Source organism: Pistacia vera, unplaced genomic scaffold (genome assembly GCF_008641045.1).
Source record: "Pistacia vera cultivar Batoury unplaced genomic scaffold, PisVer_v2 Contig632, whole genome shotgun sequence".
Lineage (NCBI taxonomy): Eukaryota > Viridiplantae > Streptophyta > Magnoliopsida > Sapindales > Anacardiaceae > Pistacia > Pistacia vera.
In genome coordinates, this window is record NW_022196482.1 from 1 (window position 1) to 72,089 (window position 72,089).

The 72,089-nt window shown below is 35.5% G+C and overlaps 1 protein-coding gene across 1 annotated transcript; it reads right to left on the reverse strand.

Moving 5' to 3' along the window:
* Nucleotides 1-11,515: 11,515 nt before the first annotated feature.
* Nucleotides 11,516-14,177, reverse strand: LOC116111381 ((3S,6E)-nerolidol synthase 1-like). The gene is made up of 7 exons (XM_031397575.1): nucleotides 13,930-14,177; nucleotides 13,577-13,847; nucleotides 13,097-13,472; nucleotides 12,787-13,005; nucleotides 12,539-12,677; nucleotides 12,209-12,457; nucleotides 11,516-11,958 (listed from the first exon to the last, which is right to left on the reverse strand). Exons 1-7 carry the CDS (start codon nucleotides 14,119-14,121, stop codon nucleotides 11,653-11,655), a joined length of 1,752 nt encoding a protein of 583 aa, XP_031253435.1. The 5' UTR covers nucleotides 14,122-14,177; the 3' UTR covers nucleotides 11,516-11,652.
* Nucleotides 14,178-72,089: the final 57,912 nt, after the last annotated feature.

Below are 72,089 nucleotides of genomic sequence, written 5' to 3' on the forward strand. Positions count from 1 at the left end.
GTAAATTTCATACCTTAGGGCATCGGAATAATAACGCGGGGTTTACAGTAATATCATGTTAATAATCAACAAAGCCATATTTTGCTACATCATGTTATTCATATACTTTATGTATTGATATATGTCCTTAGGATGATAGAATTGTGACGAGGGAATCAAGCAGTTATAAGTCTTGATTATAAGATCCCTATGAGCACATATGGTGACCATTCTAGAAATGTCCATAGCCCTTGTATTATTCTGACCGAGGGTACAAATAATATGGTAAGGCTATCATAGCGTTAAACGATCCTACCCGTAGTGACAAATCTCGCATGTCAAAATCGTTTGGTGATAACTTGGTGCAACGCATGGGTGTTTGTTATTCACAAATTCACTAAACTGGCCCACATAGAGGATTCCATTTAGATGATAACCCCAGTCTCTATGGAATACATCCTCTAACAGATGGTGGTGCATATGATCCTTAGACTTGAGATCACTAGATTGTCATGTGTTAATATTGGTGTAATTTGACGCTAGCCAAACGTAATCCTATTTAGGGTTATCAATATGGTAGTGATTGGCTACATTGAGAAGCACACTATGACTATTGTGGGTCGACAAATGATTCATCACTCTTGGCTACAAGAGAAATTATCTCGGTGAGATATTCAGTAAAAGGAAACGACCTTAAATCTGTGGCCATGGTGGAATTGAGTTGTTTCTCGAATCCAATTTTGTTTGGTCGTTGGTCCGATAACCGAATACGAGTATGTCAAGGAATTTCATACTTGAAGTTGACACTATTTTTGTGCTACAAACCTTGATGAGATAATAGATGATGAAGGGATTAAATTGTACGGTAACCATATCGTTGATAGATAACTGTTATGCTGAATCTATATCTATCAGGTGGTCATGATGCTTTGCTAGAGGCCAATCTTGGTCTATGTGTAGTGAGACAATTATTTGGATGCTAATTGCGATACTAGTCACTATCGCCATGATAAGGAGCCTACGGGTCACACATTTAAAAGAAAATTTTAGGAAGATAATGGATAAGGCAATTTCGTCTTTTAAAGACAAAAGAGTATTTTAGTAAATCTTACGGAACAATTAAATTTGCTGGAAGGTCGTTGCCTATGTCAAATTTTATATTGGGATTTATTTTATAAGATTACATATTTATTTAAGTATATATATATTTTAAATAATGAATTATTATTGAAATATATATGTGTGTGTGTCTGTGTGTGTTTATATATGTATTAAATAATTAATAATAACAATAATAATAATAATAATAATAATGGAATACCAACTCTTGGGGAACAAGTAATATTTAAATATTAAATAATTAATATTAAATATTACTAGGAACGTTTTAAGAATATTCCAAAGCATATTAGGGTTTTGGTTGCCCTGTAAAAGGGCAACTAAAATAATTTTACCCTAATCTTTTAGTCTTGCCGCCTAAGCTAGAGTGAGAGAGCAAATTTCTCTTTGAAATTTTCATCCCCTTTTCTTCCTTGAACCACCATCTTCAATCTAGCAAATTGATCTTGTGTGGATTCTTGTCTTTGTGTGGATTACCATTCGTTCACTTCTATTTTTGAAGTGGTAGCGTTTTTCTACAATCAATCGAAGGAGCCGCCAAAGATTGTGGTAGCTTTTTTCTACAATCAATCGAAGAAGCTGCCAATGTTTGGTATGAAATCAAAACCTTGAATGGTTTATTATATTTTCATGGCATGTAAATAACATTTAATTCATTATAAGGATCGTGAGCTTTAGATTTTAATCAAAAATTTTAATTTCCGCTGTGTTTTGCCTTGGTTAAATCCTATCAAAGGTATCAAAGCCCCTTATATCTGATTGCATTATTTAATTTTGTTTTAATTGTGTGATTTGTTGATTACATGATTAAGGTTTTTAATTTGATTAGTTTATTGTGATTGATTGAATTAACATTGATTTTGTTATGTTGATTTGGAAAATGCATCTGTTGTGATTTATTTTAAATTTTGTGGAAATTGGAAATTGAGGGAACCCATGGAAGTGCCGCCGTGTGTGGTAGGGCCCACTATCGTGTGTGGTTACGCATGACAGTGGCAAAGTACCGACAGCAACGCACTTGCATGTTGCTACTGCTGCTAGCACTGTATGTGCAACATGTTGTTGCTGCATGTTGGTGCACGCAGCAGCCGCATGCAACTGTGCATGAGGGAAGTAATGGCCACATGCTCTTGGATGGGGCCTTGGCCAACACCGTCCACGGCGTTTGGTGGCCGTGTGCCATGGAACATGACCACCACTCCAGTAGCTACTTGTTGTCACACATATCTATTATTACTTCCTCGTTAACGCTACTGCGTTTGGAGCCTGGCTTAGACTGAGCGTTGTCGTACATGGCCAAATATCATTGGTTAAGTGCTTTTACACATAGCCTTGACCTGCATGTTGTGTCTTCACACAAGTGCTTGATCCGTTGTGCGTTTTGACACACAACAGATCCGTTTTGGCCAGCATGCTATACTCCTCAAAAAATCGCTCCCATTTGCACTACGGTAATTTTTTTTTTTTTTTTTAGAGCAATTTAAAATCCCATGTGTTCCTGCACGTGTGAGGATCGCGTTTGTTGGTCTATGCAAGTTTTTGGACTTGTGTAGCATGGGGTTTTGTTTCATTTACGAACAGTCGACACTGGTGCACGCTAATTCGCTGCATGTCTCTAAATTGGTCATAACGAATACTATGGTGAGTCAATTGATTCAAGAATTGTACGATTAGCTTGCTGACGTGTTGATGCACATTCAGCAAGTCTTTAACACTATTTCCCACATGCGTCAACGCACATAAAACCGCTTCAACGGGTAGCCTGTGTAATGGTACAAATGAGCTTATTTTGGGCTGGTTTTGCGTTGTTGTGCATTGATAATAGACTAGAAAAATTCTATAATGTGTTGTTGCATATTATAAATATTCTGGCGGCCCAATTAGATGGGCCTAACAACAAGCAACTAAACTAAAAAGTTTATAACTTGTTGGGTTTAAACACAACAAGATTTAACTTCAAGGGTAATTCTTAATTTACCAAAATCATAAGAATTAATGTTTGAATGGGTAGACGAGACTATCGTTCCATCTTGAGCACTTGGACAAAAGATAGGAAATTTTCATGCATTTTGACCTTTTTTGCACATTGACTAAAACATCATCAGATAAGCATATCCTAGACATTTTAATCACTTGGAGGAATTTTCATGTGTGAAAATATATCAGATTAATAAAACCACAAGATTGCATCAACTTGATTTTCTTCAATGAAAATGAAACAATGTCATCACACACAAACATATTCACTAATACAATTTCAGTCTTTTTACAAACTAAGTTGCAAAAACCTTACATATGAACTCAATGAGTTTTCCAACTCCGTGAGAAGACTTCCCGCTTACTGATTTTTAAGTCCATCTAATGTCCTATGTCGGGCCCCTTTGGGGGTGTAGGTATAGACTTCTCTATACAAGTTGTTAGAAAAGCAGATTTAGAGTACCCAGCTCTTCATCCCAACCTTTTTACCCTTGTGTTCTAATGGATCAAATCACTAATGGGGTTATGTAAGAGATATTGCACTTTGGTTCATGCAAAGACTATCATGCAATCAATTCTAAGCATATCATCACAACCAATTCAAACATGTCATTTCACTCATATTGATATGCAGAACTCATTCCAAAGTAATGAATCATATTTGACTAGCATCAATCATTCCTAGCTCTCTCCTAATAGTGTAAAATATGTCCTTATCAAGAGGCTTGGTGAAAATATGAACCAATTGGTGATTAGTATCAACAAATTCAAGCACAATATCACCCTTACTAACATGATCACATAGGAAATGATGCCTAATGTCTATATGCTTTGTCCTATAATGATGTACAGGATTTTTGGACAAATTGATGGCACTTGTATTATCACAATGAATAGGTATGCTATACATGCTAAAACCAAAATCTTCAAGTTGTTGCTTCATCCATAGAAGTTGCGCACAACAACTCGTTGCTGATACATAATCATCTTTTGTGATAGAAGTAGTAACTGAATTTTTTTTCTTTGAAAACCATGGCACTAGCATGCTTCCTAAGAATTGATATGTTCCACTAGTACTTTTTCTATCTATCCTACAACCTCCAAAATCAGAATCTGAATATCCTATAAGACTAAAAGAAGATCCTTTAGGACATCATAAACCAATATTTGGAGTTCCTTTCAAGTACCTAAAAATTCTTTTGACAGCTTTCAAGTGAAATTCTTTAGGACATGATTGGAAACGTGCACACATGCATACACTAAATAGAATGTCATGCCTAGATGCAATCAAATACAATAATGCATCTATCATACTTCTATAATGGTTTGTATCGAAACTTTTACCTCCCTCATCAGCTTCAAATTTGAGTGAAGTGCTCATGAAAGGAGGTTGATCTTTTCTCTCATTCATCTTGAAGCGCTTGAGGAGATAATTGATGTACTTTGATTGATTTAGCGAAATTTCATCCTTTTGTTGCTTGATTTGTAATCCGAGAAAGTAATTTAATTCTCCCATCATACTCGTCTTGAATTCTCCCTGCATCATCCTAGAAAATTCCTTGCAAAGGTTTTCATAAGTAGCACCAAAGATGACATCATCAACATATATTTGGACTACCAAAATGTCTTGCTCATGCCTTTTTGTAAACAAGGTAGTATCCACCTTTCCTTTTGTAAAGCCATTTTGAATAAGAAAACTACTCAATCTATCATACCAAGCTCTAGCATCTTGTTTTAAACCATGAAGAGCTTTTAAGAGTTTGAAAACATGTTCAGGCAACTTAGGGTTTTCAAATCTAGGTCGATGTTTGACTTACACCTTTTCTTGAATGAAACCATTTAAAAATGAACTTCTAACATCCATTTGAAAAAGTTTGATATCTAAATGGCATGCATAAGCAAGTAACATTCTAATAGCTTCTAATCTAGCAAAAGGGGCAATAGGTTTCATCAAAATCAATACCTTCCTCTTGGAACCCCTAAAACTGTAAAAACCCCCTAAAACTGTAAAAACCCCCTAAAACTGGGGATGATATAAAAAAATTGGAATACTATCTACCCTAAATTCTAAAAGAGTTATCAGTAGGTTCATATTATGGTGTAAGGTTTATAAATTATTCATTCAATTTATATCTAATCTACTCTTTTTATATTTGCAAGCATGATTCTATAATAAGTGCTCAAGTAAATCAAATTGTGACCAAGAAACCAACAAATCGTGATACACATTTACTTGTTTTTATGAATTTTACATATTTTAATTGGTATTTAGTTGCTGGCTGTAAATGAAATTGAAGAATCTTCTTGTAACATTGGTTCAATGCATCTTATCATTGTGTTTCACTTAGAGCAAACTAATTTATGATTTATCATTAGATTTAGAAAATTTTGCGATCTGTAAAAAGTTTTTATATTGTCAGAACTTGAGTTGGCAAGAGAAGCCAAAAGAGAAATAAAGAGACTGCCAAAGAATGCCAAGAAATAAGAGAATGACAGAAAGATTTATGTTTTTTGTATATTGTATATTCTTTGTACATTGCTTCAATTTATAGATAAAATGTAACCATAACAGTGGAAATGTAATGAAGTCTAATTACACAAATTATGGATGATTGATTTGAGATGATTATGCCAAGAATCAAGGTTGGAGTCAAGGCATAACCATAGGATGTAATGAAGGTTGTGATCAAGCTATAACCACAACATTCTTTTCCATCACTCCCCCTCAAGCCTATGGTTTGTATATGTCCAAGCTTGTGAAGAAGATATGAATGTTGTCTACTATATAAAGATTTCGTAAAGATATTTGCTAATTGTTCTTAAGTGCGGATATGAAGAGTCTTGATTATCCCTTTTTTATTTTTTTTCTCTGATGAAGTGACAGTCAGTTTCTATGTGCTTTGTTCTTTCATGGAACATCGGGTTTGCTACCATGTCATTTGCAGCTTTGTTATCATAGTATAAATGAACAGGCATACTTATTTCTATCTCCAAATCTCCTAGTAACCCAAGTATCCAAGTGATCTTACATGTAGCTTTGGCCATGGCTCTGTATTTAGCTTCTACTAATAAAAAAGATATTATCAATTGCTTCTTTGTTTTCCAGGAAATCAGAGCTCTTCCAAGCTTTACACAAAAATCGATGAGGGATTTTCTCATCATTGGGCATGTAGCCCAATCAGAGTCACAGTATGCAGTGATATTTAAATTTCCATCCCGAGGTAAAAAAAAAAGTCTTAGGATAGGACAACCTTTCAAGTACATAATTGCTTTCATTGATGTCTCCATGTGGGATTGCTTTGGCTCATACATAAACTGGTTGAGAATGTGCACAGCAAAGCTGATGTCTGGTTGTGCCATGGTGAGATAAATAAGTTGCCCTACAAGTCTTTAATAATGTGAGGGATCCGCTAGTGGTGGATCAATTTTTGAGGATGAAATCCCTTTATCATAATCCGGAGTGGTGAGCTTGGAGTTTTGTTAGGCCGAAACAGCACTTGGTATGCATGCTAACAATCTAGAATCTGATATAAGTTCTAGAACATACTTGCCTGTTGACTAAGGGAAATGCATGCAATTTCAATCCCTAAGAAATATTTTGGTTCCCCCAGGTCTTTTATCCGAAAATGCCTGTTGAGATGCTCTTTTAATGTTTTGATGGCTGCTTCATCATTACCTATGATCAGAATATCATCAACATAGATGATGAAGGTAATGAAGGTTTTACCTTTACGCCAAGAGAAGAGTGCATAATCATGCTTAGATTAGACAAATCCTAAGACTATGAGAGCTTCTGTGAATTTTTCATTCCACTGTCGAGACACTTGTTTTAAACCATAGAGGGACTTTTGTAGATGACATACTGTGTTCTCCCCCTGTTTGAGAAGTCATGGTGGAAGATCCATATAAATTTCTTCATGTAGATCACCATGAAGAAAGGCATTATGAACCTCCATTCGATGGAGAGACCAATCTCGAACAGAAGTAATAGAAAGGAAAGCCCGGACAGTAATATGTTTAGCAACAAGGAGAATGTCTTTTGGTAATCAAATCCCTCTCATTGAGTAAAGCCTTTGGCAACTAACCGAACTTTATAACGTTCAATCGATCCATTAGCACAATGTTTGATTTTATAAACCCATTTGCAACCAATAGGTTTTCGGTGAGGTGGGCGAGGCACCAAGTCCTAAGTATTATTTTGGGCAAAAGTCGTCAATTCATCTGCCATGGCTTGCTACTAGTGGGGATGGTGAATAGCTTTGGAATAAGTGGACGGTTCACAATCGGCAAAAATCTAATGAACACATATCCTGTGGATAGGACATAGATAATCATAGTTGACATATTTAGAGGTCGAGTAAGGGGTACCTAATGGAGCCAGTATAGTGGAACAAATGTATTATGTCATCCAGATAAAGGGCCAGGTGATACGAGTAGACCGTCATTGAGGAGGCCTAAAATTTGGTGTGGGAGATACTGGAGGCCCTAATGGTGGTATGGGAGATATTGGAGGCCTTGTAGGTGATACTGGAGGATATGTAGGTGAACTATCGATAGGTTGTGTTTTTTCTATCGGTGGAGAATCAGGGATAGGACTAGTTGGTGGGTTTACATCCAATGATAGACTAATGTCATTAGCAGGTAGCATTGTAAAAAGAGAACCTGTCAACCCATCATCCTCAAAAAAATTGGTTGACTGTTGAAGAGGAGAGTTTGAATTTGCTTCATTATTGAGAAAAGGGAAACTATCTTCATGGAATACAACATCCCGAGAAACCATAAATTTGTTTACAGCTAGATCATAAAAACAATAACCCTTCTAAAGCATTGGATATCCCATGAAAATGCACTGAGTGGCCCAAGGTCTAAACTTGTCATGGGACCCAATAATGGTATAGTAACAGAGACAGCCAAATACTCATAGATGATTGTTGTCAGGTGTTTTGCCAAACAACATTTCATATGGAGTCTTACCACTGAGTATCCAGGTTGGCATGCGATTGATTAGGTAAGTGGCTATGATCACACATTCACCCCAAAATTTAACAGGAATGTTGGCTTGTGGTTAAGGGCACGAGCTACTTCTAACAGGCGTCGGTGTTTTCGCTCAACTACCCCATTTTGTTGAGGTGTATAGGTGCAAGAACTCTCGTGAAGAACTCCAAAAGAGGAAAAAAGAGTTGAGCATTGATGGTTAAAGAAGTCACGAGCATTATTTATTCGAACACACTAGACAGATGAATGGAACTGATTAGTGACCATAGTTAAGATATTTTTAATATGGGTGAAAGTTTGGGCTTTTGACTGCATAAGAAATACCCATGTGCCATGGGAGAAATCATCCACAATTGTGAGAAAAAATCTGGATCCATCATGGTTAGGAGTGTGGTAAGGAACGCAAATGTCTAGATGGATTAGGGAAAAAGGCTGTGTAGTGGATGTGCTATGTAGGAATGTTATATGGGATTGTTTTGCTAAAGGGCATATTGGACATTTGGGTTGAGGAATTGATGCACTATGACCCAGTCTTTGAAGGAGAATGAAAGTATTTTTTTTTTATTGATATTTGTATTACAATGAACAGTTTTATTTGTAATACAAGATGACAAACTTTGAAATTTATTGAAAAAAGTATCAGAAGTCTATTAGTATAAACCATTATTGACTCAACCCAAGCCCATCAGTGTCCCAATCGAAGGGTCCTGAAATTCACATGTGTTAGGAAGGAATTTTAGAAGGCAACTATTGTCAATGCAAATTTTGGAGATAGAGATAAGATTAAAATGGAAGGCAGGAACAAAAAGAACATTTTTTAGAATTAATTATTCAGTGAGAGGAACTGTTCCTATATAGGTGGCTGGGGTGATATTCCCATTTGGCATACGAACGGATATAGATGCATGATGCAATAGTTTTATGAGAGAAAATTTTTGGGTTGCAAATAATATGATCACTAGCCCCTGAATCAATAATCCAAACATCATCTTTAATAAAATTCAAGCAAAAAGATGTACTTGCATAGGATGCGGTAGATGTGGATGAGATTCATCATCTGAAGGAGTTGATTGTATTGTTCTGTACTGATTAGTGGTGATTGGACTTGATTTCTGGAAGGAATGGTGGTAACTTAATGAACGGTTGAATTTCCATTTTTGTCCAAATTAGGGTGCCCATGTAATTTCCAACAATGATCTCGAGTGTGGTTTCGTCTTTTACAATATTTACAAAACAATTTTGGTTTACCTGTTTTGGAAGATCCAGACCCATTGGACCAATTTGAACCATTGGAACAATTGGGCCCATTAGCCCGAGTTGACTTGTTTGACCCTGTGTGTGATGTGGTGGCATGAGGGCCTTGCAATTGATAAGTCATTTTCTGGCTGTTGGATGAGAGAATTAAATCTTGGCCTTTCAAACTCTTCATTCTCATTTTTTGCAAAAACCTAGTCGCTCCACATCTTTTTTCTCTCCAGCAGACGGCACAAACTTCTTCTTCTCACCCAAAAAAGTGACCGCCTATCCTGATTTTGCTCTATCTATGACCAGCCATAGTTGGCTCTCCTCTTGGACAGCCAACTGAAAAGTATAGTGAAAGGTTGGTGGCGGCGATGTGGCTAGGATTTGAGTGCAAAATGAAAGGAACGACTCGTTGAGCCCAGGAGAAATCAACTAAGCCTCTCCTTATCTCAGATTCTTTGGTATTGCACATGGGTTGCCGACGGCCCATCAAGAGTTTCTTCAACCACATCCAAATCATTCCATACAGCATAAAGGTTGTTGAAATAGGTTTTTACAGTAGAGTTGCCTTGGTGGATGTTAGTGAGTTGTTGGCAAAGGGTGAAAACTTTTGCTAAATCAAGCTTCCCATACATCTCTTTGATGTGTGTCCACATCTCAACAGCTATTTCCATCGGAGGAGAATTGGCCACCATTTCGAATGTTAAACAATTTTCGATCCAAGATCTTACCAACATATTACATCTCTTCTAGTAATGGTAGAGATAGGATTCAATCTGTGGTAGAAGAATTGAGCCATCAATGAATCCCTCTTTATCTTTTGTTATGAGAACTCATCAGAAATCGGAAGCCCAACCAGCATAATTGTCAGATCCAGTCAAGGGCTGTTTGAGGTGAGTGATTTCCAGTCCATCGTAGGCTGATGCATACAAGGCGTCGCCTGGTTTAGGGTGGTGACTGTTGGTTGGTAGAATCTAGAAATCGAGTGGATGGTTCAAGTAGGGATTTTGACCCGAATCATAACCCAAAAACCCAAATGGGTTGGATTGATTTGTTGGGTTTGGGTCGATTTGTATCGTTGGTATTAGGCCAATCTAAGTTGTTGGGTTTGGTTCGGTTTGTATTGCTGGTGTTGGGCCAGTTTGAGTTGTTAGGTTTGGGCCAGTCTGAGTTGTTGGCTTTGGGCCGGTTTGTATTACTGGTGTCAGGTCAATTTGAGTTGTTAGGTTTGGGCTGGTTTAATTTGTTGGGTTTGGGCCGGTTGGAACGGTTTGATCTGCTGGGTTTGGGTTAGTGGTAGTTTCGTTAGGGCTGGCTATGGGTATTGTGATTGGGATGTTTGCCATCTGTTTGATGAAATAAGGATAGAAGAAAATAAAATTATGAGGAAAACTAACAGAGTATCTGTTTGCAATGCAGGTACAGAAAAAAAAAAATGTTAGCTGAGCGAAAGCTGTGTTTATGAAGATCGCTTTGATACCATGTCAAAACTTGAGTTGGCAAGAGAAGCACAATGAGAAATAAAGAGATTGCCAGAGAATGCCAAGAAAGAAGAGACTGACAGAAAGATTTATGTCCTTTGTAAATGTAAGCATAAAAATAGAAATGTAATAAAGTCTAATTGCAAAAATTATGAATGATTGATTTGAGATGATTATGCCAAGAATCAAGGTTGGAGTCAAGGCATAATCATAGGATGTAATGAAGGCTGTGATCAGCATAACCACTGCATTCTATTCCATCATATACTTCAAGCGGGAATTGGACTTGTCTTATCGACTAGTTAAATTCACCAAATTGGATTGTCGCCAGAAAATGCTAAAGTATGAACACCTTCAGCCTGTGAGACGAAATTTCTCTTTTAAATTTGAAGGATTAATCTTATCGAAACCTGTTATTAATTGTGAGAAATCTAGCTAGCCAGCTGAGTTTTACAGCTCCAGAGGTGAATTGGTTTCATTAATATACAAGTCTCATAGAGATTAACAGTAATAGTCTTCCAAACCAAGATAAAATTCAGATGACTAAAAATTCTTAAAACAGAAATAAATATTTATTAAGGATATTGTAACTTAAAATTTTGTTTGAAAGGAAGACCAATACCATTCAATTTAGCAAACTGAATACTATGACATCTTGATTAGAGTACCCACTATAATTTGTTACATACTATATTTTCAGAATCTCAGAAAACAACCTCGTAATTATTTATAAAGTAAACATTAATTTTTATTTGAATAGTAGCTTATAGTAGTATTTTTTTCCATCAACTAGAAAGCGTAAAACACTTTCCCATATTAAAATTGACCTATTAGGCAATATTTTAGATAAATAAATACATTAATTGTAAATTCCCCGAGTAGGTACATTTTCAAAAAGAAGGGACTTAATATATTCCTCGAGGCTAGGAAGCCGTTGGTTGTCGTCGTAACTGTACATCAAGGGAACCATTCTTGCAAGATTAAGAGAAGCCCTTGTGAAAGAAGATGAAAATGGGTTGGGAGAGAGGCATTCCTTGTTGAGGATCTTCCATGCATCTGAAATCTTGTTGATAACATTTTTTTCAGCAGTTTCTGCATCACAGTCTGGATGATCCTTCATGTAGTAATATATGTATGATCCATCTTTACCATCCTGATTCTCATCCTGAAATTAATTGAATGGTATAACTCTTCTATCAACCTCAGATTAAACGTTTATTACTAATTATGAACTGAGTGGACATAGATGATTCACTCTTCATCATCATGAATTGTTGAATATGACTAATACTACTAGTTGCAACACAGGTTCCACCATCTTTGTCAACAATAATTCAAGAAACGTCCACATGCTACTATTCAATTTTGTACATATACAGTAATTACTACTATGAATTTTTGCGGTCACTACATACCTTTGCACTTCCCAAGTCATCCCAAAGCCGAAGAATTGTGGCGGTAGATGAGATTATGACTGGGTTTTTGTCAATAAGTTCCAAAGTCTCTGTTGTCATATTCTGACCCAGTAGAAAGAAAATATGCACTAGTCCTACGTTTACACCTGAACTAATAATCCCATTTTTCAAGTACTCTTCAGCCTTGGGCAAATTTCCTGAAGAAAACCATTTTGCTTCGACTAGAAATGCGCTGCACAAGCTTGCCCACTGTAGCCATTAATTAGCTTTTAAAATTCGATATTGAATTCTATTTGGTAAATAAAATAAATAGAGATATTATAAATATACCGCTTTTTGCAGGGAATGCACAGGATTATAGCCGTGAGCTTTGAATATCTTGTGGCTGATTTCGCTTGTGACATCATCAAGAACCTTAAAACATATCCTCATGTATTCAGGCAGTTGATCTATTGCAGCAAGATCCCATCTACAATAATTGATTTCCAAATCAAATTAATTTTGATAATTGAGAAAGAAAAACTTCTCAATCGGTTTATAATAAATTTAATATATCATTAATGCATAGATATATATACCTATTAATTATCTCCGTAAAGAGAGTGAGTTCATCGAGTGTCCCATGAACATCAAAAATGTCATCTATAAGGTAGATGAGGAATATGGGTTTTGCGAGCTCAACTCTTTGCCATGACAAGCTTGCATCCGTGAGACTGGTCATGGACCAAATGTACCATTTTAGAGGTTGGTCTCTGGCAAACTCCAACTTCTTAGCCAAACCGAGGTCTTTCCACCATCTAATATATTATCACAAACATATATGTAAATTAGAGAAATAAAATATCTGACAATGACAACATAACTAGTGTTGTGAATGATCACACTTACTGTGAAGTTTTTACCATTTCCTTTTGGTGCAAGGATTGCACCAAATTGAAATCTATTTTGGCTAGATCTTCAAAAACAAGTGTCCATTTATTTTTACTCGGGAATTTACTAACAAATAAGTTCTTGGCCATCAACCTTGCCAGGCTTTTGTGAAAGGGATGCGCCAACGTTTTCTCAACAATCCTAGCTTGATAATGGTCAAGATTTTTTACCCTTTCAGTGAGGAGCTTGACACTAAAGTCCCCAGCTTCATCAAGCACATCTTCTCCATCTATACTAAGATGTGAAGCTTCATATAACCCCATCAATCCATTAATATCTTCACTTGCTTTCTGGTTAAACTTTCCGTCCTTGTTTCTGAAGTTGTTAAAGATGTCTTTTTACGCCGGTGAAAAGAGAAAAAAGAAATTACCACCAGGTTTCATTAATAAATTATTAATCAAAAAAATTTGGTAACAAAAAAATAAATGATATAAACACCTGCAGGTACATAATAACCATGTTGTCTCAAGAGGCAAAAGCGAAGGGCAACATCACAAAGATCATTATGATTGGGACCAATGTGTGGACTAAATATCATAAACTGCCTTTGTAGAATTTGCTGAATCTCGTCTTGGAAATGATAGTCAATGCCTAAACGTTGAACAGCATCAACCATGGCCAACCCTTCAGCAGGATCTTCTCCTACTTTGCTGAGTATAAGCTTGAATGCCTTCACTTTATGCGCATATTGCTCACCATCAATATCATTCTGTAAAATACGAGACTCGATTAGCTTTCAACTGCAGTCCCTCACAGGGTGACTGGCTTAAAAAGAAATATAGAAAACTTACACTGAAACCTGTATGTTCACTAGGAGCTGTGAGGAACTTCTTTAGCGGGATAGAAGGAACGTTACTATCAGGAGTACTGCTTTCTTTCTGATCAGTAGGAACATAAGAAAATTGTATGGGACTAATTGGCTTGGCAATTTGAGAAAGTCTTTGTGGAACAATAAGAATAGCGGAGGGAGAGGAGTAAGGCATGATTAATGTATATCAGCTGGTATGTGTTGAGAGATTGATGAAAATTATAAGCAGGTCGACCCAATTTATAGGTTTTATTCCTTCATGAAATGATCTTGCCCTGTATTTCCACGTTAAAAATGAAAATAAAAACGTTTTAAATATGAATAATATGATATGTATTGAGGTCTCAACTTATGTAGGCACTAATTTGACATCATTTCCTAATTTTTGGAGAAGGTAAGCTAGAGAGAGAACAAAAAAGAGAATTCTAGAACTCTTGTGAAATTGTCTTATTAACAATAATTGAGATTACAGGGGTTAGTTTTGTACAAGAACAGTAGCTAATCAGTTACACACAGAAGGTAACAGTCAACTTCAGTCAACTGACGGTAAGTGTTAAAAGTCTTGACATCTTTACTAACATCTTCCCTGAAGATGGACTCCCATAGCTCTTGATTACTGCATCATCAACTTACTTACATCTTTACTAACATCTTCCCTTAAGATGGACTCCATGGCTCTTGATTACTGCATAATCAGCTTACTTACACCTTTACTAACATCTTCCCTTAAGATGGACTTCCATAACTTCTTTTCCTTTTTGCGGCTTTATTGTAGAAAGCAGCAGTCACCAAATTTCTTCTGCACATTGTCGTAGACTTTCTACACTAATCAGCAAACTGCTAAAAAAATGTAATATGAGTTCAAAAGACCATCTTTGCAGCTTCAGTGTAGAACCAAAAAAAAAAAAAAAAAAGAAAAAAACTGACTTCACACAACTCTGTAATATGAGTTCAAAAGACCATTTTGCAGCTTCAATGTAGAACAAAAACTGACTTCACAACTCTGCTTCAGTACACCAACAGCTTCACATCAATCATTACTTAGTTACAGAGATGATTTACACCAAACAACTTCAGCAAAACACTTCCAATTTTAGCAATTAAGAACTGATTTCAGGCACATCAACTAATACACACCTAAGCTCATTTCAGTAACTTCATATCAACTAGCAATCTTGAACTGCAATTAAGAATTGGTAATCAAAATATGCAACAACTTCACAACAATCAGCAACTTCACAACAACTGGCAACTTTTCATAAACCAGCAACTTGAACTGCAACTAAGAACTGGTACTCGAAATTGCAGCAACTTCTCAACAATCAACAACTGCACACGAACTAGTAACCTCTCATAAACCAGCAACTTCCCATCAACCATTGTCAATTAAGATGGATAGTCGGCTCTATTAAAAATATAATTTCAATTTCAGCATCATTTAAACATCAACAGCTTTTGTGCAAATATCAGGAGCTTTCACCCTGAGTTTTTGCCTCAAGGTTTCAAATTTAGAGGCTGACAAAGCTTTAGTGAAGATGTCAGCTTTCTGATGTTCAATAGGAACATATTGCACTTTCAACTTGTTAGTAGAAACCTGTTCTCTTACATAATGAGCATCCAACTCAATATGTTTGGTTATGGAATGAAAAATAGGATTTGAGGCTAGAGAACCAACACTTTGATTATCACACCAAATGACAGGTGTTTCAAAAAGGCGCAGTCCAATTTCAGAAAATAAGCTTAGAAACCAAGCTATTTCAATTGATCCTTCAGCAAGTGCTCTGTATTCTGCTTCAGTAGATAAGAGAACTACAACTTTTGTTTCCTAAAGCTCTATTGAAGAAGATTAGGACCAAGGAATAGACAGTAGCCACTAGTAGATTCTCTATCCTGAATATTGCTGACCCAATTAGCATCTGTATAACATTCTAAATTGAGTCAGTGTGTTTTCCTGAACTAAATACCTTAATCAGAAGTGCCTTTGACATATATAAGTAGTCTCTTACAAGCTTGCCAATGCAACTGAGTTGGTGCTTTCAGAAATTGGCTCAATTTATTGACAGAGTAAGCTATGTTAGGTCTATAAAGAGTCAAATACTACACAGCTCCCACTGTACTTCTATACAAGTCTAGATTATCATAGGTTTCACAATCTTCAAAAGTTAGTTTGTTTCCTACAACCATTGGTGTGGAGCAAGGTTTAGAATCTATCATGCCAGTTTTGACCAACAAATCTTTAGCATATTTTGCTTGAGTCATATGCAATCCTGACTCATTTCTGGTGACTTCAAATCCCAAGAAGTACTTTAAAGATCCCAATGTTTTCAAAGCAAACTGTGTATTAAGTTTGTGGACTGTATCTTAAACTAACTTAACATCACTTCCTGTCAACAAAATGTCATCTACATACACTAGGACATAAAGAACTTGTTCCCTTTGTTGATAAACAAATAAACTAGAATCTTCCACAAAATTTACAAATCCCCAACTTAAGAAGGTTTTCTTTAGTTTGTCAAACTAGGCCCTAAGTGCCTGTTTGAGACCATCGAGAGCTTTATGTAATTTGCATACGTGATGAGGTTTTTCAGAATCAAAGAACCCATTAGGCTGGACCATGTGTACTATTTCAATTAACTCTCAAATTTAGGAAAGCATTGTTGACATCCACTTGTTAGATGTCTCACCCATAGGTAACTACCAAGCTCAAAATCACTCGAATTGTAGGGGATTTAACCATTTGACTGAATGTCTCCAGATAATCCATATTGGGAGTCTGTTGAAAGCCTTTGACCACTAGCCTGGCCTCAAACCTCTGAATGGAACCATTAGAGTTATGTTCTACTTTAAAAACCCACTTATTGCCCACTATATGTAAAACGGGGGTTGCTGGAACAAGTTCCCAAGTCTTATTGGATATCAAAGCATCAAATTCTGATTGCATAGCCGCTTTCCAAGATGGATGAGAGAGTGCTTCAAGTACATTAGCTAGTTATGCGGTGTCAAGTGAAGAATGAGAGACTAACATGGAATTATGTGCTTTAGCCTTAGATCTAGTGACCATTTTATGAGTGTTTAAGGATTGCGTGTGAGTGTGCCAATAGGTAGATCAACAATAAGAGAAACAGTGTTATGGGACTAATAAGGGGACAAAGAAGTAATTGTAGAGATGACAGGTTGATGAGATGATATTACTGATGAGATGATATTACTGATGAGTTCAACTGATCATGTGTAGCTGGGTTGGAGGAATTAATGCTTTGTGAAGGATGAGAGTAATGTTGGGAAATAGAAGGAGGACTAGATGACAAAGAGGAAATATTTTGTGGAGATTGTGAAGGAAAACAAGACTTAGAATTGAACCTAGAAATAGAACGAGAGACTCCAGATGGTGGTACAAACTGTGAATATGTACTAGAATGTGGAATTTGCCAAGTTTGATGAGAACTTGAAAGACAAAAAAAAATTCAGGACTAAAAGTAGAACTAGTATAGAAATATAGATTGTGAGACAAACTGTGAGAAGGGTTAATCAAATTGATCAAACTTAACACTTTGACAAATATACACTTGACCAGTAGAATCTAAACACTTGTATCCCTTGTGATGCCAACTGTAACCAACAAATGTACATTTAATAGTATGAAAATTAAATTTGTGAGAACTATAAGGTATGAGAAAAGGATACACAACACAACCAAAGACCTTGATGATAGAGTGTAGGAATTTTGTGCAAAAGAGCCTGAAATGGAGATGAATTGGATAAAATTGAAGTTGGTAACCTATGTAAGATAAGCAGTAGTTTGAAATGCAAGCCACCAATATTTGAGAGGCATATGAGCTTGAGCCAGCAATGTCAAACCTGCTCAACTATTTGTCTATGTTTTCTCTCAACTCTCCCATTTTTTTGGTGAGTATGGGGACAAGGATGTCTAAAGAGAATACCATCTTCTTTCAATATGGAACTAGACTCCTATAGCACCTCCCTAATCTATTTGAACACATTCATGTAGTATTGAATTGTCTTTCAACTAAAATATGAAACGTTTAAACACTTTGAGTTTCAGACTTGGTTTTAAAGGAAAGATCTAAGTGACTTGACTTGATTATTAGAAATTGGACATAATATTTGAAACCTTCATGTGAGGGAACAGGGGATGTCTCTAAAGATAAGAATGAACAGCTCCAGAGGACTGGAAGCTCTAAATTGGGACCTAGGAAAAACAAACTAATGCAACGCCAAAAGATAAGCTGAACAAAAAGAAAATTCATGTTTTACAGAATGAGATAAATTCAAGTCTTTCAATACTTTTGAAGACAGCATATTGGGATGACCTTATTGTACTACAACATTGCATTAGTTTCCTGGACTGGAAAGGACTAGAAAATGCTCATTTTATTACTTCAGTAGCTCATTACAAGAGGATTGTAGTAGGTGAATGGATTAGTACTATCAACACAAGGAGATGTAACAATAAAGAACAGTGTCTATACGAGGCAACATAGAAAAGAAAGAATGATTAGCAGGAATATAGAATTAGTAGTAGAGTAGAAGAAGACATCGATAAATTGAGTTGGACAAGGACTCAACCTATGAGATGTCTTCAAGATCACGAGAACCAACCACAAACAACACTTGTGACTCAGCAGATGATTATCTCTGTTAGTTGGGCAGGATTAGTAGTAGAGTAGAAGAAGACATTGGATGAGAATTCACAGGACTGATGGAATCACTCAAACCTTTGGAGCTTGAACCTTGCTCTATATTATATGAAAAGTGAGAAATTTCAAAAAATTTGGCCATTTTTTACGTTTGTCAATGGCTCTGATACCATGAGAGAATTAAAGGTAAGCTAGAGAGAAAGAAACAAAAAAAGAATTCTAGAACTCTTGTGAAAATGTCTTATTAGCACTAATGAGATTACTGGTGTTAGTTTTTACAACAAGAACAGTAGCTAACAATTTCATAGCAGAAGGTAACAATCAACTTTGGTCAACTAACGGTAGTGTTAAAATCAAAACCTTTACTGTAACGCCCCGCTTGAGGTATGTTGTTATTGTTTCCTCTTTTGCCCTTATTCGAGTTGGCTTTTGTTGTTATTGTTTGTTGAATGTTGCCCTGAAATTGGATGAAACAGAAGAAGTTCAGTGCCGTGCTTCGCCGGGGCGAAGAAGAAGCTTGCCGCGGCGAAGATGTGTTGAAGCCAAGGGTGAAACTCTCTGGACAGTTTCGCCGCGGCGACAAAGGTTTCTTCGCCGCGGCGACGGGCCGAATAAAAGGTTGATGAGGTTTAGATATTTTCTTCCTTAGGGACAATTTGACCTTTCTACCCCTAATTAGCAGGAAAAGGGGAGTTAATTGTAAGGATATTTCATGGAGAATAGGTTGAATTGGGGTGAGTTTGTAATGAATCAAAGGATATGGATGGAATTCCAAATTAGAACAAGGGCAAAATGGGATGAGTGTGTTAATATTTCATTAAAGGAATTAGAATCAAAGAACCCTTCTTCTTTCTCAAAAACGTGACTCTTCATTCTTCTCCTCTCAACTTCTCCTCTTTTGATCAAGGTTTTCCAAGGGATTTTTGAAGTGATTTGGGGTGGAATTTCAACCTAAGGCTTCCTAAGGTAAGGATTTCTCCTTAAGTTGTGTGATTTGTGAGATTTAGTTCATTTTGGTGTTTGAGGGTTTTCTTTCTTTTGGTTAAGATTAGGGAAAAGTCAAGCTATCAAGTGAAAGGAAGAGTTTGTGAAGTCTCTCCTAACAAGTAAGTAAAACCCAACCAAGTTGAGATTTATGAATTTTCTTGTTAGGGTTTTGATAGAAATGATGTATGGATGTGATGTGCATGTATATAGCAGTATGAAGGATTAAATAGAGATTTCTAGCTTTGTGATTGTTTATACCTTGCAAATTTGAGAAATGGGTTTGGTTTGGCAAGGTAGTGAGATGGAATTTAAGGGGTATTATGGATCCCCTTTTTGGAAGGGTTTCTATGGCAGGTTTGTGGGCCTTGTGAAGGGGTTTTTCCCCATTTTGGATGGTTAAAAAAGTTTTAGAATCATGACTTTGATAGAGTTTAGGGCACATGAGTTGTTTGATGAAATGCCTAAAAGAGGTTTTAGAGTGAGTAATGAACCTTAATTCTTGCAACATTGATGTTGGCATTTACAAGTGCATTAGTAGAGATGAATCATCCATGTGCATTATTATATGCATTGGCAAGTGACTTAAGAAAGGGTAGGAAACTTTGTGTATAGAAATACCCTATGAGTAGAGAGCTTAGTGGGTAAAATTACTCTAAGGGTAGAGAACTCGAAAAATGCTACATAGAATGAGTTAGAAGAGTAGTATAGTTGGGATGATGCGTTGTGATCATCACCCGACCGTTATGGGAATCGGATGATGCTTTGTGATCATCATCCGAATAGCCTTAGAGAGATGGGTCGACGCTTTGTGATCGTCACCCAATGAGTATAGAAATGAGTGATGCTTTGTGATCACTATCCGATTAGTTAGTGATATGTAGGTTGATGCTTTGGATCATCATCCAACGGCTAGTAGAAGCGGGTTGATGCTTTGTGACCATCACCCGATAGTGACAGAGACGGGTAAATGCTTGGTGACGTTACCCAAAATCCATGAGGAACGGGTAGGTGCTAGGTGCTCCACCCGATAGTTAGAAAGAAAACCGAGTGGTGCTTTGTGATACTCACTCGGTAGTCACTAAGACGGGTTGGTATGTGTGAATTCCACCCGATAGCCATAGAGAGTGAGATGGTGCTGTGTGAACGCCATCCGGCCATACCTCCGGTAAGATGAGGCCATGATGTTATTAGAACAGAGATAGAAGCAGAGATAGCATAAGGAAAGAATTAAGGTTATTCATACGGGGAAGAAAGATAGAGAGTTTTACTTACTGAGCATTATTTTGTGCTCACCCCGTTATTTTCCTTGTGGATGCAGGTTTTAGATGATGTTGCGGTCGGAGGGGCGTCGGCAAGCAATGAGGAATAGCTACACTGTTTCCCCTGTTTTGTCTTTTAAGATACATTTTTGTAAATAGTACTCTTTTTGTATAAAAGACATATATTTGTATGAAAAGAAAATTTGGGCCAACTTTTCTGTTGTTATTATGCATGCATTGTACAGTTTACAGTAGGTGTTACATTTACTAACATCTTCCCTTAAGATGGACTTCCATAGCTCTTCATTATTGCATCATCAGTTACTTACATCTTTACTAACATGGGTTAAATATAATAATTTGTTAAATCAACTATCACATGGATTAAAATACACAGTTTAGATCCCAATTCTATATCATAGTTACATTTTTAAAATAAGAAAATGTGTATTTAATTAATAAGAGGTTCATTTTGAATATATTATTAGAATACACCTAAAATTGGGTTGGTGCAACAAGGTTTTGTCATCTTAAGTAATGTTTAAAAACCAGACCAAACTGACCTAGTCAAGGGTCTAATTCTTAGGTTGAGCTACCGATCAGACCGATGACATCATGTTGACAACAAAAATAAAAAATTTAATTTATTAAAATATAAAAATTCCATTTTTGACAACTCTTTTCCTCTTCCTTCTCTCTTCCTTTCTCCACCACTCCTTCTTCTTCTTTCTTATTATTAATCTTTTCATTACATTTACATATCCGTAACACTTTCAATTAATCTGTCATTATCATAAATAAATAAATAAAAAGTCTTTTCTTCTTCTCTCTCCTTTTCTCTACACTCTTTCTCCTCTCTTATTAATTAATTTCTTTTCTTTACATATCCGACCCTTTTCTGTTTCAATTCTCCAAATTTCTTTTTAGCAATAAATAAATAAATTAAAAATAAACTATAATATGACAAACAATAAACCTCCCTTTAGCTTATTTAAGTTTCTTTTAATCCATCTCAACGGGGTGATTCATTCCCCTCTTCTCTCTCTCTCTCTCCCTCTCTCTCTTTTGATGAGTCTTTGTTTCCTAATGCTTGATGATGTGAGATAAGAAAGGATGAAGAAGAAGATGATGTGAGATAAGAAAGGATGAAGAATGAAGATGATGTGAGATAGAGAGGATGAAGATAAAAGGTAAGAGAAGATGAAGATGAAGAATGCAAGAGAGCAGTGAAGAATGCACGGAAGCAGCAAAGAATGCACGAGAGCAGCAAAGAATGAAGAATGAAGGTAAGAGAAGATGAAGATGAAGAATGCAAGAGAGCAGTGAAGAATGCACGGAAGTAGCAAAGAATGCACGAGAGCAGCAAAGAATGAAGAATGAAGATAAAGAATGAATTTAAGGATTTTGATTCTTGTGACCTGGTTTTGTAGATGGGTCAATTAGATCGACGGTTCACTATTGTTCACCCGACCCACACTAGGTTATAGGTTGATAGAGGGTTTTATTATACTTCAAACCAAATAGGTGGCCAATTGACAGTCCAACCGATCAATCCGATCGAGGTTTCTAATCATTGATCTAAGGAGTGTGAAGTGTTTGACGCCAATGATGGGTTAATCTTATGACTTAATCGAAGTGACCTATCCTTATTAAGATATTTCTCTTTGATATATGGGGATGTTTGGAACTAAAAGGACGAAAAGGAAATTGAACAAGAAAAGGATACTAAGATCTATCCAACGCTTTCCATGCTTCATTCCAATGTTGCACATGTTACACAAGCCATCACAGTTGAAAGGTTTATTTGATGCTATAGATTTTGGTTTGAATTAGTTCAACCCTTATGTTCACTTTAGTCCTTCAAGTGTGAAATTGTCAATATGTGAAAGCATTGTGAACCGCTCCAAGAAAGCATTATCCTCACCTCCCAACTTTCAATGGATATACTTCTAAAAGATTTTATGCATGGATTGAGTATGTAGCAGATACTTCATATGTTTTGTTGGATAGTTTTGAAGAATAAGTTAAAAATGTTAGTTTTTTATTAATTGACCAAACTTTGCATTGGTGGTATTATTAGACAAAGAGAGAATGTCTATTTAGAATATTGCATAACACCGCATGGTATGAAATAAAATGTGTCTTAAAAGATTGGTGTTACGTAACTATTTTGATAATGAGTAAATGTTAACTAAATTGTAGTTTAAATATTTTTTAGGAGTTTTCTTAGTGATTGAAACAAGAATTGAAGAATTTGTGAATTCTCACTTAATTTTATTCAATAGAGTAGGGATGAATTTATACATGATTTACAAAAACACAAATGAAAGAAAATAAACATAAATCAATCTAAACTAGGAAAGAATCACATTAGTAATATACATTAACTAAAAAAAAAAAAAATGCATCCCTAAACTTTAGGGATTTATTTCTTGTTTCCAACACTCCCCCTCAAGCTAGAGAATAGAGGTTTATCATTCCCAACTTGCTTACCAAGAACTCAAACCTAGGTTTGGGCAAAGCTTTGGTAAGTAGATCAGCTTCTTGAAACTTTGTTGAGACATATGATAAGCTGATAATCTCTTCTTCCATTTTCTCCTTAATAAAGTGCCTATTAATCTCTATATGCTTTGTTTGATCATGATGCACTGGATTGTGTGCTATGCTGATTGTTGATTTACTATCACTATAGAGCTTCATAGAACTTATCCAGGGAATCCTTAAATTTGCCATTAGTCGTTTCAACCAAAGTAGCTCGCAAATTCCTTGTGCTATGGCTCTAAACTCAGCTTCTGCACTACTACAGGATACAACTGACTGTTTATTACTCCTCCAAGTGACCAGATTTCCCCAAACCTTAGAGCAATAACCAGTAATAGATCTCCTATCTTCAACAGACCTTGCCCAATCAGCATCTATATAGTTGTCAATCCCTCTCTAATCAGTCTTTTGAAACAGTAATCCTTTTTTTCTAGAGTACCTTTAAGATACCTTAGGATATGATTTATAACATCAAAGTGTTTTTGTGTGGGTGCGTGCATGAATTGACTCATCACACTTACTACAAAGGCAATATCCGGTCTAGTGAGTGACAAGTAGATGAGTTTGCGTACTAATTGTTGGTATCTTCACTTATCTACCAAAGGATCTTGATCTTGTGTACTCTTGCACTTCCAATTCAATTCTAATGGTGTCCCAGCTAATTTGCACCCTAGCTTACCAGTCTCTGTTAATAAGTCAAGAATATAATTTCTCTGAGAGATATAAATTCCCTGTTTCCTTCGCGCCACCTCCATACCAAGAAAGTATTGAAGGTTTCCTAAGTCTTTAACTTCAAACTCTGCCTTCAAGTATTTCTTCAAATTCTCAATCTCTTGTGTATCATCTCTTGTTATGATAATATCATCAACATAAACAATCAAGATAGATATTTTATCATTATTAGAATGCTTGGTAAATAATGTATGGTCGGGTTGCCCTTGATGATACTCGAAATCCTTCATAATCAAACTGAACCTTTTAAACAAAGCCCTAGGAGATTGTTTTAATACATACAATGACTTCTTTAACTTGCACACCTTACCCCTTTGTTCTTCTTTCTCAAACCCAGGTGGAATCTTCATATTGATCTCTTCATCAAGTTCTCTATCCAAAAAAGCATTTTTAATATCCATCTGATGTAGCTCCCAATCAAGATTAGCAGCCAATGATAGTAACACTCTGATTAAATTGAGTTTTGCAACAAGAGCAAATGTCTCGTCATAATCAATCCCAAATGTTTGAGTAAATCTCTTAGCAACTAATTTAGCCTTATACCTCTCAATAGTTCCATCAGATTTGTACTTGACGGTAAAAACCCATTTGCAGCCAATAATCTTCTATTCTTTAGGTAAATCCACAATCTCTCAAGTATTATTATCTGTTAATGCCTTCATTTCTTCCATAACTGTATGGCACTCTCAATGTCTTTAGGAATCTCAATACCATCCATCTTTGAAATAGATTCCCTATATTGGTCAAACAGTTGAGAGTATGTAACATGATTTGCAATAAGATGTTGAGTGCAAGATCTTACTCCCTTTTGAATAGCAATACGAATATCAAGGTCATTCTGCTCTTCATTACCTATCTCCGAATCTTCCACCATAAGACTAGTCTTCGGGTTTGATGGTTGGCAGGGAGTAAGAGCTTTTGGCCTTCTAGAGTAGATAATATTCTTCTATTTTGAAGTCTAAGTGTCTATTTTGTCATGAGTTTCTCCTTCTGAACTAGGTGTTGTAAATGAAGGATCATTGTCGTTCAAAGGAAGAGAAATGGAAGGATCCTAATGTGGAGCTTTAGTTGATTTCTCCCTCTGAAGAGGAGCATTGAGATAAAATGGTTGGCTTTCAAGAAAGATGACATCAGCTGAAACAAAGAATCGTCTAGAAGTAGGACAATAACATTTGTACCCTTTTTGAGTTGGAGAATATCCAACAAAGACACAACAGATCGCTCTAGAGTCAAACTTGGAACGGGTTGGAGAATGGTTGTAGACATAAGCAATACATCCAAAAACTTTCGAAGGTAAGGAAGTAAGAAGACAAACATGGGGAAAACATTCTTTTAGTAGGCTAATGGGTGTTAGAAATTGTAGACTCTTAGAAGGAAGACGGTTGATGAGGTAGGATACAGTTAAAGTGGCCTCACCCCAGAACAAGTTAGGAATATTAGAGGCAAACATGAGTGACCTTGCGACCTCTAAAAGATGCCTATTCTTTCTTTCAGCTAAGCCATTTTGTTAAGGAGTTTATGCATAAGATGTTTGATGAAATATGCCATGATCAGAAAGGTATGATTGAAAATCATGAGACATATATTCCCTACCATTATCAGTGTGGAGAATTTGAATAGATTTCTGAAAAACATTGTGTATAAATTTGTGGAATTGCTAAAAGATGGAACAAGCTTAAGATTTTTCTTTCATGAGGTATACCTAATAGACCCTTGTATGATCATCTATAAATGTAGTAAAATAGGTAGTATGAGTTAAATTTACAGAACGAGAAGGTCCCCAAATGTCACTATGAACAAGATGAAATGGTTGTGATGATTGATATAAGTGCAAAGGATCAGAATGTCTAGACTGTTTAGCACGAATGCAATCTTCACATTGAAAAGTTTTGATGTCTTTATTAATAAAAAGGTGTGGATACAAATGTTTTAAATAATTGAAACTTGGATATCCAAGGTGTTGATGCCAAAGAAACACCTCTTTATTAGAAACATTAGAGACAGAAAGGGATAAAAAATTTGAACCTAAAAGAGATGGAGCACCCATGAGAAAATATAGACCATTGCACTCCTTAGCACTGCCAATCATCATCCCCGAAGACCAATCCTGAAATTCATAATGAGATTGAAAGAATGTTACTATACAATTATAGTCCTTAGATAATTTACTGACAGTGTAAATTACATGAAAATTTGGGAACAAAAAGAACTGAGTTTAACATCAATTTAGACACTTTAACAGTCCCACAGCTAACGACATGGCAAACTAGGGGTAGGCGGGTCTGGGTACCCGCCCAAAATGAAAGGAACCGGAACTAGAACCCAAACCAGTCAATTCCTTTGATTTGGAACCGGAACTGGAACCGCCAGTTCTGGTTCCTAGAAACCTAGAACCAAAACATGTGTTACAGGTTCCAGTTCTAATTCTGGTTCTAAGTACCCAGGAAAATATCAATCCCCTCTATTTTTTTAAAAAATGACAAATAAACCCTTATAACATTACAATTACACCCCTAATAGTTTTCTGAAATGTTGTCAAATTCACCAGTCAATTGAGAAATGGGTGTTCCAAATAATGAGTGTACCAAATAATGATGAATTGGAATATTAACAATTGATGGCTATTTGAGAATTTTACTTTGATGTTCTGATCTTCAGTGTTACAAACAATTATACTGAATGTCCATCTCATTGTCTGTTGAATTATTTATATACCCAATAACTAAAAGTTAAAGGACTAGTGGTTAAATAACTATCAATATAATATTTAAATTAATAAAAATATCCTATTGAGTTGTAAGTGTGATCCCAATTTGTTGTCTATCCCATTTTCAGAAAATTGAAAGTTGAAGTAAATACAATAGAAATATCATCAATGACAACACAAACACTTTAATTAGCAGAGTATAAAGAAACTTTAGTATCTATGGATATTATGTATATCAAAATTTACAAAATATCAATAATTTGAGTTATTCCACAAATTCTTTTTGATTACTTTACAAGCACAATAGTTCAAATTTTCAAAGAATTAAATGAGGTGAAGAAGCAGGTAATTGCAGCAAGCCCTTAAGCATCAAATTCTGACAGGAAGCTGTATTCTAGTCCCTCTAAATATAAATTAAATGAATAAATAAGAATAGAAAGCAAAGAGGAATGAATGAAAATTCTGCAAATAAATTAAATGAATAAATAAATAAGAACACTTCAAAGAAACCAAAAAACATTCCAGTACTGTAGTTTTTTTGTATGCATGGTTTCAGTTTATGCTGCAAATTCAACTGAAGAAGATCTGGTTTCTGTAAATTAAGTAGAATTGTCAAGTATTGTTGAGGGAAAAGGACATGGACTCAGAAAGAGAACAATAAATGAGAAGACCATGAACTTCAACCATAATATCTAGGCAACTTACTGAGTCAAGCAAAGATAACCTGCAAATTAAAAATATAGAACTAATATCATAGAAGATGATGACATACATTTGACTATGCACATAGACATAGGACATACTTGTTAGTTGCTGATGGGAACATAGACCAAGATTGGCCTCTAGCAAGGCATCATGACCACTTGATAGATTCGGATTCAGCGAAACAGCTTGCCTATCATCGATGTGGTTACCGTGCACTGATCCTTTAATCATCTGTTATCTCATCGAGGTTGAGGTATAGAAATAGTGTCAACCTTAGTTATCTTTGATATCTTTGTATTCGGTTATTGGACCAATGACCGGAATAATAAATTGGATTGAGCAAAAACTCAACCCCACTATGGCCACAGCTTTAGTGTCATTGCCATTCACTGAATTACGTTGTGAGATAACTTCTTTCGTACCCGGGAGTGATGAATCCTTTGTTGATCCACCATAGTCTTGATACACTTCTCAATGCAGCCAATCACTATCGTATTGATAGCTCTGAATAGAACTACGTTACGCTGGTGTCAAACTACATCAATTGGTGCACAAGGCGCTCTAGTGATCTCAAGTCTAGGGATCACATGCACCACCATTCGTTGGAGGATTTATTCCATCGACATTGGGGTTACCATCTATATGGAATCCTCTGGTGGGTCTGTCCAATGAACTTGCCTACAGTAAGCACCCATGTGTCACACCAGGTTGTCGGCAAACAACCTTGACTAGTGAGATCAGTCACTGTCTTTCGACAGGGTCGTTCAACACTATGATAGCATTACCATATTATATATGTCCTTGGTCAGAATAATACTCGGGCTACAGACATTTCTAGAATGGTCACCATATGTGATCATAGGGTTCTCACTATCAAAATTTGAAACACTTAATATCCTCGTCACGATTCTACTATCCTGAGGACATATATCAATGCACGCAATTATGATTTACATGATATAGATGAAAATTGCCTTTTATTGATTAATAAACAATATTACGAAGAGTCAATTTTGCAATAATTGATTGGCTCTAGGGCACCAACTCTAACAATACTAAAGGCAAAACCCTGAAAATAAAACTAAAAAAATTGACACAAAGAGCAACCATCTTTTGAACCTTAATATATCCTTAAACGAGGTAGCTGAATGCATATAATATAAACAAGCAAAAAGTAATGAAATGAATATATCTGGTGCAATTAATGAGTTGGAGATGAAAAATAGAAAATTAAACTTAAACGGTAGATTCATAAGATCAAAGTTTATATTAAACATAAATTATATAAAAAATCTAGAAATATCCTTACAAATCCATAGACAAACATTACACCCATAACATAATAGTAACTGTTATTCTTAAATAACAGAGGAACAAATTATGGAGAACTTAATTGTTTCATGATATCTACAAATCTCCTTTCAAAAGTGTTGTCTTTGAATTAAGAAACAACAAATCAATACAATCCCATCCAATTCTAGTATTTTCAAAAGAACTATTATCCAATACAATTGTACATAACAAAACCCAAACCAGTTTATTAAACAAAAATAGTTTTTTTTTGTTTTTTGCTTTGAGATCAAGTCTCATGTTTCTTTGTCTCTTGAGCAACAGCAAGCAAAACCCAAACCTCAAATTTATTAGACGAAAACCTAAACCTCAAATTTATTAAATGAAACTATAATATCAGATGTTCTGAAAAAGTATCTTTGCTGGATGTAATTGATCAAAGAACTATGCGAACAGAAAAGAATAGAGAGATAGCAAATTTGAAGTCAAATTCAGCCGAAGAATTGAGAGGCACAATTTTTTTTCTTCTTTATCCCTAATCCCTAAATCAAGATATCAAATGCTCTTGCTCCCAATCGCGTTTTTTTTCTTCTTTTATTTGAAGCATAAAATATCAAAAAAGTCCTCATATTATCCCAAAATTTTTTAAGTCACACTTCCAGTTCCGGTTCTCAGTTCCACCGCTACAAGAACTGAAACCGAAACCTCACAGTGTTGGTTCTAGTTTTCAAGAACCAAAGTCGACCCTATGAGTTCTAGTTTCAGGTAGGAACCGGAACCAACACCCGGGTACCCGCCGGTTCTGGTTCTACCGTATTTCTTCCCACCCCTATGGCAAACAATACTGTATGCCATGGAAACGTTAAAATTAGTAGGACAAGGTTCAAAGGTAGTGAACAAACAGATAGAACCAGTCATATGATTTGATGCACCAGTATCAACAACCCATACATCCTATGAATGTGGAAGACACAAGGGCATAATTAAGAATACCTCTATAAGCAACTGAAGTAGTAGTTGTAAGAGAATCCAATTTTGCAGGGAGCTTAGTTTGACTTAGAATGGCTTGCAACATTTCAACTTATGAGGTTGAAAATTGAAGACTCTAAGTAGGAGTAGGCTCAACTGTAGGAGTTGTTGTATATGTAGAACATGTGCTATTATTTCCATCTCTTTGTTGTTCATTTCTTTGACTGTGTGGCTTCCAATCAACAGGCTACCATAAAGTTTCCCACATGTATGACATGTTTGATATGGTCAATTACAGTGATCACACCACTGTTTGGAAGTTGTTTTCTGATTTCAAGCACTTTGAGTAACAAGAGCAGAGGCTTGAGAACCTGAGTTCATTCCAAAGTTGCTCAGCATAACCCGTTTGTGACTTTCTTCTCTGTGGACTTCTACAAATGTATCACAAGTGGAAGGAAGAGGTTTAGTAGCAAGAATGCATCCCTGAACTTCATCAAGGTCAAGGTTTAAGCCTTTAAGGAAATCACAGACACGTTCTTTCTCAAGTCTTTGATTGTATTTAGTATTATCGTCTGTGCAATTCCAATCTGTCTCATAATATAAATCCATCTCTTGCCAAAGGTTTGTAAGACTATTAAAATAATTTGTAACTATCATCGATCCCTGCTTTGTGGAATGTATAGCAGATCTCATTTCAAAGCTTTGAGTTGTGTTCTCGACATCAGAATACATTTTTTGAACTCCTCCCCAAATGTCTTTTGCAGTCTTATAATAGAGATATGTCTTGCCAATTCTTGGCTCCATTGAGTCATAAAGCCAAGACATAATAATTGATTTTTTTTTGCTATCCATTGATGCAGTAGAACCATCCATATAACCAGTCTTGCCCTTTCCATGAATAATCAGAAGAACAGATTGGAACCACTCACGAAAGTTGGCTTCTCCATTAAGATGGTGCTGGGTAATTTGAAGGATATGAGAATCAACAACCGAGGTAATGGCAAGTGGTGGAACTGAGGAACCAAGGGTGTTGGAGGTGGAACCAGTGGAGGTTGACGAGTTCTAAGAATCAATAGTCATGGAGAAAAGAACTGATCAAAAAACTGATGGATGATCTAGCGAGATCTTATAGCAAATCGGCAACTTCTGAAGTTTTCTGGTGGCTGGGTTGAAAGTCTAGCAGTTTCTGGTTTTTTTTTTAAGAGAAAAAAGATTTCCAAAACCTAAGGCTCTGATACCATGAAACAAGAATTAAAGAATTTTTGAATTCTTGCTTAATTTTATTCAACAGAGTAGGGATGAATTTATATATGATTTACAACAACACAAAGGAAAGAAAATAAACATAAATCAATCTAAACTAGGAAAGAATCACATTAGTAATATACAGTAACTAAAAAGGAATGTATCCCTAAACTTTAGGGATTTATTTCTTGTTTCCAATAGTGATTTATTTGTTAATTATTAGTTATTATGTTAGATTATGATGGGGATAGGTTTTATCTTAGTTTATTTGTATTATAATAGTCACAATTGGAGTAATAGAAAGGTCAATCAATTATCAAAGAAAGTATCGGTGTTTTTTTTAACGGAAGTCTTGGGTTCCCTCAAAGTAACCTTTTTTATCTTTATTTTTGCGACTGATCGTAACAAGTGGTATCAAAGCTCATGCATGGATCACCGAATCCAAAATGAACCTGTCTCAAAAATCATCAATCATTCAACATGAGACAATTATATAAACAAACACAAATACAATATTTCATCAAAGGAATAATCATTAAAACAGTGAGATATGCATGACACAAAAAATCAATCATTTAAACTCAATTTACTCCCCTGAATAATTAAACCAAGTCAATTTTAAAATGATGATCAATAAATAGCAAAAAGAGGGTTAGTAAAGTTCAAAAAACACACAAATTTGTTCTCTACACGTGAAAGAACAACATTAGTAAAGACAATCAAGAAACATGTAATTTCTCAATATAATATTAAAAATATTGCAAGTCATAAACTAAATACCAACAAGCAAAAATTTTAAAAGTTCAACAAACAATCAAAAAAATTTAGTTCACGTCATCACTTCAACCCAAAGTGATCACATCAAGAGGGTTAACAAAGCAGCAGTAGATTTTGAAAGATTTCAAGCTTTTACTCCCCTTCTTTATTCATGGGTTTTAACCCTTGTGTCTTTTTGATCTCCTAATGGGAAGGGTCCTTTCAATAGTTGATTTTGTATGTCTCTTTGATAAGGCAGACACTTGAGGCTGATTTGAAGGAGTTGCAGTAATGTCAACAACCATAAGAGGTGCAACAAGGGTGGCAACATCAACTGGAACTTCTTCTACAGTGTGATGATCAACTACATGATCAATTGATTGAGTATGAGTCTCAGAACCAATAGCAGCTTTAACAGTGGTTGCAGCCTCATCAGCAACACCAGCTTCATCAATAGCAAAATCTTCAGGAACTTCCAAAGCTTCAGTAGGATCAAGCACACCCATAAAGGAAATTTGAGGCTCATTTTGAACTTTATTAGTTTCATCATCTTGATCATGAACATCAGTACCAGGAGGAACATATGTAGCAACTTCATTTTGACTTGAGAGGCAGGAGGCACATTAGTGGTATCATCTTGAATTTGAAAGGCAAGAGGTACATTAGAAGCAGCTTTATCCAAATCTTTTCCCAAGATGGCAGCTCTTGTATCTTTCACCAGGTCTTCCAAGGTGTCCATACAAGCAGTCAAGGTGGTATGATAATCATCCATCTTCTTCTCCATTTCTTGTAAAAACTCAAAAATCCTAGACTGCCAGGTGTTAATTTTAGCAGGGGCAGTTTGTGAGGATGACGAAACATCCATGGTAAGAGCAATTGAGGAACTAGATCCCTTGATTATCTTGGAAAAGATCTTCCTAACTTTGAGATGAACCTTATTTGTAGCTTGTTTGGACCAGAAAAGCCCATAATCCTATAGAGATGGAAAAACTAAAGCTAGGTCTTGCCTTTAGTCTCGGTAGCAGACTTGATTGATTGGTAGATCAGGAAAGACAAATCGATCTCACAATCCCATAAAGAAACTGAGCTTTGTCTAGCCTAATAGATGAATTGTGCCTAGAGGGTGACCAGTTTGTAAGGGTTATTTTAAACAAAATCTTATGCCTAGAAGGTGAGCACGTTGGCAGCAATGTAACCACACTTGGACCAGGTGGTCACAACTCCACCAGTGAGTTCACTTGCTAAATTCCCTAAATCCTCAGTAAGGACAATCAAATCATCATCCATTTCAACAACAAGCAATCTCAAATGAGTCCTAATTACACTAGGAGTTAATTCCATCCAAGTTCCCCTGACACAGACTTTATTTTTCATAAAATTCAGTTGGTCCATGTCTTTCGAAAAATTAGAATAAAATTCTTGGATGAAACCTTGGAATGAAGTGACGATGGACTATAGTTCCTTCCCATTTTCTCTCAGACACAAAATAGGCAATTTCAGGAAAATCAAATAACTCAACATGAGATTCACAAACAATTGGTGTAAATACAATACTTTCTCTAAACCTAGATTCAACAATAGGAGAGCTAAAAGTTTTGTGTTTACCCATGCCCTCAAATTGAAGAGATGTTTTTTCTTTCCTCTTGCCTTTGGATGCCTCTGATTGAGGTTGTTTGCCCTTTGATTTTGCAAGAGACACTTTGTTCGCTTTAATCGCTTGATTGGTTGTTCATCAGAGGATGACGAGTTTATGGTTGATGAGCTGGACACCGGTTGCGTCACTGTTGGAGCGTTATCACCTGACGATGTGAAATGATCACTGTCAGTGGCTGATGAGGTATGGCCTATTCTTGCTCACTTCTTTGATTCAATAGCTCTTTGAATATCAACAAGGAATAACTGTTAGTGATCCATTGATTGAGAAATCAAACAAATCTGATTTTTCAATGAAAGAAAATAAAATGGAAGTTTTTTTAGAGAAAGAGATGGACAACATAAGGTTTTCAATGAATGAGAAAAACCTAAAGTGGTAACTCTTTATAAGGTAAAACCCTAGAGAAAATCGAGGTTTTAAACAATCTGTCACTTAAAGACACGGTGAGCACCTTGAAGGCAAAGTGAATACTCTAGCAACACCAATGTCAAGGTGATGACCTCACTCGAGGAATGGTCTCACAGTAAGGAAAAACAAGCAATTTCAACCATCATGTCGACACAAATGTCAGATTGAACATTCAAGAATCAAATTTTACAATTTAGAACAACGTAATAAAGGGTGGTGACTAGAAAGACAAATGTGATCACTGTGAAGCAAGCAAGTGAACACATGAATACTCAAGGTGGTGACATAGACACAAAGGCAGGAGACAAAAAACAAAAAAAAACAAGTACAACATGGTCATAAGCTCAGACAAAAATTTCATAAGATTTAAAGAGACAAGTCATATTGATCTGATTAGAAGACACAAAAATCATTTCTCAACCTATGAAAGAAATCCATAAGGAGTATCTCATCCAAAGAACATTTCATAACTTAAAGTGATCACTCCTTTAAGTCACAAATGAGCAACAAAAGCAAACATTCTTAGTCATGTGTGTGAAGTGTCGTCAAGGGGTGAGTATGACTCATTGGTCAAATTTGAAATAAAAGCAACTCCCCTTCCCTCATGGCCTTTTTCTTTCGATTAATCCTTTTTCTTTTTTAACATAATCTCAACATTTTTGGGTTCTTTTGCATATCAATAGAGATTAATGGGCATAACACTCAAGCGGTAACCAAGTGTAGCTTTCACACTTGCTAGTAGGTAGTCCTCTAAATGATAGATTTTCCAAGAACATAGGGTCTCTACATCTTAGAAAATTACTCAAGTATGACTTTCATACTACAAACAAGGTAGATCTTTCACAAGGTGACAATAAACACTTCAAAGATGACAGAAAGTCGTTATACTTCTTGAGGTGAAAGGCAAGGTGGACACATCACTCATTTTAAAAGAAAGAAACAATTCTTTATGAAACAAAACATGTCATATATACCTGTAACTTTAAAAACAAAAAGAAGTTTTCTCATGACATTATTAAACAAAAAAACTACTCAAGTTGAGTTAGTCCAATGGACTTCCTCAATTTCACGAAAGTTTGAAAGTCTAATGCCTTTGTAAATAAGTTAGCAAATTGAGACTCAGTGTTCACATGAGCAAGGGCGATCACTCTATCTTCAACTAAGTCCCTAATGAAATAATGTCGAATATCAATGTGCTTAGTTCTACAGTGTTGAACTGGATTCTTGGATATGTTAATTGCACTTGTATTATCACAGAAAATAGTAACACATTAATTCTTGATCAAAACCATTGTCACTCAACATTTGTTTAATCCATAAAAACTGTGTACAGCAGCTCCTAGCAGCAATGTACTTTGCTCCTACTGTTGAGAGAGAGATAGAGTTCTGTTTCTTGCTATACCAAGTTACCACGTTGTTTCCAAGGAAAAAGCATCCTTCAAAAGTACTCTTCCTGTCATCCAAGCTTCCAGCCCAATCTACATCACTAAAGCCAACCAAGGTAGGGTTAATGTCATATGCAAACCACAATCCAAAGTCATATGTACCTAAGACATATTTCATGATTCTCTTCACAGCAGTAAGATAGAGTTCAATAGGATTAGCTTGAAATCTTGCACAAACACCTACATTGAAACATAAGTCAAACCTACTTGCAGTTAAATACAACATGCTTCTATCATGCTTCTAAACAATTTGTTGTCTACCTTTTTCCCATTGACATCCTTGGGCAGTTTTAGTGTAAAGCTTATAGGTGTTTTAGCTTGTTTTTCATTTTCAAGGTTGAACTTTTAAGTATGTTCTTTGCATATTTTGATTGTGATACAAACAAACCACTATCAAATTGCTTAATTTGAAGTCCTAAGAACATGTTTATTCGCCTACCGTGCTCATTTCAAACTCATATGTCATTAAAGCAATAAACTCTTGCAATTTTGAGTGTGAAGTAGAACAAAAAACTATGTCATTAACATAAATTTGAGCACAAAGAAACTCACCACTAACATGTTTAATAAAAAGAGTCTTATCAGCATTACCTCTTCCAAAATTGTGATCAAGGAGGAAAGAGGTAAGTCTTTCATACCATGCTCTTGGAGCCTGTTTTAGTCCATACCATGCTTTCTTCAATTTGAACACATGATCTGGTTTGTAACAATCCTGAAATCTAGTAGGTTGCTCCACATAGCCTTTTCCATAAGTAAGCCATTCAAGAATTCATTCTTTACATCCATTTGATATAGCTTCAATTTTAAGCAGCAAGCAACTCCCAAAAGCAATCAAATTGACTCTAATCTGGCCACAGGAGCAAAGGTCTCATCAAAATCAATCCCTTCCACTTGTGTGTACCCTTGATCAACAAGCCTAACCTTGTTTTTGACAATATTTCCAAACTCGTCAGACTTGTTCTTGAAGATACACTTGGTTCTTATAATATTAATTCCTTCAGGTCGAGGAACCAAGCTCCATACATTATTTCTCTCAAATTGTTCAAGCTCCTCATGCATGGCAACAATCCAGCAATCATCCTCCAGAGCTTGTTTCGTGTTCTTCGATTCTGAAAAAGAAACATAGCATAAATGGTTAATTTTATTAAATTTTTTTCTCCTTGTAACCATTACCTTTTTGAGATTTCCAATGACCGAAGATGGTGGATGAGCCTTCTTGATCCAAGAGGGAGGCTCTTTGGTCTTGGGAGTCCTTTTTTGAGTGATTTCGTCTGTTAGATTAACAACCAAGTCAAGTCCTTGTCTTTGAGAGACAGACCCCTGTTGAGCAACAGTGGTGCTCACTTCAGGTTCTAGGGTGGTCACTTCATTTTGGGATTTTGTTCCAAAAGGAGTCATGGTGGGCACTTTGTCACGATCTGTGGTCACCTCAGTAGGAGCAATCATATCATCAATTTCATCTTCCTGTAAAAACTGTGAGTAATCTTTTGAATCCGAGAAAACCACATTAAAAGATTCAATGATACGTTCTATTCTCATGTTAAAACTCTATATGCCCTACTGTTTGATGAATACCCGAGGAAAACTCCTTCATCACTCTTAGCATCAAATTTCCCTAGATGATCTCTATCATTCAAGACATAGTACTTGCAACAAAAAACATAGAAGTACGAGAGATTTGGTTTCTTACCTTTCCACAACTCGTATAGAGTTTGAGATTAACCTTTCCTTAAAAAAATATTTTGTTGTAGATATGGCATGCAGTGTTTATTGCCTCAACCCAAAGTTTTATAGGCTACTTCTTTGCATTTAACATAACTCTTGCCATCTCTTGAAGAACTCTATTCTTCCTTTCCACAGCACCATTTTGTTATTTCTTAAGGGCAAAAAACTCATGCCAAATGCCCTGCATTTCGTAAAAGTTAGAAAACTCAGAATTTTCAAACTCCCTCTCATGTTCACTTCTTATCCTTATAACTTTCTTTACACGGCAGTTTTGCTTCACCTGCAAACTTTTTACAAGACACTTAAAAGCTTCAAACGCATCAAATTTTTCTCTTAAAAAATCAACGCATGAAAATCTAGAAAAATCATTAACACAAACATAAACATATCTCTTTCCACCTAAGCTTTCAATTTGCATAGGATCATAAGATCCATATGAAGTAGTTCTAAAACACAAGAGGTAGTCAAGCGAGATACAGGTTTGTGACGGCTGTTGGTTTGCTTACCTTGTTGGCAAGGGCCACAAACTTTACCTTTGGGAAACACAAGCTTCGATAGTCCATTAAGAACATCCTTCTTAGAGAGTTTCACAAGATCTTTGAAATTCATATGTCCAAGTTTCTTGTGTCATAGATCAACACAATTTGATTTGGTGCTCAAGCAAGAAACTTTGTTAGATAGTAAATAGTAATTATCATTTGATCTTTTTCCCTCGAGCAAAGAAGACTTGACATATATTCTTTGAGAATTGTACAACATAATCCTTATCGCAAATTTGACTAATGCTAATAAGATTTGCCTTTAAACCTTCAACATAAAACACATCATTCAGCATTGGGAAGCCAGGAATGACAATAGACCTTTTTCCAAGAATCTTACCCTTTTTCACTTCACCATAGTACCACAAGACAATTAGCACTAAGCTTAGGTTTCCACACTTCACAGTTTTTGAAAAAAAAAATTGCCTAGTGTGGTGACATGAGAGACTAAAATGGTGACCTTACTGAATTAAAATCATAATTTCCAATGCATCTTTTCAAGTATGAAACGAGACTAAAACAATTTTATTTAATATGATCTTTCTTTTGGCAGAAATGAAAGATAGGAATGAATCTTTTTACCATCAAGGTCTGATCATGTGGGGCAGCAACAGTTTTCAGAATTGATTCAATGGCCTTGACAAAGGTGGCAACACCAGGTTTGGAGGTGCTAGCACCAAAAGAGAATCACAAACCTATTTTATCACTGAATAACTTATGTTGTCTAAGAACTTTGTCAAACTTATATGAACCTGAATTTAACCATTCAACAATGGTCTTGGCCTCAATTAGTTCATTTAAAGCTTGATTCAAAAAAAATGTCCTTATTAGACAAATTAGATAACAAGACTTTCATCTTATCATTCAAAATTTTCTTATCTTCTAACAAGTAAGATTTTTCAAATTCAAGGGATTTAATCCTCTTGATGGCTTTTAACCAAGCCTCATACATCTTGTCATAAGCCTCCTATTGCTCTTTATAGACATCACTTGAGTTATCTAAGGACACACTATTATTGTCCTCTTGGTTAGTCGTAGATGCCAAGAAATGTTCATTCTCATTAGTGCCATCACCCTCACTTTCGGGGTTGTCACTCTCACTCAAGGTGGTAGCCATGGCTTTTCCTTTTCTTTAGAATGTTTGCACACTCAAACTAAATGTGGCCATAGCCTTCACACTCAAAGCATTTGATTCCTTTGTTTTTCTTCTCATTTTCTCTCGAATTTTTTTTCAAAAATCCTCCTTGACCAGATTGGTAACAAAGGGTTGTTTCCCTTTTTTAGCCAGATTTGGCTTTCTCATGTTCTTTTTTAGGAATTTCGAAAAGTTTTTTTGTGATTAGAGCAAACTCATCATCTTTATTATCACTAGTATCACAAATAATTAGAGAATCAAAAGATACCTCATGTTTCCATCAAGCGTTTTACCTAATTTCTTTTCCCATCAATTTAGGCTAAGCTCAAAGGTTTGCAAAGATCCGATCAGTTCATCCAATTGCATCTCGTCAAGGTTACAGAATTCTTCAATGGAGGTTGCTTTGGACATGAATGTTTGAGGCAAGGAGCACAACACCTTCCAAACAAGTTCAGCATCAAAAAAGATTTCACCTAAAGCAAAACACTTATTAGTGATATCACACAATCTACCATGAAAATCAGTAATAGTTTCATTATCATGCATAACAAGATTTTCATAGTCAATGATCAATCTTCTAAGCCTGGTCTTTTCCACAATATCAGTTCCATGATTTTTAACTTGGATTCTATCCCATGCATCCTTAGTTGTTTCATAATTAGCAATGTTTTTCATTTGACCTATACTAACAGCATTAAAAATGGCGTGAAGGGTTTTAGAGTTAAAATTAGACTCTTCTAACTCAACCTTGATCCATTGATCAAGGGCTTTTCCTTTACTTCCACTAGCTTCATTAGATTTAAGTTCTTGTCAACCAACCATACAAGCATTCAAAGCTTTCTCATCAATAGGTTTTAAAAAGGCATGCATCCTGGGTCTCCAAAATGTATTTTTGGTGCCCTCCAATAAGGGTTGTCTATTGGTAGACCCTCCTTCACCGAAAAAACTCATGGTAAACAAATAGTAAGTGTGGTCACACAAAGACTGTGGTGGTCACCTATAAGATCGTAAGACAGAGGTGACAGCATACATGCATAGGTGGTCACAAACAAAAAGTTCAACACTAGTGTGATTACACTACTCCAAGGAAGTCACAAGTCTAAAGCGAACAAATCTGCAGGAAAAAGTGAAAAACAACCAGAACAAGCAGAAAACCAAAAAGTGACAAACAAACACAATCAACAAGCAAGGATCAACTAAAATAACTCTTTAGAACAAGCTCTGATAAAAATTGAAAGTTTTAATCACTTACCAAGTTGATTAAACCTAAGCGGAATAGGTTGCTAAGTTAATTTTAGTGTCCATTTCATAAACATAAAGCAATCAAATATGAACCAAAATAAAGAACACCAAGTTTTTACATGGTTCGGCAAAATGCCTACATCCATGGAACCAAGTCCATAATGAAGCTAATCCAGTATAGTATACTTTTCAGTTTAATTACAAAGTCAAAGATTAAGCCTTAGTTGCAAGAACAATCCATGTTTTTCAACGCTTCAATCTCTACCCTTTGGTAAAACTACGTTCTACCATAGCTAGCTCCAAGTACGCGAACCCACCTAGTCAGCCTTGAGCTCCTCTCAAGGTACAACAACGAAGATCCACTTTAGTTGAACAAGCTCAGCAAGCTTCAAGCATCAGCTACGTAACCAGACGTAAAAGGACAAATTCTAAGAACTTTGATGAAGGTATTTGTAAGCTTACCTTAGCAAAGAAACCTGATAAAAACAAAAGAAAACTTTAGAAAAATTCAAATACTTTCAAGGAAATAACCAGGCTTAAAAAACAAAGTGCATTGGAGAAGAGTTTATATAAAGAAAATCCGACCAATGCAAAAGAACAGGTGGCTAACAAGAAACTTTATGGATTCAACTTTATGAAAAGCTTATTCCATTTCTCCTGGGACCACTAATAAATGAGAATAAACTTTCCAACTCATTGTGTAATTGTAATACTTCCTCTCTCTCTAGCTAGTATACTCCTAAAATAAATAGTAATATAAGAAAATATATATATATATATATATATATATGTAGATGAGTATGAAATAATGGGCCCATATGTAATTTTTATTTATATACAAATCTTTACATAATGTAACAAAGTCACAAAGCATCAACTCGATAGTGTTGCTAAACCCTTCCGCTTCTTGACACTCCAAGCAACCGCATCTCACCTACTACCTGCAAAAACATTGAAAACAACAGTGTGAGCACTAATTGCTCAGTAAGTAAACCTGTTATGCTAGTCTTCTCTCTTCATTGCTTATATTCTAAATTTCTTTCCTTACATCACACTTCTCTATTCTTCTCTGTTCTTTCTCTGTTCTTTCTCGATTTCTAATTTCTCACTACTCATGATAGTAGGCATGGTATCATGCATAGGTATGATTCAAATGCACAAATGCATAGGATGTGCATTTTCTTTTCTGTTTTTCTATTTTCTTATTCTGTTTTCTATTTCTTTTCTCTGTATTTCTTTCTGTGCTTCCTTTCTATTCTTTCTCTTTATTCTTTGTTTTTTGATGCTCTTTAATGCTTTTATGAGTATGTATGCATGTAGATGGGCTCATGCTTATTATTCTTTCTAAATTCACATGTTTGGATGCAATAATGCAATATGGAATGTTAACATGTCATTCTCTACCATCTACAAACTCATCTCAAGATAACAAATAATCATACTCATACATGCACTTCTCTTTGACATTTCATCAAACAATTTATATGCACACACAAACTCTAACTCGGCTACACTTCTACATCTCTTCTAAGCCACCAAAATTTGGAATCAAACTCACTACAATCAACATCAAACCTGTCCAAGATTTACACTTCATAAATTCTACTCCAATTCTTCCATAATTCACCCAAACTCTCTCAAACATCAAGTACACAAACACTACTTCTCATGGATAAATTCTAACCATAATTCAACATTCATTCCATCAACAATTTTTCATATATAAGCACATACATGCATAAAAGAAGTTCTCTACACAATATTACTCCAATCATGAGTAGGGTTGGATTTACTTACCTTAGATGTGAGCAATCCAACACTTTAGTAGTCTTCCTTGATCCAACTCTCTTTCTCTTAAACCCTAAGAACACAAATCATAAAAATTCAACACTTTAAAAATTAAATCTCACATCTTAGTGCAAGGATCTTACCTAAGGATGCTTGGGATTGAAATTCCACTAAAAATAAACCAAGATCTATGAATTTTCCTTGAGAATGATTGAAGAAATTTGAGAGAACTTGGGTGGGAAGTGGCGTGAATGGAAGGGGAAGAATGGCTAGGGTTTCATTCTTGAACTCTTAATATAACAAAATATTACCTATAGCTTCCCATTTTACCCTTGCACTTTCTATGAAATTCCATCTATGTCCCTTAGTCAATTACCATAATGCCCTCATTTTTATTAACTTCATGTTATTCTACTTCTTTTCACTCTCCACTTTCTCAACTAATTATGAGTGAAAAGACCATTCTACCCCTAATAAAATTTTAAGGTATTTTCTTCACACTTGTTCAAGATAACTTTAACAAAATTCAACTAAGGGTATTAGGGCATAAATAAAGCTACATACCTCGATATGAGCATTACAATAATAGATTGACAAGTGTTATGGACCACAACAATATCTCATAAAGAGAATAAAGACAGCTCATAGGAATATTGAAATATAATACGTGTTTAAACAAAATATCTGTCAGATGCATTGTGACCACTCTGACTCTAAGTTGCTCACACGATATAGGGAGAACGACTTATACATACCCAATGTTTGCCGAAACGACAAGTTGGTACCCAAAAGGTTTTGAAACGACAAATGGGTACCTTCCGTCATGTTCTGTTAGTGATTTTCGTTTGATAATAGTGAAAAGACTAAAATGCCCTTGAAAGTATAATTTTTAGTTTTTTATAAATTTAAAAATTTCTAAAAAACCACCTAAGTTTGCTAATTTGACTAAATACCCCAATATATAAAAATTTTATAAAATAACAAAAACACCCCCGCCACCCACAGTGCCAGATTCTGGCCACCACCGCCGGAATCTGGCTGGAAAATTGTGTTATGACACAGACCCGTCGGATCTGTGTCGTAACACACCGCGCCATATAACTCTTCTATCTTTAGGTAAATCCACAATCTCTCAATATTATTATCTGTTAATGGCTTCATTTCTTCCAAACTGTATGGCACTCTCAATGTCTTTAGGAATCTCAATACCATCCATCTTTGAAAAGATTCCTATATTGGTCAAACAGTTGAGAGTATGTAACATGATTTGCAATAAGATGTTAGTGCAAGATCTTACTCCCTTTGATACAAGACGAATATCAAGGTCATTTGCTCTTCATTACCTATCTCCGAATCTTCCACCATAGAACTAGTCTCGGGTTTGATGGTTGGCAGGGAGTAAGAGCTTTTGGCCTTCTAGAGTAGATATTTCTTCATTTTGAATTCTAAGTGTCTATTTTGTGCATGAGTTTCTCCTTCTGAACTAGGTGTTGTAAATGAAGGATCATTGTCGTTCAAAGGAAGGAAATGGAAGGATCCTAATGTGGAGCTTTAGTTGATTTCTCCCTCTGAAGAGGAGCATTGAGATAAAATGGTTGGCTTTCAAGAAAGATGACATCAGCTGAACAAAGAATCGTCTAGAAGTAGGACAATAACATTTGTACCCTTTTTAGTGTGGAGAATATCCACAAAGACACAACGATCGCTCAGAGTCAAACTGGAACGGTTGGAGAATGGTTGTAGACATAAAGCAATACATCCAAAAACTTTCGAGTAAGGAAGTAAGAAGACAACATGGGGAAACATTCTTTTAGTAGGCTAATGGTGTTAGAATTGTAGACTCTTAGAAGGAAGACGGTTGATGAGGTAGGATACAGTTAAAGTGGCCTCACCCCAACAAGTTAGGAATATTAGAGCACACATGAGTGACCTTGCGACCTCTAAAAGATGCCTATTCTTTCTTTCAGCTAAGCCATTTTGTTAAGGAGTTTATGCATAAGATGTTTGTGAAATATCCATGATCAGAAAGGTATGATTGAAAATCTGAGCATATATTCCCTACCATATCAGTGGGAGAATTTGAATAGATTTCTGAAAAACATTGTGTATAAATTTGTGGAATTGCTAAAAGATGGAACAAGCTTAAGATTTTCTTTCATGAGGTATACCTAATAGACCCTTGTATGATTCTATAAATGTAGTAAAATAGGTAGTATAGTTAAATTCAGAACGAGAAGGTCCCCAAATGTCACTATGAACAAGATGAAATGGTTGTGATGATTGATAGTGCAAAGGATCGAATGCTAGACTGTTTAGCACGAATGCAATCTTCACATTGAAAGTTTTGATGTCTTTATTAATAAAGGTGTGGATACAATGTTTTAAATAATTGAAACTTGGATATCAAGGTGTTGATGCCAAAGAACACCTCTTTATTAGAACATTAGAGACAAAAGGGATAAAAAATTTGAACCTAAAAGAGATGGAGCACCCATGAGAAATATAACCATGTGCCCTCCTTAGCACTGCATACATCATCCCCGAAGACCAATCCTGAAATTCATATGAGATTGAAAGAATGTTACTATACAATTATAGTCTCAGATAATTTACTGACAGTGTAAATTACATGAAATTTGGGACAAAAAACTGAGTTTAACATCAATTTAGACACTTAACAGCCCACAGCTAACGACATGGCAAACTAGGGGAGGCGGTCTGGGTACCCGCCCAAAATGAAGAACCGGAACTAGAACCAAACCAGTCAATCTTTGATTGTGGAACCGGAACTGGAACCGCCAGTTCTGGTTCCTAGAAACCAGAACCAAAACCTGATGTTACAGGTTCCGTTCTAATTCTGGTTTTAAGTACCCAGGAAAATATCAATCCCCTCATTTTTTTAAAAATGACAAATAACCCTTATAACATTACAATTACACCCCTAATAGTTTTCTGAATGTTGTCAAATTCACAGTCAATTGAGAAATGGTGTTCCAAATAATGAGGGTACCAAATAATGATGAATTGGAATATTAACAATTGATGGCTATTTGAGAATTTTACTTTGATGTTCTGATCTTCAGTGTTACAAACAATTATCTGTGTCCATCTCATTGTCTGTTGATTATATATACCCAATAACTAAGTTAAAGGACTGAGTGTTAAATAACTATCATTAATTATTAAATTAAAAATATCCTATTGAGTTGTAAGTGTGACCCAATTTGTTGTCTATCCCATTTTCAGAAAATTGAAAGTTGAAGTAAATACAATAGAAATATCTCAATGACAACACAAACACTTTAATTAGCAGAGTATAAGAAACTTTAGTATCTATGGATATTATTTATATCAAATTTCAAAATATCAATAATTTGAGTTATTCCACAAATCTTTTGATTACTTTACAAGCACAATAGTTCAAATTTTCAAAGAATAATGAGGTGAAGAAGCAGGTAATTGCAGCAACCTTAAGCATCAAATTCTGACAGAGCGGTATTCAGTCCTCTAAATTAAATTAATGATAAATAAGAATGAAAGCAAAGAGGAATGAATGAAAATTCTGCAAAATAAATTAAATGAATAAATATAAGACACTTCAAAGAAACCAAAAACATTCAGTACTGTAGTTTTGTAGCATGGTTTCAGTTTATGCTGCATTCAACTGAGAAGATCTGGTTTCTGTAAATTAAGTAGAATTGTCAAGTATTGTTGAGGGAAAGGACATGGACTCGAAAGAGAAACAATAAATGAGAAGACCATGAACTTCAACCATAAATTCTAGCAACTTACTAGTCAAGCAAAGATAACCTGCAAATTAAAATATAGAACTAATATCATAGAAGAGGATGACATCATTTGACTATGCACATAGACAGAGCATACTTGTTAGTGCTGATGGAACATAGACCAAGATTGGCCTCTAGCAAGGCATCATGACCACTTGATAGATTCGGATTCAGCGAAACAGCTTGCCTATCATCGATGGTACCAGTGCACTGATCCTTATCATCTGTTATCTCATCGAGGTTGAGGTAAGAAATAGTGTCAACCTTAGTTATCTTGATATCTTTGTATTCGTTATTGGACCAATGACCGGAATAATAAATTGATTGAGCAAAAACTCAACCCCACTATGGCCACAGCTTTAGTGTCATTGCATTCACTGAATTACGTTGTGAGATACTTCTTTCGTACCCGGGAGTGATGAATCCTTTGTTGATCCACCATAGTCTTGATACACTTCTCAATGCACCAATCACTATCGTATTGATAGTCCTAATAGAACTACGTTACGCTGGTGTCAAACTACTCAATCTGGTGCCACAGGCGCTCTAGTGATCTCAAGTCTAGGATCACATGCACCACCATTCGTTGAGGATTTATTCCATCGACATTGGGTTACATCTATATGGAATCCTCTGGTGGGTCTGTCCAATGAACTTGCCTACAAGCACCCATTGTCACACCAGGTTGTCGGCAAACAACCTTGACTAGTGAGATCAGTCCTTTCTTTCGACAGGTCGTTCAACCTATGATAGCATTACCATATTATATTGTCCTTGGTCAAATAATACTCGGGCTACGACATTTCTAGAATGGTCACCATATGTGATCATAGGGTTCTCACTATCAAATTTGAAACACTTATATCCTCGTCACGATTCTACTATCCTGAGGACATATATCAATGCACGCAATTATGATTTACATGATATAGATGAAAATTGCCTTTTATTGATTAATAAACAATATTACTAAGAGTCAATTTGCAATAATTGATTGGCTCTAGGGCACCAACTCTAACAATACTAAGGCAAAACCCTGAAAATAAAACTAAAAAATTGACACAAAGAGCAACTCTTTGAACCTTATATATCCTTAACGAGGTAGCTGAATGCATATATATAACAAGCAAAAAGTAATGAAATGAATATATCTGGTGCAATTAATGAGTTGGGATGAAAAAGAAAATAAACTTAAACGGTAGATTCATAAGATCAAAGTTTATATTAAACATAATTATATAAAAATCTAGAAATATCCTTACAAATCCATAGACAAACATTACACCCATAACATAATAGTAACTGTTATTCTTAAATAACAGAGGACAAATTATGAGAACTATTGTTTCATGATATCTACAAATCTCCTTTCAAAAGTGTTGTCTTGAATTAAAAACAACAAATCAATACAATCCCATCCAATTCATATATTTCAAAGAACTATTATCCATACAATTGTACATAACAAAACCCAAACAGTTTATTAAACAAAAATGTTTTTTTTTGTTTTTTGCTTTGAGATCAAGTCTCATGTTCTTTGTTCTTGAGCAACAGCAAGCAAACCCAAACCTCAAATTTATTAGACGAAAACCTAAACCTCAAATTTATTAATGAAACTATAATATCATATGTTCTAAAAAGTATCTTTGCTGATAATTGATCAAAGAATTCGAACAGAAAAGAATAGAGAGATAGCAAATTAAGTCAATTCAGCCGAAGAATTGAGAGGCACAATTTTTTTTCTTCTTTATCCCTAATCCTAAATCAAGATATCAATGCTCTTGCTCCCAATCGCTTTTTTTTTTTCTTCTTTATTTGAAGATAAAATATCAAAAAAGTCCCATTATCCAAAATTTTTTAAGTCACACTTCCAGTTTCCGGTTCTCAGTTCCACCCTACAAGAACTGAAACCGAACCTCACATGTTGGTTCTAGTTTTCAAGACCAATCGACCCTATGACTCTAGTTTAGGTAGGAACCGAACCCACACCCGGGTACCGGGTTTGGTTCTACCATTTCTTCCCACCCCTTGGCAAACATACTGTATGCCATGGAAACGTTAAAATTAGTAGGACAAGGTCAAAGGAGTGAACAAACAATAGAACGTCATATGATTTAGTGCACCAGTATCAACAACCCATACATCCTATGAATGTGAAGACACAAGGGCATAATTAAATACCTCTAAGCAATGAAGTAGTAGTTGTAAGAGAATCCAATTTTGAGGGAGCTTAGTTTGACTTAGAATGGCTTGCAACATTTCAACTTATGAGGTTGAAAGTTGAAGACTCTAAGTAGGAGTAGGCTCAACTGTAGGAGTTGTTGTATATGTAGAACATGTGCTATTATTTCCATCTCTTTGTTGTCATTTCTTTGACTGTGGGCTTCCAATCAACAGGCTACCATGAAGTTTCCCACATGTATGACATGTTTGATATGGTCATTACAGGATCACACCACTGTTTGGAAGTTGTTTTCTGATTTCAAGCACTTTGGTAACAGAGCAGAGGCTTGGAAGCTGAGTTCATTCCAAAGTTGCTCAGCATACCCGTTTGTGACTTTCTTCTGTGGACCTACAAATGTATCACAAGTGGAAGGAAGAGGTTTAGTAGCAGAATGCACCCTGAACTTATCAAGGTCAAGGTTTAGCCTTTAAGGAAATCACAACACGTTCTTTCTCAAGTCTTGATTGTATTTAGTATTATCGTCTGTGCAATTCCAATCTGTCTCATATAAATCCATCTCTTGCCAAAGGTTTGTAAGACTATTAAAATTTGTAACTATCATCGATCCTGCTTTGTGGAATGTATAGCAGATCTCATTTCAAAGCTTTGAGTTGTGTTCTCGAATCAGAATACTTTTTTGAACTCCTCCCCAAATGTCTTTTGCAGTCTTATAATAGAGATATGTCTTGCCAATTCTTGGCTCCATGAGTCATAAAGCCAAGACTAATAATTTTTTTTGCTATCCATTGATGAGTAGAACCATCCATATAACCAGTCTCTGCCCTTTCCATAATAATCGAAGAACGATTGGAACCACTCACGAAAGTTGGCTTCCCATTAAGATGGTGCTGGGTATTTGAAGGATATGAGAATCGACAACCGAGGATGGCAGGTGGTGGAACTGAGGAACCAAGGGTGTGGAGGTGACGTGAGTGAGAGTTCTAAGAACAATAGTCATGGGAAAAGAACTATCAAAAAGATGGATGATCTAGGGATCTTATAGCAAATCGGCAACTTTGAAGTTTTCTGGTGGCTGGGTTGAAATCTAACAGTTTCTGGTTTTTTTTTTAAGAGAAAAAATTTCCAAAACCTAAGGCTCGATACCATGAAACAAGAATTAAAGATTTTTGAATTCTTGCTTAATTTTATTCAACAGAGTAGGGATGAATTTATATCTGTTTACAACAACACAAGGAAAGAAAATAAACATAAATCAATCTAAACTAGGAAGAATCACATTAGTAATATACAGTAACTAAAAAGGAATGTATCCCTAACTTTAGGGATTTATCTTGTTTCCATAGTGATTTATTGTTATATTATTAGTTATGTTAGATTATGATGGGGATAGGTTTTATCTTGTTTTGTATTATAATAGTCACAATTGGAGTATGAAAGGTCAATCAATTATCAAAGAAAGTATCGGTGTTTTTTTAACGGAAGTCTTGGGTTCCCTCAAAGTAACCTTTTTATCTTTATTTTTGCGACTGATCGTAACAAGTGGTATCAAAGCTCATGCTGGATCACGAATCCAATGAACCTGTCTCAAAAATCATCAATCATTCAACATGAGACAATTATATAAACAAACACAAATACAATATTTCATCAAAGGAATAATCATTAAAACAGTGAGATATGCTGACACAAAAAATCAATCATTTAAACCAATTTCCCCTAAATTAAACCAAGCAATTTTAAAATATGATCAATAAATAGCAAAAAGAGGTTAGTAAAGTTCAAAAACACACAAATTTGTTCTCTACACTGAAGAACAACATTAGTAAGACAATCAAAAACATGCAATTTCTCATATATATTAAAAATATGCAAGTCATAAACTAAATACCAACAACAAAAATTTTAAAAGTTCAACAAACAATCAAAAAAATTAGTTCAGTCATACTTCAACCCAAAGTGATCACATCAAGAGGGTTAACAAAGCAGCAGTAGATTTTGAAAGATTTCAAGCTTTTACTCCCCTTCTTTATTCATGGGTTTTAACCCTTGTGTCTTTTTGATCTCCTAATGGGAAGGGTCCTTTCAATAGTTGATTTTGTATGTCTCTTTGATAAGGCAGACACTTGAGGTATTGAAGGAGTTGCAGTAATGTCAACAACCATAAGAGGTGCAACAAGGTGGCAACATCAACTGGACTTCTTCTACAGTGTGATGATCAACTACATATCAATTGATTGAGTATGAGTCTCAGAACCAATAGCAGCTTTAACAGTGGTTGCAGCCTCATCACAACACCAGCTCACAATAGCAAATCTTCAGACTTCCAAAGCTTCAGTAGGTCAAGCCACCCCATAAAGGAAATTTGAGGCTCATTTTGAACTTTATAGTTTCATCACTTGATCATGAACATCAGTACCAGAGGAACATATGTAGCACTTCATTTTGACTTGAGAGGCGGAGGCACATTAGTGGTATCATCTTGAATTTGAAAGGCAAGAGGTACATTAGAAGCGCTTTATCCAAATCTTTTCCCAAATAGGCAGCTCTTGTATCTTTCACCAGGTCTTCCAAGGTGTCCATACAAGCAGTCAAGGTGCTATGATAATCATCCATCTTCTCTCCATTTCTTGTAAAAACTCAAAAATCCTAGACTGCCAGTGTTAATTTTAGCAGGGCAGTTTGTGAGGATGACGAAACATCCTGGGAGCAATTGAGGAACTAGATCCCTTGTTATCTTGGAAAAGATCTTCCTACTTTGAGATGAACCTTATTTGAGCTTGTTGGACTAGAAAACCCCAATCCTATAGAGATGGAAAAACTAAGCTAGGTCTTGCTTTAGTCTCGGTAGCAGACTTGATTGATTGGTAGATCAGGAAAAAATCGATCTCACAATCCCATAAAGAAACTGAGCTTTGTCTAGTCTAATAGAGTTGTGCCTAGAGGGTGACCAGTTTGTAAGGGTATTTTAAACAAAATCTATGCCTAGAAGGTGAGCACGTTGGCAGCAATGTAACCACACTTGGACCAGGTGTCACAACTCCACCAGTGAGTTCACTTGCTAAATTCCCTAAATCCTCAGTAAGACAACAAATCATCATCCATTTCAACAACACATCTCAAATGCCTAATTACACTAGGAGTTAATTCATCCAAGTTCCCTGACACAGACTTTATTTTTCATAAAATCAGTTGTCCATGTCTTTCAAAAATAGAATAAAATTCTTGGATGAAACCTTGGAATGAAGTGACGATGGACTATAGTTCCTTCCCATTTTCTCTCAGACACAATAGGCAATTTCAGAAAATCAAATAACACATGAGATTCACAAACAATTGGTGAATACAATACTTTCTCTAAACCTAGATTCAACAGAGAGAGCTAAAAGTTTTGTGTTTACCCTGCCCTCAAATTGAAGAGTTTTTTGCTTTCCTCTTGCCTTTGGATGCCTCTATTGAGGTTGTTTGCCCTTTGATTTGCAAGAGACACTTTGTTCGCTTTAATCGCTTGATTGGTTGTACAGAGGATGACGAGTTTATGGTTGATGAGCGGACACCGGTTGCGTCATGTTGGAGCTTATCACCTGACGATGGAAATGATCACGTCAGTGGCTGATGAGGTAGGCCTATTCTTGCTCACTTCTTTGATTCAATAGCTCTTTAATATCAACAAGGAATAACTGTTGTGATCCATTGATTGAGAAATCAAACAAATCATTTTTCAATGAAAGAAAATAAAATGGAGGTTTTTAGAGAAAGAGGATGGACAACAAGGTTTTCAATGAATGAGAAAAACCTAAAGTGGTAACTCTTTATAAGGTAAAACCCTAGAAAAATGGGTTTTAAACAATGTCACTTAAGACACGGTGAGCACCTTGAAGGCAAAGTGAAACTCTAGCAACACCATGTCAAGGTGATGACCTCACTCGGGAATGGTCTCACATAGGAAAAACAAGCAATTTCAACCATCATGTCGACACAAATTCAGATTGAACATTCAAGAATCAAATTTTACAATTTAGAACAAGTAATAGGGTGGTGACTAGAAGACAAATGTGACCCGTGAAGCAAGCAAGTGAACACATGAATACTAAGGTGGTGACATAGACACAAAGGCAGGAACAAAAAACAAAAAAAAAACAAGTACAACATGGTCATAAGCTCAACAAAAATTTCATAGATTTAAGAGACAATCATATTGATCTGATTAGAAGACAAAAATCATTTCTCAACTATGAAAAAATCCATAAGGAGTATCTATCCAAAGAAATTTCAACTTAAAGTGATCACTCCTTTAAGTCACAATGAGCAACAAAAGCAAACATTCTTATCATGTGTGTGAAGTGTCGTCAAGGGGTGAGTATGACTCATTGGTCAAATTTGAAATAAAAGCAACTCCCCTTCCCTCATGGCCTTTTTCTTTCGATTAATCCTTTTTCTTTTTTAACATAATCTCAACATTTTTGGGTTCTTTTGCATCAATAGAGATTAATGGGCATAACACTCAAGCGGTAACCAGTGTAGCTTTCACACTTGCTAGTAGTAGTCCTTAAATGATAGATTTTCCAAGAACATAGGGTCTCACATCTTAGAAAATTACTCAAGTATGACTTTATACTACAAACAAGGTAGTCTTTCACAAGTGACAATAAACACTTCAAAGATGACAGAAAGTCTTATACTTCTTAGGTGAAAGGCAAGGTGGACACATCACTCATTTTAAAGAGAAGAACAATTCTTTATAAACAAAACTTCATATAACCTGTAACTTTAAAACACAAGAAGTTTTCTCATGACATTATTAACAAAAAAACTACTCAAGTGGAGTTAGTCCAATGGACTTCCTCAATTCACAAGTTGAAAGTCTAATGCCTTTGTAAATAAGTTAGCAAATTAGACTCAGTGTTCACATGAGCAAGGGCGATCACTCTATCTTCAACTAAGTCCCTAATGAAATAATGTCGAATATCAATGTGCTAGTTCTACAGTGTTGAACTGGATTCTTGGATATGTTATTGCACTTGTATTATCATAGAAAATAGTAACACATTAATTCTTGATCAAAACCATTGCACTACACATTTGTTTAATCCATAAAAACTGTGTACAGTGCTCCTAGCAGCAATGTACTTTGCTCCTACTGTTAGAGAGAGATAGAGTTTTTTCTTGCTATACCAAGTTACCACGTTGTTTCCAAGGAAAAAGCATCCTCAGAAGTACTTCCTTCATCCAAGCTTCCACCCAATCATCACTAAAGCCAACCAAGGTAGGGTTAGTGTCATATGCAAACCACAATCCAAGTCATATTGCCTAAGACATATTCATGATTCTCTTCACAGCAGTAAGATAGAGTTCAATAGGATTAGCTTGAAATCTGCACAAACACCTACATGAAACATAATCAAACCTACTTGCAGTTAAATACAACAGCTTCTATCATGCTTCTAAACAATTTGTTGTCTACCTTTTTCCCATTACATCCGGGCAGTTTTAGTGTAAAGCTTAGGTGTTAGCTTGGTTTTTTCATTTCAAGGTTGAACTTTAAGTATGTTCTTTGCATATTTGATTGTGATACAAACAAACCATATCAAATTGCTTAATTTGAAGTCCTAAGAACATGTTTATTCCCTACCTGCTCATTTCAAACTCATTCATTAAAGCAATAAACTCTTGCAATTTTGAGTGTGAAGTAGAACAAAAAACTATGTCATTAACATAAATTGAGCACAAAGAAACCACCACTAACATGTTTAATAAAAAGTCTTATCAGCATTACCTCTTCCAAAATTGTGATCAAGAGGAAAGAGGTAAGTCTTTCATACCAGCTCTTGGAGCCTTTTTTAGTCCATACCATGCTTTCTTCAATTTGAACACATGATCTGGTTTGTAACAATCCTGAAATCTAGTAGGTTGCTCCACATAGCCTTTCCATAAGAAGCCATTCAAGAATCATTCTTTCATCCATTTGATATAGCTTCAATTTTAAGCAGCAAGCAACTCCCAAAAGCAATCAAATTGACTCTAATTGGCCACAGGAGCAAAGGTCTCATCAAAATCATCCCTCCACTTGTGTGTACCCTTGATCAACAAGCCTACCTTGTTTTTGACAATATTTCCAAACTCGTCAGACTTGTCTTGAAGATCCTTGGTTCTTATTATTAATTCCTTCAGGCGAGGAACCAAGCTCCATCGTATTCTCCTCAAATTGTTCAAGCTCCTCATGCATGGCAACAATCCAGCAATCATCCTCCAGAGCTTGTTTCGGTTCTTCGATTTGAAAAGAAACATAGCATAAATGGTTAATTTATTAAATTTTTTTCTCCTTGTAACCATTACCTTTTGAGATTTCCAATGACCGAAGATGTGGATGAGCCTTCTTGATCCAAGAGGGAGGCTCTTGTCTTGGGAGTCCTTTTTTGAGTGATTTCGTCTGTTAGATTACAACCAAGTCAAGTCCTGTCTTGAGAGACAGACCCCTGTTGAGCACAGTGGTGCTCACTTCAGGTTCTAGGGTGGTCCACTCATTTGGGATTTTGTTCCAAAAGGAGTCATGGGCACTTGTCACGATCTGTGGTCACCTCAGTAGGAGCAATCATATAATCAATTTCATCTTCCGTAAAACGTGAGTAATCTTTTGAATCCGAGAAAACCACATTAAAAGATTCAATGATACGTTCTATTCTCATGTTAAAACTCTATATGCCCTACTGTTTGATGAATACCCAAGGAAAACTCCTTCATCACTCTTAGCATCAAATTTCCCTAGATGATCTCTATCATTCAAGACTAGTACTTGCAACAAAAACATAGAGTACGAGAGATTTGGTTTTCTACCTTTCCACAACTCGTATAGAGTTTGAGATTAACCTTTCCTTAAAAAAGTATTTTGTTGAGATATGGCATGCAGTGTTTATGCCTCAACCCAGTTTTATAGGCACTTCTTTGCATTTAACATAACTCTTGCCATCTCTTGAAGAACTCATCTTCCTTTCCACAGCACCATTTTGTTATTCTAAGGCAAAAACTCATGCCAAATGCCCTGCATTTCGTAAAAGTTAGAAACTCAGAATTTTCAAACTCCCTCCATGTTCACTTCTTATCCTTATAACTTTCTTTACACGCCAGTTTTTCTTCACCTGCAAACACAAGACACTAAAAGCTCAAACGCATCAAATTTTTCTTTAAAAATACACAGCATGAAAATCTAAAAAATCATTAGCACAAACATAAACTATCTCTTTCCACTAAGCTTTCAATTTGCATAGGATCATAAGATCCTATGAAGTAGTTCTAAAACACAAGAGGTAGTCAAGCGCAGATAAGGTTTGTGACGACTGTTGGTTTGCTTACCTTGTTGGCAAGGGCCACAAACTTTACCTTTGGGAAACACAAGCTTCGATAGTCCATTAAAACATCCTTCTTAGAGAGTTTCACAAGATCTTTGAAATTCATATGTCCAAGTTTCTTGTCATAGATCAACACAATTTGATTTGGTGCTCAAGCAAGAAACTTTGTTAGATATAAATAGTAATTTCATTGATCTTTTTCCCTCGAGCAAAGAAGACTTGACATATATTCTTTGAGAATTGTACAACATAATCCTTATCGCAAATTTGACTAATGCTAATAAGATTTGCCTTTAAACCTTCAACATAAAACACATCTCATTCGCATTGGAAAGCGGAATGACAATAGACCTTTTCCAAGAATCTACCCTTTTTCACTTCACCATAGTACCCAGACAATTAGCACTAAGCTTAGGTTTCCACACTTCACAGTTTTTGAAAAAAAAAATTGCCTATTTGGTGACATGAGAGACTAAAATGTGACCTTACTGAATAAAATCATAATTTCCAATGCATCTTTTCAAGTATGACAACATAACAATTTTTTAATTATATCTTCTTTTGGCAGAAAAAAGATAGAATGAATCTTTTACCATCAAGGTTGACCATGTGGGCAGCAACAGTTTTCAGAATTGATTCAATGGCCTTGACAAAGGTGGCAACACCAGTTTGGAGGTGCTAGCACCAAAAGAGAATCACAAACTATTTTATCATGAATAACTTGTTGTCTAAGAACTTTGTCAACTTATATGAACCTGAATTTAACCTTCAACAATGGTCTTGGCCTCAATTAGTTCATTTAAGCTTGATTCAAAAAAAGTCCTTATTAGACAAATTAGATAACAAGACTTTCATCTTATCATTCAAATTTTCATCTTCTAACTTAAGATTTTTCAATTCAAGGGATTTAATCCTCTTGATGGCTTTTAACCAACCTCATACATCTTGTCATAAGCCTCTATTGCTCTTTATAGACATCACTCTGAGTATCTAAGGACACTATATTGTCCTCTTGGTTAGCGTAGATGCCAAGAATGTTCATTCTCATTAGTGCCATCACCCTCACTTTCGGGGTTGTCACTCTCACTCAAGGTGGTAGCCGGCTTTTCCTTTTCTTTAGAATGTTTGCACACTCAAACTAAATGTGGCCATAGCCTTCACACTCAAAGCATTTGATTCCTTTGTTTTTCTTCTCATTTCTCTCGATTTTTTTTCAAAAATCCCTTGACCAGATGGTAAACAAGGTTGTTTCCCTTTTTAGCCAGATTTGGCTTTCTCATGTTCTTTTTTAGGAATTCGAAAAGTTTTTTTGTGATTAGAGCAAACTCATCATCTTTATATCACTAGTATCACAAATAATTCGAGAATCAAAAGATACCTCATGTTTCCATCAAGCGTTTACCTAATTTCTTTTCCCATCAATTTAGGCTAAGCTCAAGGTTTGCAAAGATCCATCAGTTCATCCATTGCATCTCGTCAAGGTTACAGAATTCTTCAATGGAGGTTGCTTTGGACATGAATGTTTGAGGCAAGGAGCACAACACCTCCAAACAAGTTCACATCAAAAGATTCACCTAAAGCAAACACTTATTAGTGATATCACACAATCTACCATGAAAATCAGTAATAGTTTCATTATCGCATAACAAGATTTTCATAGTCAATGATCAATCTTCTAAGCCTGGTCTTTTCCACAATATCAGTTCCATGATTTTAACTTGGATTCTATCCCATGCATCCTTAGTGTTCACTATTAGCAATGTTTTTCATTTGACCTATCTAACGCATTAAAAATGGCGTAAGGGTTTAGAGTTAAAATTAGACTCTTCTAACTCAACCTTGATCCATTGATCAAGGGCTTTCTTACTTCACTAGCTTCATTAGATTTAAGTTCTGTCAACCAACCATACGCATTCAAGCTTCCATCAAAGGTTTTAAAAGGCATGCACCTGGTCTCCAAAATGATTTTTGGTGCCCTCCAATAAGGGTTGTCTATTGGTAGACCCTCCTTCACCGAAAAAAACTCATGGTAAACAAATAGTAAGTGTGGTCACACAAAGACTGGGGTGTCACCTATAGATCGTAAGACAAGGTGACAGCACTACATGCATAGGTGGTCACAAACAAAAGTCAACAAGTGTGATACACTACTACCAAGGAAGTCACAATCGTCAAGCGCAAATCTGGCAGGAAAAATGAAAAACAACCAGAACAAGCGAAAACCAAAAGTGACAACAAACCACATCAACAAGCAGATCAACTAAATAACTCTTTAGAACAAGCTCTGATAAAATGAAAGTTTTAATCACTTACCAAGTTGTTAAACCTAAGCGGAATAGGTTTCTAAGTAAATTTATGGTCCATTTCATAAACATAAAGAATCAAATATGAACCAAAATAAGAAAACCAGTTTTTACATGGTCGGCAAAATGCCTACATCCATGGAACCAGTCCATAATGAAGCTATCCATATGTATACTTTTCAGTTTAAACAAGATCAAGATTAAGCCTTAGTTGCAAAACAATCCATGTTTTTCAACGCTTCAATCTCTACCCTTGGTAAAACTACGTTCTACCTAGCTACTCCAGTACGCGAACCCACCTAGTCAGCCTGAGCTCCTCTCAAGGTACAACAACGAAGATCCACTTTAGTTGAACAAGCTCAGCAAGCTTCAAGCATTCAATGAAGAATGAAGATAAAGAATAAATTTAAGGATTTTGATTTTTGTGACCTGGTTTTGTAGATGGGTCAATTAGATCGATGGTTCACTATTGTTCACCCGGCCCACACTAGGTTATAGGTTGATAGAGGGTTTTATTATACTTCAAACCAAATAGGTGGCCAATTGACAGTCCAACTGATCAATCCGATCGAGGTTTCTAATAATTGATCTAAGGAGTGTGAAGTGTTTGATGCCAATGATGGGTTAATCTTATGACTTAATCGAAGTGACCTGTTCTTATTAAGATATTTCTCTTTGATATATGGGAATGTTTGGAACTAAAAGGATGAAAAGGAAATTGAACAAGAAAAGGATACTAAGATCTATCCAACGCTTTCCATGCTTCATTCCAATGTTGCACATGTTACACAAGCCATCACAGTTGAAAGGTTTATTTGATGCTATAGATTTTGGTTTGAATTAGTTCAACCCTTATGTTCACTTTAGTCCTTCAAGTGTGAAATTGTCAATATGTGAAAGCATTGTGAACCGCTCCAAGAAAGCATTATCCTCACCTCCCAACTTTCAATGGATATACTTCTAAAAGATTTTATGCATGGATTGAGTATGTAGCAGATACTTCATATGTTTTGTTGGATAGTTTTGAAGAATAAGTTAAAAATGTTAGTTTTTTATTAATTGACCAAACTTTGCATTGGTGGTATTATTAGACAAAGAGAGAATGTCTATTTAGAATATTGCATAACACCGCATGGTATGAAATAAAATGTGTCTTAAAAGATTGGTGTTACGTAACTATTTTGATAATGAGTAAATGTTAACTAAATTGTAGTTTAAATATTTTTTACGAGTTTTCTTAGTGATTGAAACAAGAATTGAAGAATTTGTGAATTCTCGCTTAATTTTATTCAGTAGAGTAGGGATGAATTTATACATGATTTACAAAAACACAAATGAAAGAAAATAAACATAAATCAATCTAAACTAGGAAAGAATCACATTAGTAATATACAGTAACTAAAAAAAAAAAAATGTATCCCTAAACTTTAGGGATTTATTTCTTGTTTCCAACACTCCCCCTCAAGCTGGAGAATAGATGTCTATCATTCCCAACTTGCTTACCAAGAACTCAAACGTAGGTTTGGGCAAAGCTTTGGTAAGTAGATCAACTTCTTGAAACTTTGTTGAGACATATGATAAGCTGATAATCTCTTCTTCCATTTTCTCCTTAACAAAGTGCCTATTAATCTCTGTATGCTTTGTTTGATCATGATGCACTGGATTGTGTGCTATGCTGATTGTTGATTTACTATCACTATAGCGCTTCATAGAACTTATCCAGGGAATCCTTAAATCTGCCATTAGTCGTTTCAACCAAAGTAGCTCGCAAATTCCTTATGCTATGGCTTTAAACTCAGCTTCTGCACTACTACAGGATACAACTGACTGTTTATTACTCCTCCAAGTGACCAGATTTCCCCAAACCTTAGAGCAGTAACCAGTAGTAGATCTCCTATCTTCAACAGACCTTGCCCAATCAGCATCTATATAGTTGTCAATCCTTCTCTGATTAGTCTTTTTAAACAGTAATCCTTTTTTTTCTAGAGTACCTTTAAGATACCTTAGGATATGATTTACAGCATCAAAGTGTTTTTGTGTGGGTGCATGCATGAATTGACTCATCACACTTACTACAAAGGCAATATCCGTTCTAGTGAGTGACAAGTAGATGAGTTTGAGTACTAATTGTTGGTATCTTCACTTATCTACCAAAGTATCTTCTTGTGTACTCTTGCACTTCCAATTCAATTCTAATGGTGTCCCAACTAATTTGCACCCTAGCTTACCAGTCTCTGTTAATAAGTCAAGAATATAATTTCTCTGAGAGATATAAATTCCCTATTTACTTCACGCCACCTCCATACCAAGAAAGTATTGAAGGTTTCCTAAGTCTTTAACTTCAAACTCCGCCTTCAAGTATTTCTTCAAATTCCCAATCTCTTGTGTATCATCTCTTGTTATGATAATATCATCAACATAAACAATCAAGATAGATATTTTATCATTATGAGAATGCTTGGTAAATAGTGTATGGTCTGCTTGCCCTTGATGATACTCGAAATCCTTCACAATCAAGCTGAACCTTTTAAACAAAGCCTTAGGAGATTGTTTTAATACATACAATGACTTCTTTAACTTGCACACCTTACCCCTTTGTTCTTCTTTCTCAAACCCATGTGGAATCTTCATATTGATCTCTTCATCAAGTTCTCTATCCAAAAAAGCATTTTTAATATCCATATGATGTAGCTCCCAATCAAGATTAGCAGCCAATGATAGTAACACTCTGATTAAATTGAGTTTTGCAACAGGAGCAAATGTCTCCTCATAATCAATCCCAAATGTTTGAGTAAATCGCTTAGCAACTAATTTAGCCTTATACCTCTCAATAGTTCCATCAGATTTGTACTTGACAGTAAAAACCCATTTGCAGCCAACAATCTTCTATTCTTTGGGTAAATCCACAATCTCTCAAGTATTATTATCTGTTAATGGCTTCATTTCTTCCATAACTGTATGGCACTCTCAATGTCTTTAGGAATCTCAATACCATCCATCTTTGAAATAGATTCCTTATATTGGTCAAACAGTTGAGAGTATGTAACATGATTTGCAATAAGATGTTGAGTGCAAGATCTTACTCCCTTTTGAATAGCAATAGGAATATCAAGGTCATTTTGCTCTTCATTACCTATCTCCGAATCTTCCACCATAGGACTAGTCTCCGGGTTTGATGGTTGGCAGGGAGTAAGAGCTTTTGGCCTTCTAGAGTAGATAATATTCTTCCATTTTGAACTCTAGGTGTCTATTTTGTCATGAGTTTCTCCTTCTGAACTAAGTGTTGTAAATGAAGGATCATTGTCGTTCAAAGGAAAAGAAATGGAAGGATCCCAATGTGGAGCTTTAGTTGATTTCTCCCTCTGAAGAGGAGCATTGAGATAAAATGGTTGGCTTTTAAGAAAGATGACATCAGCTGAAACAAAGAATCATCTAGAAGTAGGACAGTAACATTTGTACCCTTTTTGAGTTGGAGAATATCCAACAAAGACACAACGGATTGCTCTAGAGTCAAACTTGGAACGGGTTGGAGAATGGTTGTAGACATAAGCAATACATCCAAAAACTTTCGGAGGTAAGGAAGTAAGAAGACAAACATGGGGAAAACATTCTTTTAGTAGGCTAATGGGTGTTAGAAATTGTAAACTCTTAGAAGGAAGACGATTGATGAGGTAGGATGCAGTTAAAGTGGCCTCACCCCAGAACAAGTTAGGAATATTAGAGGCAAACATGAGTGACCTTGCGACCTCTAAAAGATGCCTATTCTTTCTTTCAGCTAAGCCATTTTGTTAAGGAGTTTATGCATAAGATGTTTGATGAAATATGCCATGATCAGAAAGGTATGATTGAAAATCATGAGACATATATTCCCTACCATTATCAGTGTGGAGAATTTGAATAGATTTCTAAAAAACATTGTGTATAAATTTGTGGAATTGCTAAAAGATGGAACAAGCTTAAGATTTTTCTTTCATGAGGTATACCTAACAGACACTTGTATGATCCTCTATAAATGTAGTAAAATAGGTAGTATGAGTTAAATTTACAGAACGAGAAGGTCCCCAAATGTCACTATGAACAAGATGAAATGGCTGTGATAATTGATATAAGTGCAAAGGATTGGAATGTCTAGACTGTTTAGCACGAATGCAATCTTCACATTGAAAAGTTTTGATGTCTTTATTAATAAAAAGGTGTGGATACAAATGTTTTAAATAATTGAAACTTCAATATCCAAGGCGTTGATGCCAAAGAAACATCTCTTTATTAGAAACACTAGAGACAAACAGGGATAAAAAATTTGAACCTAAAGGAGATGGAGCACCCATGAGAAATAGAGACCATTGCACTCCTTAGCACTGCCAATCATCATCCCTGAAGACCGGTCTTGAAATTCACAATGAGATTGAAAGAATGTTACTATACAATTAAAGTCCTTAGATAATTTACTGACAGAGTACATTACAGGAAAATTTGGGAACAAAAAGAACTGAGTTTAACATCAAATTAGACACTTTAACAGTCCCACAACTAACGACATGGCAAACTAGGGGTAGGCGGGTCCGGGTACCCGCCCAAAATCAAAGGAACCGGAACCAAAACCAGTCAATTCCTTTGATTTGGAACCGGAACTGGAACCACCAGTTCTGGTTCCTAGAAATCTAGAACCAAAACCTATGTTACAGGTTCCAGTTCTGATTCTGGTTTTGAGTACCCAGGAAAATATCAATCCCATCTATTTTTTAAAAAATGACAAATAAACCCTTATAACATTACAATTACACCCTAATAGTTTTCTGAAATGTTGTCAAATTCACCAGTCAATTGAGAAATTGGTGTTCCAAATAATGAGTGTACCAAATAATGATGAATTAGAATATTAACAATTGATGGCTGTTTGAGAATTTTACTTTGATGTTCTGATCTTCAGTGTTACAAACAATTATATTGAATGTCTATCTCATTGTCTATTGAATTATTTATATACCCAATAACTAAAAGTTAAAGGACTAGAGGTTAAATAACTATCAATATAATATTTAAATTAATAAAAATATCCTATTGAGTTGTAAGTGTGATCCCAATTTGCTGTCTATCCCATTTTCAGAAAATTGAAAGTTGAAGTAAATACAATAGAAATATCATCCATGACAACACAAAACACTTTAATTAGCAGAGTATAAAGAAACTTTAGTATCTATGGATATTATGTATATAAAAAGTTACAAAATATCAATAATTTGAGTTATTCCACAAATTATTTTTGATTACTTTACAAGCACAATAGTTCAAATTTTCAAAGAATCAAATGAGGTGAAGAAGCAGGTAATTGCAGCAAGCCCTTATGCATCAAATTCTGACAGGAAGCTGTATTCTAGTCCCTCTAAATATAAATTAAATGATTAAATAAGAATAGAAAGCAAAGAGAAATGAATGAAAATTTTGAAAATAAATTAAATGAATAAATAAGAACACTTCAAAGAAACCAAAAAACATTCCATTACTGCAGTTTTTTTGTATGCATGGTTTCAGTTTATGCTGCAAATTCAACTAAAGAAGATCTGGTTTCTGTAAATTAAGTAGAATTGTCAAGTATTGTTGAGGGAAGAGGACATGGACTCAGAAAGAGAACAATAAATGAGAAGACCATGAACTTCAACCACAATATCTAGGCAACTTACTGATTCGAGCAAAGATAACCTGCAAATTAAAAATATAGAACTAATATCATAGAAGATGATGACATACATTTGACTATGCATATAGACTAGGACATACTTGTTAGTCGCTGATGGGGTTTACGCAGCAAAAAACAAAAATAAAATCCCCAACAATAACATTGAACCCAAGAACCTTATACCCAATTTACGTTATTTACATATGAAATGATATTAAATATAAAATTTCCAGATTTCATACCAGCGTTTGGAGGCTCCTTCAATCGATACGAATCGCTCCCACTCTAATATAAGAGTTAACTCTCGGTATCCACATGAAGACAGGATGGTGATCGACTTGCGGTCTCAAGTGCTAGCAAGACACATAAGCAAAAAGGATGCAGAATTTTTCTTCAAGAAAAATTCTCTTCTCCACCAAGTGAAAAACGTGAGAGAGAGTGAGGTGAGCGGCTTAGATTTAATTAATGTGTTCTCTCATTTTATTTTAATTTTAAGTTGCCTTTTATATGCAACAAAACTTAAAACCCTAATCTAGTTAGGAATAAATTTATTCCATGACTAGAATAGTAAATCCTCATTACCAAACAAGTTAATAATCCACATGGCATCTTATTCAAATTCAAATATGATTTTCATATTCATATATCATCTTTATTAATATCATCAAATATTAATATTGAATATATATATATATATATATATATATATATACATAATCTCACTAATTTTAATTTCAGTATGAACTTAAATTTAGGCAATGACCTCAGCAAATTTAATTGCACTGTGAGATTACCAAAATGCCCTTTCATCTCAAAAGACGAAAATATCCTTTCCATCATAAATGACAAAAATACCCTTTCTCACCAATTCATCCTTAATCTGTCTTCTATGTATGTTACCCGAAGGCTCCTCATAATATCGGCAGTGAGTAGTCTTGCGATTGACACCAATCAATCGTCTTACTAAACATAGACCAAGATTGGCCTCTAGCAAGGCATCATGGCCACTTGATAGATTCGGATTCAGCGAAACAGCTTGCCTATCATCGATATGGTCACCATGCACTGATCCTTTACTCATCTGTTATCTCATCGAGGTTGAGGTACAGAAATAGTGTCAACCTTAGTTATCTTCGATATCTTTGTATTCAGTTATTGGACCAATGACCGGAATAATAAATTGGATTGAGCAACAACTCAACCCCACTATGGCCATAGCTTTAGTGTCATTGGCATTCACTGAATTACGTTGTGAGATAACTTCTTTCGTACCCGGGAGTGATGAATCCTTTGTTGATCCACCATAGTCTTGATACACTTCTCAATGCAGCCAATCACTACCGTATTGATAGCTCTAAATAGAACTACGTTACGCTGGTGTCAAACTACATCAATCGGTGCACAAGGCGCTCTAGTGATCTCAAGTCTAAGGATCACATGCACCACCATTCGTTAGAGGATTTATTCCATCGACATTGGGGTTATCATCTATATGGAATCCTCTGGTGGGTCTGTCCAATGAACTTGCCTACAACAAGCACCCATGTGTCACACCAGGTTGTCGGCAAACAACCTTGACTAGTGAGATTAATCACTGTCTTTTGACAGGGTCGTTCAACACTATGATAGCATTACCATATTATATGTGTCCTTGGTCAAAATAATACTCGGGCTATGGACATTTCTAGAATGGCTACCATATGTGATCATAGGGTTCTCACTATCAAGATTTGAAATACTTGATATCCTCATCACGATTCTACCATCCTAAGGACATATATCAATGCACGCAATTATGATTTACATGATATAGATGAAAATTGCCTTTTATTGATTAATAAACAATATTATGAAGAGTCAATTTTGCAATAATTGATTGGCTCTAGGGCACCAACTCTAACAATACTAAAGGCAAAACCCTGAAAATAAAACTAAAAAAATTGACACAAAGAGCAAGCATCTTTTGAACCTTAATATATCCTTAAACGAGGTAGCTGAATGCATATAATATAAACAAGCAAAAAGTAATGAAATGAATATATCTGGTGCAATTAATGAGTTGGGGATGAAAAATAGAAAATTAAACTTAAACGGTAGATTCATAAGATCAAAGTTTATATTAAACATACATTATATAAAAAGTCTAGAAATATCCTTACAAATCCATAGACAAACATTACACCCATAACATAATAGTAACTGTTATTCTTAAATAACAGAGGAACAAATTAAGGAGAACTAAATTGTTTCATGATATCTACAAATCTCCTTTCAAAAGTGTTGTCTTTGAATTAAGAAACAACAAATCAATACAATCCCATCCAATTCTAATATTTTCAAAAGAACTATTATCCAATACAATTGTACATAACAAAACCCAAACTAGTTTATTAAACAAAAATGGTTTTTTTTTTTTTGTTTTTTGCTTTGAGATCAAGGCTCATGTTTCTTTGTTTCTTGAGCAATAGCAAGCAAAACCCAAACCTCAAATTTATTAGACGAAAACCTAAACCTCAAATTTATTAAATGAAACTATAATATCATATGTTCTAAAAAAGTATCTTTACTAGATACAATTGATCAAAGAATTATGCGAACAGAAAAGAATAGAGAGATAGCAAATTCAAAGTCAGATTCAGCCGAAGAATTGAGAGGCACAATTTTTTGTTCTTCTTTATCCCTAATCCCTAAATCAAGATATCAAATGCTCTTGCTCCCAATCGCGTTTTTTTTCTTCTTTTATTTGAAGTGTAAAATATCAAAAAAGTCCTCATATTATCCTAAGATTTATTTAAGTCACAGTTCCAGTTCCGGTTCTCGGTTCCAACCCTACAAGAACTGAAATCGGAACCTCACAGTGTTGGTTCTAGTTTTCGAGAACCAAAATCGACCCTATGACTTCTAGTTTTAGGTAGGAACCGGAACCAACACCCGGGTACCTGGGTGTTGGTTCTACCCTATTTCTTCCCACCCCTGTGGCAAACAATACTGTATGCCATGGAAACGTTAAAATTAGAAGGACAAGGTTCAAAGGCAGTGAACATAGAGATAGAACTAGTCATATGATTTGATGCACCAGTATCAACAACCCATACATCCTATGAATGTGGAAGACACAAGGGCATAATTAAAAATACCTCTCTAAGCAAATGAAGTAGTAGTTGTAAGAGAATCCAATGTTGTAGGGAGCTTAGTTTGACTTAGAATGGCTTGCAACATTTCAACTTATGAGGTTGAAAGTTGAAGACTCTAAGTAGGAGTAGGCTCAACTGTAGGAGTTGTTGTATATGTAGAACATGTGCTATTATTTCCATCTCTTTGTTGTCCATTTCTTTGACTACGTGGCTTCCAATCAACAGGCTTACCATGAAGTTTCCTACATGTGTCACATGTTTGATATGGTCAATTACAGTGATCACACCACTGTTTGGAAGTTGTTTTCTGATTTCAAGCACTTTGTGTAGCAAGAACAGAGGCTTGAGAAGCTGAGTTCATTCCAAAGTTGCTCAGCATAACCCGTTTGTGACTTTCTTCTCTGTGGACTTCTACAAATGTATCACAAGTGGAAGGAAGAGGTTTAGTAGCAAGAATGCGTCCCTGAACTTTATCAAGGTCAAGGATTAAGCCTTTAAGGAAATCACAAACACGTTCTTTCTCAAGTCTTAGATTGTATTTAGTATTATCGTCTGTGCAATTCCAATCTGTCTCATAATATAAATCCATCTCTTGCCAAAGGTTTGTAAGACTATTAAAATAATCTGTAACTATCATCGATCTCTGCTTTGTGGAATGTATAGCAGATCTCATTTCAAAGCTTTGAGTTGTGTTCTCGATATCAGAATACGTTTTTTGAACTCCTCCCCAAATGTCTTTTGCAGTCTTATAATAGAGATATGTCTTGCCAATTCTTGGCTCCATTGAGTCATAAAGCCAAGACATAATAATTGAATTTTTTTGCTATCCATTGATGTAGTAGAACCATCCATATAACCAGTCTTGCCCTTTCCATAAATAATCAGAAGAACGGATTGGAACCACTCACGAAAGTTGGCTTCTCCATTAAGATGGTGCTGGGTAATTTGAAGGATATGAGAATCGACAACCGAGGCAATGGCAGGTGGTGGAACTGAGGAACCAAGGGTGGTGGAGGTTGATGAGTTCTAAGAAACAATAGTCATGGAGAAAAGAACTGATCAAAAAATTGATGGATGATCTAGCGAGATCTTATAGCAAATCGGCAACTTTTGAAGTTTTCTGGTGGCTGGGTTGAAATTCCAACAGTTTCTGGTTTTTTTTTAAGAGAAAAAATTTTTCCAAAACCTAAGGCTCTGATACCATGAAACAAGAATTAAAGAATTTTTGAATTCTTGCTTAATTTTATTCAACAGAGTAGGGATGAATTTATACATGATTTACAACAACACAAAGGAAAGAAAATAAACATAAATCAATCTAAACTAGGAAAGAATCACATTAGTAATATACAGTAACTAAAAAGGAATGTATCCCTACACTTTAGGGATTTATTTCTTGTTTCCAATAGTGATTTATTTGTTAATTATTAGTTATTATGTTAGATTATGATGGGGATAGGTTTTATCTTTTGTATTATAATAGTCACAACTGGAGTGATAGAAAGGTCAATCAATTATCAAAGAAAGTATCGGTGTTTTTTTTAACGGAAGTCTTGGGTTCCCTCAAAGTAACCTTTTTTATCTTTATTTTTGCGACTGATCGTAACAAGTGGTATCAAAGCTCATGCATGGATCATCGAATCCAAAATGAACCTGTCTCAAAAATCATCAATCATTCAACATGAGACAATTATATAAACAAACACAAATACAATATTTCATCAAAGGAATAATCATTAAAACAATGAGATATGCATGACACAAAAAATCAATCATTTAAACTCAATTTTCTCCCCTAAATAATTAAACCAAGTCAATTTTAAAATAATGATCAATAAATAGCAAAAAGAGGGTTAGTAAAGTTCAAAAAACACACAAATTTGTTCTCTACACATGAAAGAACAACATTAGTAAAGACAATCAAGAAACATGCAATTTCTCAATATAATATTAAAAATACTGCAAGTCATAAACTAAATACCAACAAACAAAAATTTTAAAAGTTCAACAAACAATCAAAAAAAATTAGTTCACGTCATCACTTCAACCCAAAGTGATCACATCAAGAGGGTTAACAAAGCAGCAGTAGATTTTGAAAGATTTCAAGCTTTTACTCCCCTTCTTTATTCATGGGTTTTAACCCTTGTGTCTTTTTGATCTCCTAATGGGAAGGGTCCTTTCAATAGTTGATTTTGTATGTCTCTTTGATAAGGCAGACACTTGAGAATGATTTGAAGGAGTTGCAGTAATGTCAACAACCATAAGAGGTGCAACAAGGGTGGCAACATCAACTGGATCTTCTTCTACAGTGTGATGATCAACTACATGATCAATTGATTGAGTATGAGTCTCAGAACCAGTAGCAGCTTGAACAGTGGTTGCAGCCTCATCAACAACACCAGCTTCATCAATAGCAGAATCTTCAAGAACTTCCAAAGCTTCAGTAGGATCAAGCACACCCATAAAGGAAATTTGAGGCTCATTTTGAACTTTATTAGTTTCATCAGCTTGATCATGAACATCAGTACCAGGAGGAACATATGTAGCAGCTTCATTTTGACTTGAGAGGCAGGAGGCACATTAGTGGTATCATCTTGAATTTGAAAGGCAAGAGGTACATTAGAAGTAGCTTTATCCAAATCTTTTCCCAAGATGACAGCTCTTGTATCTTTCACCAGGTCTTCCAAGGTGTCCATACAAGCAGTCAAGGTGCTATGATAATCATCCATCTTCTTCTCCATTTCTTGTAAAAACTCAAAAATCCTAGACTGCCAAGTGTTAATTTTAGCAGAGGCAGCTTGTGAGGATGACGAAACATCCATGGCAGGAGCAATTGAGGAACTAGATCCCTTGATTGTCTTGGAAAAGATCTTCCTATCTTTGAGATGAACCTTATTTGCAGCTTGATTGGACTAGAAGAGCCCACAATCCTATAGAGATGGAAAAACTAAGGCTAGGTCTTGGCTTTAGTCTCGGTAGCAGACTTGATTGATTGGTAGATCAGGAAAGACAAATCGATCTCACAATCCCATAAAGAAACTGAGCTTTGTCTAGTCTAATAGTTGAGTTGTGCCTAGAGGGTGACCAGTTTGTAAGGGCTATTTTAAACAAAATCTTATGCCTAGAAGGTGAGCACGTTGGCAGCAATGTAACCACACTTGGACCACGTGGTCACAACTCCACCAGTGAGTTCACTTGCTAAATTCCCTAAATCCTCAGTAAAGACAATCAAATCATCATCCATTTCAACAACAAGCAATCTCAAATGAGTCCTAATTACACTAGGAGTTAATTCCATCCAAGTTCCTCTGACACAGACTTTATTTTTCTTAAAATTCAGTTGGTCCATGTCTTTCAAAAAATTAGAATAAAATTCTTGGATGAAACCTTGGAATGAAGTGACGATGGACTATAGTTCCTTCCCATTTTCTCTCAGACACAAAATGGGCAATTTCAGGAAAATCAGATAACTCAACATGAGATTCACAAACAATTGGTCCGAATACAATACTTTCTCTAAACCTAGATTCAACAATAGGAGAGCTAAAAGTTTTGTGTTTACCCATGCCCTCAAATTGAGGAGACGTTTTTGCTTTCCTCTTGCCTTTGGATGCCTCTGATTGAGGTTGTTTGCCCTTTGATTTTGCAAGAGACACCTTTGTTCGCTTTAATCGCTTGATTTGTTGTTCGTTAGAGGATGACGAGTTTATGGTTGATGAGCTGGACACCGGTTGCGTCGTTGTTGGAGCATTATCACCTGACGATGCAAAATGATCACCGTCAGTGGCTGATGAGGTCTGGCCTATTCTTTCTCACTTCTTTGATTCAATAGCTCTTTGAATATCAACAAGGAATAACTCTTGGTGATCCATTGATTGAGAAATCAAACAAATCAGATTTTTCAATGAAAGAAAATAAAATGGAGGTTTTTTTAGAGAAAGAGATGGATAGCACAAGGTTTTCAATGAATGAGAAAAACCTTTAGAGAAAGAGATGGACAGCACAAGGTTTTCAATGAATGAGAAAAACCTAAAGTGGTAACTCTTTATAAGGTAAAACCCTAGAGAAAATTAGGGTTTTAAACAATTTGTCACTTAACGACACGGTGAGCACCTTGAAGGCAAAGTGAACACTCTAGCAGCACCAATGTCAAGGTGATGACCTCACTCTAGGAATGGTCTCACAATAAGGAAAAACAAGCAATTTCAACCATCATGTCGACAAAAATTTCAGATTGAACATTCAAGAATCAAATTTTACAATTTAGAACAATGTAATAGAGGGTGGTGACTGGAAAGACAAATGTGACCACCGTGAAGCAAGCAAGTGAACACATGAATACTTAAGGTGGTGACATAGACACAAAGGCAGCAGACAAAAAAAAAAAAAAAAAAAAAAAAAAACAAGTACAACAAGGTCATAAGCTCAAACAAAAATTTCATGAGATTTAAAGAGACAGATCATATTGATCTGATTAGAAGACACAAAAATCATTTCTCAACTTATGAAAAAAATCCATAAGGAGTATCTCATCCAAAGAAAATTTCACAACTTAAAGTGTTCACTCCTTTAAGTCATAAATGAGCAACAAAGCAAACATTCTTAATCATGTGTGTGAAGTGTCGTCAAGGGGTGAGTATGACTCATTGGTCAAATTTGAAATAAAAGCAACTCCCCCTTCCCTCATGGCCTTTTTCTTTCGATTAATCCTTTTTCTTTTTTAACATAATCTCAACATTTTTGGGTTCTTTTTTACATCAATAGAGATTAATGGGCATAACACTCAAGCGGTAACCACGTGTAGCTTTCACACTTGCTAGTATGTAGTCCTTTAAATGATAGATTTTCCAAGAACATAGGGGTCTCTACATCTTAGAAAATTACTCAAGTATGACTTTCATACTACAAACAAGGTAGCTCTTTCACAAGGCGACAATAAACATGCACTAAGCACTTCAAAGATGATAGAAAGTCATTATACTTCTTGAGGTGAAAGGCAAGGTGGACACATCACTCATCACACTTATTTAAAAGAGAGAAACAATTCTTTATCAAACAAAACATAATCATATATACTTGTAACTTTAAAAACACAAAGAAGTTTTCTCATGATATGATTAAACAAAAAAACTACTCAAGTTGAGTTAGTCCAATGGACTTCCTCAATTTCACAAAAGTTCGAAAGTCTAATGCCTTTGTAAATAAGTTAGCAAATTGAGACTCAGTGTTCACATGAGCAAGGGCGATCACTCTATCTTCAACTAAGTCTCTAATGAAATAATGTCGAATATCAATGTGCTTAGTTCTACAGTGTTGAACTGGATTCTTGGATATGTTAATTGCACTTGTATTATCATAGAAAATAGTAACACATTAATTCTTGATCAAAACCATTGTCACTCAACATTTGTTTAATCCATAAAACATGTGTACAGTAGCTCCTAGCAGCAATGTACTTTGCTCCTACTGTTGAGAGAGAGATAGAGTTTAGTTTCTTGCTATACCAAGTTACCACGTTGTTTCCAAGGAAAAAGCATCCTCCAGAAGCACTCTTCCTATCATCCAAGCTTCCAACCCAATCTACATCACTAAAGCCAACCAAGGTAGGGTTAGTGTCATATGCAAACCACAATCCAAAGTCATATGTACCTAAGACATATTTCATGATTCTCTTCACAGCAGTAAGATAGAGTTCAATAGGATTAGCTTGAAATCTTGCACAAACACCTACACTGAAACATAAATCAAGCCTACTTGCAGTTAAATACAACAGGCTTCTATCATGCTTCTAAACAATTTGTTGTCTACCTTTTTCCCATTCACATCCTTGGACAGTTTTAGTGTAAAGCTCATAGGTGTTTTAGCTTGTTTTTCATTTTCAAGGTTGAACTTTTAAGTATGTTCTTTGCATATTTTGATTGTGATACA

Excerpts from the sequence above, each read along its gene's own strand:
- LOC116111381 (XM_031397575.1), bottom strand. The coding sequence starts at position 14,121 with ATGCCTTACTCCTCTCCCTCCGCTATTCTTATTGTTCCACAAAGACTT. Across the intron at positions 13,848-13,929 it reads GTGAACATACAGGTTTCAGT|AATGATATTGATGGTGAGCA; the intron begins GTAAGTTTTCTA and ends CGTATTTTACAG. Across the intron at positions 12,458-12,538 it reads TGCATTCCCTGCAAAAAGCG|TGGGCAAGCTTGTGCAGCGC; the intron begins GTATATTTATAA and ends TAATGGCTACAG.